At 47.1% G+C, this 72,089-nt stretch overlaps 2 protein-coding genes and 1 long non-coding RNA gene across 3 annotated transcripts; 2 read left to right on the top strand and 1 right to left on the bottom strand.

Annotated features, from left to right (window-relative positions):
* Positions 1 to 19,023: 19,023 nt before the first annotated feature.
* Positions 19,024 to 48,995, top strand: LOC109738639 (inositol monophosphatase 3). Its single transcript, XM_020297735.3, has 10 exons — positions 19,024 to 19,268; positions 19,401 to 19,451; positions 19,568 to 19,755; positions 26,705 to 26,789; positions 26,909 to 26,963; positions 27,092 to 27,135; positions 48,109 to 48,177; positions 48,352 to 48,452; positions 48,538 to 48,594; positions 48,713 to 48,995. The coding sequence occupies exons 1-10, from the start codon at positions 19,212 to 19,214 to the stop codon at positions 48,807 to 48,809; spliced, it is 804 nt and encodes a 267-aa protein (XP_020153324.1). The 5' UTR covers positions 19,024 to 19,211; the 3' UTR covers positions 48,810 to 48,995.
* LOC141021264 (uncharacterized) lies at positions 22,515 to 25,473 on the top strand. Its single transcript, XR_012181681.1, has 2 exons — positions 22,515 to 24,828; positions 25,046 to 25,473. It is a non-coding gene; the product is annotated as an uncharacterized lncRNA (long non-coding RNA).
* On the bottom strand, positions 30,182 to 41,310 carry LOC109738638 (uncharacterized). The gene is made up of 2 exons (XM_045227815.2): positions 31,598 to 41,310; positions 30,182 to 31,491 (listed from the first exon to the last, which is right to left on the bottom strand). Exons 1-2 carry the CDS (start codon positions 32,964 to 32,966, stop codon positions 31,316 to 31,318), a joined length of 1,545 nt encoding a protein of 514 aa, XP_045083750.2. The 5' UTR covers positions 32,967 to 41,310; the 3' UTR covers positions 30,182 to 31,315.
* Positions 48,996 to 72,089: the final 23,094 nt, after the last annotated feature.

Raw genomic sequence — 72,089 nt, forward strand, 5'->3', positions numbered from 1 at the left:
AGTGGGGAACATCATGGAATTGGCGATGGAGATGGGTTGGTGATGATGAAGAACGAAGATTCCCCTCTCCGGAGCCCCAAACGGACTCCAGATCTGCCCTCTCGAGGAAGAACAGGGCTTGGCGGCGGCTCCGTCTCGTGGATCACGATAATTCTTTCTCCCTGATTTTTTCTGGAATAATGTGAAATTGTAGTATCAGGGGGGGTCGTCATCGGGGCCACCAGGTGGGTACAACCCACCTGGGCGCGCCAGGAGAGGGGGGCGCGCCCTGGTGGGTTGTGCCCAACCAGGGGCCCCTCTCTAGTGGGTCTTGGCTCCAGAAATTCTTATTATTGCTATAAAAAATCCTCACAAAGTTTCGTTCCATTCCGAGACCTTTTATTTCTGCACAAAAACTACACCATGGTAGTTCTGCTGAAAACAGCGTCAGTCCGGGGTTAGTTTCATTCAAATCATGCAAATTAGAGTCCAAAACAAGAGGAGAAGTGTGAGAAAAAGTAGATACATTGGAGACGTATCAACATCCATTTGCCAAATTTCATAATCATAAAATGCGGCAATTGCTAACATGATTCAGACAGACTTAAGCATCGCTACGGGTGAGAAGGTCTCATCGTAGTCAACTCCTTGAACTTGTCGAAAACCTTTTGCAACAAGTCGAGCTTTGTAGACAGTAACATTAATGTCAGCGTCAGTCTTCTTCTTGAAGATCCATTTATTCTCTATGGCTTGCCGATCATCGGGTAAGTCAACCAAAGTCCATACTTTGTTCTCTTACATGGATCCCATCTCAGATTTCATGGCCTTAAGACATTTCGCGGAATCTGGGCTCATCATCGCTTCCTCATAGTTCGTAGGTTCGTCATGGTCAAGTAACATGACCTCCAGAACAGGATTACCATACCACTCTGGTGCAGATCTTACTCTGGTTGACCTACGAGGTTCGGTAGTAACTTGATCAGAAGTTTCATGATCATCATCATTAGCTTCCTCACTAATTGGTGTAGGAATCACTGGAACTGACTTCTGTGATGAACTACTTTCCAATTCGGGAGAAGGTACAATTACCTCATCAAGTTCTACTTTCCTCCCACTCACTTCTTTCGAGAGAAACTTCTTCTCTAGAAAGGATCCATTCTTAGCAACGAATATCTTGCCTTCGGATCTATGATAGAAGGTGTACCCAACAGTCTCCTTTGGGTAGCCTATGAAGACATATTTCTCTGATTTGAGTTCGAGCTTATCAGGTTGAAGTTTTTTCACATAAACATCGCAGCCCCAAACTTTAAGAAACGACAACTTGGGTTTCTTGCCAAACCACAGTTCATATGGTGTCGTCTCAACGGACTTAGATGGTGCCCTATTTAACGTGAATGCAGCGGTCTCTAAAGTATAACCCCAAAACGATAGCGGTAAATCAATAAGAGACATCATAGATCGCACCATATCCAATAAAGTACGGTTACGACATTCAGACACACCATTACGCTGTGGTGTTCTAGGTGGCGTGAGTTGCGAAACTATTCCACATTGTTTCAAATGAAGACCAAACTCATAACTCAAATATTCACCTCCATGATCAGATCGTAGAAACTTTATTTTCTTGTTACGATGATTTTCCACTTCACTCTGAAATTCTTTGAACTTTTCGAATGTTTCAGACTTATGTTTCATTAAGTAAATATACCCATATCTGCTCAAATCATCTGTGAAGGTCGGAAAATAACGATACCCGCCGCGAGCCTCAACACTCATTGGACCGCATACATCATTATGTATTATTCCCAACAAGTCTGTTGCTCGCTCCGTTGTTCCGGAGAACGGAGTCTTAGTCATCTTGCCCATGAGGAATGGTTCGCAAGCATCAAGTGATTCCAAAAGCCCATCAGCATGGAGTTTCTTCATGCGCTTTACACCAATATGACCTGAACGACAGTGCCACAAATAAGTTACACTATCATTATTAACCTTGCGTCTTTTGGTTTCAATATTATGAATATGTGTATCACTACTATCGAGATTCAACAAAAATAGACAACTCATCAAGGGTGCAGGACCATAAAAGATATTACTCATATAAATAGAACAACCATTATTCTCTGATTTAAATGAATAACCATCTCACATCAAACAAGATCCAGATATAATGTTCATGCTTAATGCTGGAACCAAATAACAATTATTCAGGTCTAAAACTAATCCCGAAGGTAGATGTAGAGGTAGCCTGCCGACGGCGATCACATTGACTTTGGAACCATTTTCCACGCGCATCGTCACCTCGTCCTTAGCCAATCTTTGTTTAATCCGTAGCCCCTGTTTCGAGTTGCAAATATGAGCAATAGAACCAGTATCAAAAACCCAGGCGCTACTACGAGCATTAGTAAGGTACACATCAATAACATGTATATCAAATATACCTTTCACTTTGCCATCCTTCTTATCCGCCAAATACTTGGGGCAGTTCCGCTTCCAGTGACCAGTCCCTTTGCAGTAGAAGCACTCAGTCTCAGGCTTAGGTCCAGACTTGGGCTTCTTCACTTGAGCAGCAACTTGCTTGCCGTTCTTCTTGAAGTTCCCCTTCTTCCCTTTGCCGCCCTTCTTGGAACTAGTGGTTTTGTTAACCATCAACACTTGATGCTCCTTCTTGATTTCTACCCCCGCGGCCTTTAGCATCGCGAAGAGCTCGGGAATTGTCTTATCCATCCCTTGCATATTATAGTTCATCACGAAGCTTTTGTAGCTTGGTGGCAGTGATTGAAGAACTCTGTCAATTACACTATCATCAGGAAGATTAACTCCCAGTTGAGTCAAGTGATTGTGGTACCCAGACATTCTGAGTATATGTTAACTGACAGAACTATTCTCCTCTATCTTGTAGCTGTAGAACTTATTGGAGACTTCATATCTCTCAATCCGGGCATTTGCTTGAAATATTAACTTCAACTCCTCGAACATCTCATATGCTCCATGACATTCAAAACGTCGTTGAAGTCCCGATTCTAAGCCGTAAAGCATGGCAGGCTGAATTATCGAGTAGTCATCAGCTTTGCTCTGCCATACGTTCATAACATCTGGAGTTGCTCCTGCAGCGGGTCTCGCACCTAGCGGTGCTTCCAGGACGTAATTCTTTTGTGCAGCAATGAGGATAATCCTCAAGTTACGGACCCAATCCGTGTAGTTGCTACCATCATCTTTCAACTTAGTTTTCTCTAGGAACGCATTAAAATACAAAGGAACGGTAGCACGGGCCATTGATCTACAACAACATAGACCTCCAAAATACTATCAGGTACTAAGTTCATGATAAATTAAGGTTCAATTAATCATATTACTTCAGAACTCCCACTTAGATAGACATCCCTCTAGTCATCTAAATGATCACGTGATCCAAATCAACTAAACCATGTCCGATCATCACGTGAGATGGAGTAGTTTTCAATGGTGAACATCACTATGTTGATCATATCAGTTATATGATTCACGTTCGACCTTTCGGTCTCAGTGTTCCGAGGCCATATCTGCATATGCTAGGCTCGTCAAGTTTAACCCGAGTATTCTGCGTGTGCAAAACTGGCTTGCACCCGTTGTATGTGAATGTAGAGCTTATCATACCCGATCATCGCGTGGTGTCTCGGCACGACGAACTGTAGCAACGGTGCATACTCAGGAAGAACACTTATACCTTGAAATTTAGTGAGAGATCATCTTATAATGCTACCGCCGTACTAAGCAAAATAAGATGCATAAAGGATAAACATCACATGCAATCAAAATAAGTGATATGATATGGCCATCATCATCTTGTGCCTTTGATCTCCATCTCCAAAGCACTATCATGATCACCATCATCACCGGCTTGACACCTTGATCTCCATCGAAGCATCGTTGTCGTCTCGCCAACTATTGCTTCTACAACTATCGCTACTGCTTAGTGATAAAGTAAAGAAATTCCATGGCGATTGCATTTCATACAATAAAGCGACAACCATATGGCTCCTGCCAGTTGCCGATAACTGTTACAAAACACGATCATCTCATACAATAATTTATATCTCATCATGTATTGACCATATCACATCATAGCAAGCCCTGCAAAAACAAGTTTGACGTCCTCTACTTTGTTGTTGCAAGTTTTACGTGGCTGCTATGGGCTTCTAGCAAGAACCGTTCTTACCTACGCATCAAAACCACAACGATTTTTCGTCAAGTGTGTTGTTTTAACCTTCAACAAGGGTCGGGCGTAGTCAAACTCGATTCAACTAAAGTTGGAGAAACAGACACCCGCCAGCCACCTGTGTGCGAAGCACGTTGGTAGAACCAGTCTCATGAACGCGGTCATGTAATGTCGGTCCGGGCCGCTTCATCCAACAATACCGCCGAATCAAAGTAAGACGTTGCTGGTAAGCAGTATGACTATTATCGCCCACAACTCTTTGTGTTCTACTCGTGCATATAACATCTACGCATAGACCTGGCTCGGATGCCACTGTTGGGGAACGTAGTATTTCAAAAAAATCCTATGATCACGCAAGATCTATCTAGGAGAAGCATAGCAACGAGCGGGGAGTGTGTGTCCACGTACCCTCGTAGACCGAAAGCGGAAGCGTTTAGTAACGCGGTTGATGTAGTCGAACGTCTTTGCGATCTAACCGATCCAAGCACCGAACGTACAACACCTCCGCGTTCAGCACACGTTCAGCTCGATGATGTCCCTCGAGCTCTTGATCTAGTTGAGGACGAGGGAGAGTTCCGTCAGCACGACGGCGTGGCGATGGTGATGATGATGTTACCGGCGCAGGGCTTCACCTAAGCACTACGACGATATGACCGAGGTGCGTAACAGTGGAGGGAGGCACCGCACATGGCTAAGAGAAGACTTGGTGTGTCTTTGGGGTGCCCTCCTCCCACGTATATAAAGGAGGGGGAAGAGGAGGCCGGCCCAATGTAGCGATCCGACCTCAGACGGTCAAGTCTCTGTGCTTAAGTGTCATCCCTGGATCGGTATGCTGACACACACAGTACTCGAGGATTTATAACAGAGTAGCAATCACACACTTATTACATCGAATGTCTCAAGAGAGAGAACTTATTACAATAAATATGGCTTAAGGCCATCTAAATAAGATAATAGCGGAAGGCTTGGAAGATAAAGAGAGTCCATCAACTCCAACGGCATAGCTGAGTGCACGACAACGACCTAGCGCACCTTACTGTTCGTTTGAAAAGTCTGCAACATGATATGTTGCAGCCCGAAAACAGGTTAGCACATGGAATATGCTGGCAAGATAACACAGTAGAGCAATGATCAAGTAAAACTATCACTACATGCATATATGGCTGGTGGAGGCTCTATGGTTATAATATTTTGCGAAAAGCCAATTTTTCCCTACAGCAAAGGAATATATTTTATTTAACTATCATGGTGTTTGAACCATTGAGAAGGTTCCTCCAACTCAATCCCAATTAAAAAAATAGTTATCAACCCAACAAATTAATTTAGAGTGATGAGATCAAATCAATAATTCAAGTACTAGATACTCAAGATGTCCATAACCGGGGACACGGCTAACCATGATTAGTTTGTACACTCTGCAGAGGTTTGCACACTTTTCCCCACAAGACTCGATCTCCTCCGTTGAATTTCTCGCACTACATGGTGTTTGAGAAACGGATGACCGAGACACAGTCTTTCAGAAGCAATAACTCTAACCCTAGGTAGACAATACCAACCTACATCCCCTACATCTGCTAGCCTACCACTGGAAGAGGTCATGCAACATACTCAACTATGCTAGAGCCCATAATAGCTTGTGGCTGCACACGGAAGTTTCTAGCATGAATAATCTTATGATCCCTTTGAGCCTGGGTGGCGAGCCGTAGGATGATCACACGGGTACTCCGGGATATCCTAGGACAACACTGGATTCTCCAGGTGCCCGCAACCAATCCACCCAGATGTGTATTTAAGTAGCCACCTTAAGTATACCATTAATTAACAATCTCACATCTGTCATGGATACACTCAAACCCAATCCACGTCTACGAGCATAGCATGGCAATATAAGCATAGCGTAGAAGTAACTCCCAAGGGTTTGGTAATGAAAGGGCAATAGGTTCTACCTCATCATCTAATTCCCCAAACCCACAAGTTAATCACATCCTAATCATGCAATGTTTGAGGATTGTATCTAATGCATAAAAACTGGGTATGAAAAGAGTATGATCAATTGTTACTTGCCTTGCTGATGATCCGCAAACCCTAGAGACTCGTAGTAGCACGCTTCGCACTCCGGGAATTCTACCGCAAACAAACAATAGCATACATAAGCACTCAAGCAATGATGCACGGGTAAAACTCAAATAAGAAGATCGAATCTGAAAGCTCAACTGAAGAGATTCGATCTGCAAAACTAATCAATCAAACCGGAGCTACGGAACTGAAACTACGGTCAAAAGAACTTCGAATTCAAATCTACTTGAAACCAAATTTTAAATTGTCAAAACCTTGTTCAAGTTGTTTTAATAGAAAGAGGGGCTCGAGACGAAGATTTTAGCGTTGGTTTCACTAGATTTGGACAAACGGTTGAAAAGTTACGAGGGTTTGAAGATCAGGGGCTAATCTGTGATAAAAATAATCGGGGATAGGTCCCTGGCTGAAAAAAATAACAGAAAAAGAAAAAGCTAAAACGCGAACATTCGCTAAACAGATCTATAGGACGAAAATGTTCACTAAAACTTCCTAAACAGAAAGCGTTCATTAAATAACTAATCTAAAAAAACCGGGTTTCTAAACAAAAACCGAACCTTAAAAAAACCGTTCGGACCGGGTTTGGTTTATCTCCGGTTCAAGAGGGTTCGACGCCGGCGGCGGTTTACCACAGAGGTTGGAGTCCAGCGACGGGCGGCGGTGGAGCGGCAGTGGCGCGGATGAGGCGACGGCAACACGGCAGCGGCGCGGCGCAGGTGGCGAAGTGCGGTGGCGGCGCAGCAGCGACGCGGCGCGGTGGAGTGCGGTGGTGGCGTGCAGCGCAGCGGCGGCGGCGTCGATCTGCGGCGGTGGCGCGGCGAGGAGAGGCAAGGCGAGGAAAGAGAGGGGTCGGGGATGCGAGATTTATAGGAGGAGGGGGCGACGGTGGCGTGGAGGAGGGGCCAAGGCGGCGGGGTGGCCGGGTCGGTCACGGCGGCGAGGCGGCGTGCGGGCGGCGGACTCCCGCTGGAGCTCAGGGACGGGCGCGCGCGCGGCTGGGCTGGCTGGGCCGGCCCAGTCGGAGGAAGGTTTTTTTTATAAAACATTTTTTACACACAACCAAAAATAGAATAAACCATACAAAATAAAAATAAAATAGGCATATTATATATCAAAATTTTCAGAAAAAGATTTCCTACAACCTAAACATATTTATAGCATCAAATGAAATCCAAAAAATTCAAATAAAGCAAAGAGTGCTATAGCTCTAATAAAATCAAATAAAAATCATTTTAAAAAATACCAAAATGATTTCAAATTTATTTCTCTCCAATTTTCTAATGTAGTGAATCATTTTACCCTATTTTCCATATATTTTATTTTTGGTGAAAAATAATTTGAATAAAACCCAAATAACTCCAAATTGAAAATAATTTAAAAGGGACATTAAATTTGATTCTTTGAAACTCCCAACTCATATTTCATATGTTTTGAAAAAGTCATTTTATCTTCTCTCATGAAAATCATTGAGTTGCTTAAAGTTTCTGAATTTGAAATATTTCCAAATGAAATTCAAATATTTTCAAAAACCCTTTTCAAAATGGAAGAAGTCATGTCATCTTCTCTCTAGGGTTTTGTATTTGAAAAGAATTTGAATTCATGGAGATCATAAAAGCAAAAATGAAAGTTTGGGAAAGTCCTTTTATTCCCTCTCATTTAACTTTCAAAAAGTTTCAAATTTCACTCACTTTCAGTCAATCAATCACACAACAACCAAACAATCAATCAAAACTATCTATTTAATATAACATTCCAAAATTTAGAATTTTGGGATGTTACAAACCTACCACCCTTAAAATGAATCTCGTCCTCGAGATTCGGAGAGGCTAGAAAGAAATAGGGTAGGTTTGGGGGTCTTATCAAAATCCATCGACCGTCTCAGGGGTCTGGGGTGCTACCACCCTTAGAAGCATTGCTACGGTTCCATCAAAACTCATATACTCCATCCATTATTGTTGACAGTGTCGATCTTTTCAGATTTTCAGCAAAAATTTCCTTCTCTGGCTCTTCCAGTAGTGGCATAATCTTTTTCCTCAATTCTTCTATCCTTTCATCTTGGTGAGGTTATTCTGTGATCGGGTCTTCTGAGCTGACGGGTCTGGCGTCAATACTAAACAAATATCGATATCTCATGGTGGTCATCAATTTATGGTTTCTCCTGCAGGAAATGGGTCTGGGTTGAACCTCGCCGTATGACCTACGATTGGCAACAACTGCCTTGTATAAAAGGAAGATTGCTATACCATTCTAAGGTTCAAACAAGGTTTAATATCGCTGTCTCTCTACTATAGGCAAGTCACTCAGATTTACCATCCCACAAAGCAAGGAGAATAATAAGAGTAAGTCGGTATGGTGATCAATCCATCCCGCACCCAAATCATTACCTTGTATATGGTTTAGTGAATCTCGTATTCTAACACTCGGCCATCCTCACAAGCATTGCAGAATTTCTCTTGTCCACGAACTGGGTTCGGAAAAAATCCATTAATTCTGCAAGCCAAAGCAACATCTATCATTCCTTCACAACTCTCAGGTTTTGCGTTACTCCTATAAGATCATCTGTTGATAAAGTCGTATCTTCTTCCAGGGTTTTTCCTTTAGCAAGAGTGTGCTTGCTTCTTGGCAGGTCCCGGGGCCTGTGGGTTATGGCCCGTCTCGTCACTTGTAAACCTTGAACTCATCATCGGGGCCACTGATCATTATTCCAACATCCAGCTTCGTCTTCATAATCATCATCACTACCATCAGGGTCGGAGCCCGTGTCATCGATGATGATGTAGTCCTCAGGATGGTCGTCATCTCCTCCTGGCGCGGGGTCTCCCATGAATACTCCTAGCTTCCTTGTCAGGTCGTCATTCTTCTCCTATAGTATTGCGATTTCCTCCTCGTATCCGTCGCGTGTAGACTTGAGTTCCTCTTCTAGCTCCGTGTTCCTGGTCATCGCCTTCTTCAAGTCTATCATGCTCGCGCACATCGGTTCTCCCGACGACGAATATGCTGGTTTAACTCCTGGATAAAAGCTGCAATGGACCTGTCCCTCCTGGTGCTGATCATCTCCCATTGCTCATCTCGGTGCCCACATATCTGATAGATGGTATCCTTAAGCTCCTTGTGATAAACTTCGCCAATGCCTCCCATGGTGATGTGGGCTGCCATGCTCTTACCTAGACTCCAGGTTGGTGCATCGAAGGAAAATTCTATGGGCTCAGTGACTGGCGTGAATGTCCTTCCTAGAACTTGAACTCGAATCATCCAACGCTCCTCTTCTGGTAAAGTGGCGGTGTAGGCCCCGGTGAAGCTTGGTATTCCTATGTTCAGGTACCTAGTAACTTCCTTCAAGTGTCGTCCAAATGGTGTGTCTTCATCCAGTTGTGCAACTTGTTCCTTGAGTCTGCCATCCTAAAGAGTAGAAAATGGAGAGGAGTCAGAAATGAGTAGAGAAGAGTGACCTATGGCTCATCATAGTGGTCGTGTCCTACATTCAACGTGTGCTCTAATACCATCTTGTAGCGACCCGACCTCAGACGGTCAAGTCTCTGTGCTTAAGTGTCATCCCTGGATCGGTATGCTGACACACATAGTACTCGAGGATTTATAACAGAGTAGCAATCACACACTTATTAAATTGAATGTCTCAAGAGAGAGAACTTATTACAATAAATATGGCTTAAGGCCATCTAAATAAGATAACAACGGAAGGCTTGGAAGATAAAGTGAGTCCCAACGGCATAGCTGAGTGCACGACAATGACCTAGCGCACCTTACTCTTCGTCTGAAAAGTCTGCAACATGATATGTTGTAGCCTGAAAACGGGTCAGCACATGGAATATGCTAGCAAGATAACACAGTAGAGCAATGATCAAGTAAAAGCTATCACTACATGCATATATGGCTGGTGGAGGCTCTATGGTTATAATATTTTGCGAAAAGCCAATTCTTCCCTACAGCAAAGGAATATATTTTATTTAACTATCATGGTGGTTGAAACATTGAGAAGGTTCCTCCAACTCAATCCCAATTAAAAAAATAGTTATCAACCCAACAAATTAATTTAGAGTGATGAGATCAAATCAATAATTCAAGTACTAGATACTCAAGATGTCCATAATCGGGGACACGACTAACCATGATTGGTTTGTACACTCTGCAGAGGTTTGCGCACTTTTCCCCACAAGACTCGATCTCCTCCGTTGAATTTCTCGCACTACATGGTGTTTGAGAAACGAATGACCGAGACACAGTCTTTCAGAAGCAATAACTCTAACCCTAGGTAGACAGTACCACCTACATCCCCTACATCTGCTAGCCTACCACTGGAAGAGGTCATGCAACATACTCAACTATGCTAGAGCCCATAATAGCTTGTGGCTGCACACGGAAGTTTCTAGCACGAATAATCTTATGATCCCTTTGAGCTTGGGTGGCGAGTCGTAGGATGATCACACGGGTCCTCCGGGATATCCTAGGACAACACTCGATTCTCCAGGTGCCCGCAACCAATCCATCCCAGATGTGTATTTAAGTAACCACCTTAAGTATACCATTAGTTAACAATCTCACATCTGTCATGGATACACTCAAACCCAATCCACGTCCACGAGCATAGCATGGCAATATAAGCATAGCGTAGAAGTAACTCCCAAGGGTTTGGTAATGAAAGGGCAATAGGTTCTACCTCATCATCTAATTCCCAAAACCCACAAGTTAATCACATCCTAATCATGCAATGTTTGAGGATTGTATCTAATGCATAAAAACTGGGTATGAAAAGAGTATGATCAATGTGTTACTTGCCTTGCTGATGATCCGCAAACCCTTCGCACTCCGGGAATTTTATCGCAAACAAACAATAGCATACATAAGCACTCAAGCAATGATGCACGGGTAAAACTCAAATAAGAAGATCGAATCTGAAAGCTCAACTGAAGAGATTCGATCTGCAAAAAGAATCAATCGAATCGGAGCTACGGAACTGAAACTACGGTCAAAAGAACTTTGAATTCAAATCTGCTTGAAACCAAATTTTAAATTGTCAAAACCTTGTTCAAGTTGTTTAAACAGAAAGAGGGGCTTGAGACGAAGATTTTGGCATTGGTTTCACAAGATTTGGACAAACGGTTGAAAAGTTACGAGGGTTGGAAGATCAGGGGCTAATCTGTGATAAAAATAATCGGGGATAGGTCCCTGGCTGAAAAAAATAACAGAAAAAGAAAAGGCTAAAACGCGAACGTTCGCTAAACAGATCTATAGGACGAAAACGTTCACTAAAACTTCCTAAACAGAAAGCGTTCATTAAATAACTAATTCTAAAAAAACGGGTTTGTAAACAAAAACCGAACCTTAAAAAACCGTTCGGACCGGGTTTGGTTTATCTCCGGTTCAAGAGGGTTCGACGCCGGCAGCGGTTTACCATGGCGGTTGGAGTCCGGCGACGGGCGGCGGTGGAGTGGCAGTGGCGCGGACGAGGCGACGACGACGCGGCAGCGGCGCGACGCGGGTGGCGAAGTGCGGTGGCGGCGTAGTAGCGGCGCGGTGCGGTGGAGTGCGGCGGTGGCGTGCAGCGCGGCGGCGGATGCAGCGGCGGCGGCGCGGCGAGGAAAGAGAGGGGTCGGGGATGCGGGATTTATAGGAGGGGGCGACGGTGGCGTGGAGGAGGGGCCAAGGCGGCGGGGTGGCCGGGTCGGTCACGGCGGCGCGGCGGCGTGCGGGCGGCGGACTCCCGCTGGAGCTTGGGGACGGGCACGCGCGCGGCTGGGCTTGGCCTGGCTCGGCTTGGCCGGCCGAGTCGGAGGAAGGGTTTTTTTATAAAAGATTTTCTTTTACAACAACCAAAAATAGAATAAACCATACAAAATAAAAAAATAATATAGGCATATTATATATCAAAAATTTCAGAAAAAGATTTCCTACAACCTGAACATATTTCTAGCATCAAATAAAATCCCAAAAAATTCAAATAAAGCAAAGAGTACTACAGCTCTAATAAAATCCAATAAAAATCATTTTAAAAAAATACCAAAATGATTTCAAATTTATTTCTCTCCAATTTTCTAATGTAGGGAATCATTTTACCCTATTTTCCATATATTTTATTTTTGGAGAAAAATAATTTGAATACAACCCAAATAACTCCAAATTGAATATAATTTAAAAGGGACGTTAAATTTGATTCTTTGAAACTCCCAACTCATATTTCATATGTTTTGAAGAAGTCATTTTATCTTCTCTCGTGAAAATCATTGAGTTGCTTAAAGTTTCTGAATTTGAAATATTTCCAGATGACAAATATTTTCAAAAACCCTTTTCAAAATGGAAGAAGTCATGTCATCTTCTCTCTAGGGTTTTGTATTTGAAAAGAATCTGAATTCACGGAGATCATAAAAGAAAAAAATGGAAGTTTGGGAAAGTCCTTTTATTCCCTCTCATTTGACTTTCAAAAAGTTTCAAATTTCACTCACTTTCAGTCAATCAATCACACAACAATCAAACAATCAATCAAAACTATCTATTTAATATAACATTCCAAAATATAGAATTTTGGGATGTTACACCCAAGGGGGGGGGCGCCATAGGGGGGAGTCCTACTTGGACTCCCGGTCCAAGTAGGATTCGGTACCCCCTTTCCTATTCCAAGTAGGAGAAGGAGGGAAGGAGGAAGAGGAGAGAAGGAGGGAGGGGGCGCCGCCCCCACCCCTTGTCCAGTTCGGATTGCCAAGGGGGGCGTGCGCCACCTCCTGGCCGGCCCTCTCTCTTCTCCACTAAGGTCCATGGTGGCCCATTAACCTCCCGGGGGGTCTGTTAACCCCCGGTACTCCGAAACTTATCCGAAACGACCCGAACTATTCCGATGTCCGAATGTAACCTTCCAATATATGAATCTTTACCTCTCGACCATTTCGAGACTCCTCGTCACGTCTGTGATCTCATCCAGACTCTGAACAAACTTTGGTCATCAAATCACATAACTCATAATACAAATCGTCATCGGACGTTAAGCGTGCGGACCCTACGTGTTTGAGAACTATGTAGACATGACCGAGACTCATTTCCGGTCAATAACCAATAATGGAACATGGATGCTCATATTGGCTCCTACGTATTCTACAAAGATCTTTATCGGTCAAACCGCATAACAACATACGTTGTTCCCTTTGTCATCGGTATGTTACTTGCCCAAGATTCGATCGTCGGTATCATCATAACTAGCTCAATCTCGTTACCAGCAAGTCTCTTTACTCGTTCTGTAATGCATCATCGCGCAACTAACTCATTAGTCACATTGCTTGGAAGGCTTATAGTGATGAGCATTACCAAGAGGGCCCAGAGATACCTCTCCGAAACACGGAGTGACAAATCCTAATCTTGATCTATGCCAACCCAACAAACACCATCGGAGACACCTGTAGAGCATCTTTATAATCACCCAGTTACGTTGTGATGTTTGATAGCACACAAGGTGTTCCTCCAGTATTCGGGAGTTGCGTAATCTCATAGTTAGAGGAACATGTATAAGCCATGATGAAAGCAATAGCAATAAAACTAAACGATCAATAATGCTAAGCTAACAGATGGGTCTTGTCCATCACATCATTCTCTAATGATGTGATCCCGTTCATCAAATGACAACACGTATCTATGATTAGGAAACTTAACCATCTTTGATTAACGAGCTAGTCTTGTAGAGGCATACTAGGGGCACTCTGTTTGTCTATGTATCCACACATGTACTAAGTTTCTGGTTAATACAATTCTAGCATGAGTAATAAACATTTATCATGATATAAGGAAATATAAATAACAACTTTATTATTGCCTCTAGGGCATATTTCCTCCAGTATTACCTTGTCTTCCATGATATATGAGCTTGTGCACTTCCTTAGTAAATTTGTTGTGATCTTTCTTGATGGCATATTCATTCACCATGATCATATTGCCTACCATCAATTGCATGATAACTTATTCATATTGAGCATCCATTGCCATATTCATGCTATTGATAAACCGTCTCACTATGGCATCATTTTGCACCGTGGTTGCATTGATCATATTCACAACACAATTGTGTGCACAATGAATGCTTTTGCTCCCATGAACGCTTTGCATATCATTCTATATCATCTTAATAAGCTTCATGCGCTTTGCCACGAACAATCTTGCCGCACAGACTCATTCTTACATGATGGACACCTTGTGTGCGCTAACCATTGTATTTCCAAGTGTCGTTTGTGTTTGCTCTTTTTGCATGTGTACCACTCCGGAGACACCTTGGAGTACTTGGATTGCGCCATGTCTTCCACTTCGTCCAACTACAAGTCCGTCCACGACAACCGTTTCCATGGTGACGAGGTTTTTGATCCGAGGTCGGATATTTCCCAAGGGAGGGGAGATGATGCGGAGCATCCTACGATCATCCCCATGTACACTACGACTACTCTCCAAGCCCCAAGTGCCCACATGTTGAGACCTCAAGCATACGCCATTGGACCTAAGGTGAACTCGCTCCTTTCCGAATCTTCCCTTTCCGCATGTAAGACATGGATGCTACTTCAAGCGCGGACCATGTGCATACTCAGGTACACCCGAGGAGACCATGGAGAGCCCAAGGACCAAGGCCGAGTGTGCGCGGGAGCGAAGGAAGGAGAAGGAAGAAGAGCCAGCTGCTACAGCACCCGGACATCCGGACATGTCCCGGACATCCGGCCCCGGCCGGACATCCGGCCCCTGCCACGGAAATCCGGCATTAGCTATCTAGAGAGCACCGCAAAGGACCAGCGCAGCCTGGACATCCGGCCATCACCCCAGACATCTGGCTCCCCCCCGAAGCCTCGGACATCCAGCCCTGCCTATCCAGAGAGCACAGGAGCATGCAAGTCTAGCCCGGACATCCGGCTCCTCACGAGCCATCAGACATCCGGCCCCCAGCCCGGACATCCGGCGCCCCTACGCAGATGCAGGCCAAGAGCCCATGTAAACTCTCTCCCACTTACCCCTTCGTGGCCCTAGACTATATATACTCCCCCACCTCCTCCTAGTTAGGGTTAGCATTGTGATAGCTCATATGTGAGATAGAGCCTCGCTCATCCATCCGGATCTACTCCACCGCGAGGGACCGACACCTCTTCGGAGAAGATCCACTTGGATTCAAGACCCCTTACGGGAAGACCTCAAGACCTCCTTACGGAGAAGAACCGGTTACCCTATGTATCGTCCTTTGCTGGATTCAGACCGTGTGATCTCTATGTGTACTCAGATCTAGCATATGTGTGACCTAATCTCGTTGGTTTGAGTGTTTCTCTTGTGTTTCCTTTCGTGATTTCCCCTTGTGTTCTTCGTGTTCATCGCGGTATCCGCTCCTTTCATGAAAAATTGGCCCTCTAGGGTTCCACCCTACATCAAGAAGGAGAAGAGAAGGCATCCAGCTTGTGTTCCCATCATCGTCTTACTCGTCGGCATCTCGTCGACCCTGTCGTCCTCAACCCACAAGGCCGCTCCCACCCGTCCTCCTCCTCCCCTTATATCTTATGAGTCTGGCCACCGCCGCCACCATAGTCGCGTCGTCCGCCTGCCTGTACGGCCACCCGCTGCTGCCGGCTTCTTGCCGCCATCGTCCTTTACTGCTGGTTCATGCAAGACAGGGCGCAGGGCCCCGCCACCGAGTAGCAGCGCGGCCGAGGGTGGCCTGCAGCTCGAACCAATGGCGGGGTGCGGACCTGTGGCTGCTTCCACCGGCGTGCACGAACGCCGAACTGAGGCACCCGTCGGCGTGACTGTAGGCTAGGGTTTGTGAGGCCGTGGAATAACACTTTTCCTGCAGGAACTGGGACTCCGATCCAAATCTTAGGCGTACGGCAACAGGAGGTTGGACGTCGACGAGGTTTGGGGCGACGCTGGAAAATATTGGAGGCGGATGGGGAGGGGAAGGAGAGCAAGGCGGCGGCAGCGGTGCGGGAGGTAAGCCAGAGAGGAACGGTCGCGCGTGACGGCGATGGTGCTGCCGACGCAATGAGGAGCCTGTACTTGCAATATAACGTTTTGGGCAGCCCAGTAAAAAGGCCCAACCAGGAACGAAACATTTTTCTCTGTTATACACTTAAAAGGGGACCGCGGGTTGATTACCCAGAAAAGCAGAGTCCTTTATGCAAAACTGCGGCGGTAAAGATCTCTACTCCTAATGAAGCAGTTGGTAGTCTCGCTTCCAGGTTTTTTTCGTCCCACCTCCCATGATTTTTGTACCTCCTCCCACCTTCGTTGGTTCTTTTTGGTAGATTTTTTTTCGTCCGCTCCCCCCACTTCATCGGTTTATTTTCGCGTCACCCTCTCACACAACGAAAGAAATCTGAACAGATCAGAACTTTCCAACTGGCGCAAGTTATTTAGTAATGTAGACTTTTAATGGAGCAGTTGGTAGTATCGCTTCCAGGTTTTTTTCATCCCACCTTCCATGATTTTTTTGGTACCTCCTCCCACCTTCGCTGGTTTTTTTCGTAGATCTTTTTTCGTCCCCTCCCCCCACTTCATCGGTTTATTTTCGTGTCACTCCCTCACACAACGAAAGAAATCTGAACAGGTCAGAACTTTCCATACTGACGCAAGTTATTCAGTAATGTAAAATCAATCACGAACAATCTCTAAAGATCAAATCTAAATTAATTAACCTTACCTTAAATCACTCAATCACATTAATTAGAAAACAAATAATTGATTTTCAGAAAAAACCGCTCAATCACATTAACCTTGCCTTAACTCACGGATGGTAATCAACCTCCAAACAATGGAAACAATACATCCAGGGAGCAGTAAATAAACTCCCTTTCTTATGACATGTATATGATCTTCCCTTCCCTCTCCGGCGTTCTTGATTCTCGAGGCCGATGCTTGGGCTGCGTCACTGGGTCGCGACGGTGCCGGAGGACGAGGACGGCGAGGCCGGGTGCCGCGTCATCGCGTTGGCCGCGGCCGGTGAAGGGGCGAAGAAGGGTGGCTTCCCTGGCCCTGGCCGCGGCCCTGGGAGTTGGTGCGGTGGAAGCGAAACTTGAAGGACCCGGCGTGGGTGGCCGGCGCGCATACGCACTTGGAAGCGGGCCCATGGCCCGCGCCGGACGGCGCCGACGCCGACCCGGGCCACCTCCTCCGCGTATTCTTGGAGCTGTGGCTGGCCGATTTACATAAATTTTTTCCCTCAGTTGTGGTGGCAAATATAATACATATAATCCATATTGTTATGCACTAGCGTGTGTGTGTGAAATAGATGGATTATGGTCCCGTACCCAATAAGATGGATATGTGTGTGTGTGTTAGAGAGAGAGAGAGGGAGAGGGGGAGAGAGGGTGAGGAAGACGGAGGGAGAGTGTGTGTGTGTGTGAGGATTTGATGGTAAAAATGGTCGCCAATGTCACTTGATATGTATGAGAATACTAGAAGAACGCCCGTGCGTTGCAACGGGGCCACATTAACTTTAAGAGTTCAATATTAATATTCTCATACATATCAAGTAACATTGACTACCTTTTTTACCATCAAATCCCCACACACACACACTCTCCCTCCCTCTTCCTCACTCTCTCTCCCCCTCTCCCTCTCTCTCCCCCTCTCCCTCTCTCTCTCTAACACACACACATATCCATCTTATTGGGTACGGGACCATAATTCATCTATTTCACACACACGCTAGTGCATAACAATATGGATTATGTGTATTATATTTGCCACCACAACCGAGGGAATTAATTTCATGTAAATCGGCCAGCCACAGCTCCAAGAATACGCGGAGGAGGTGGCCCGGGTCGGCGTCGGCGCCGTCCGGCGCGGGCCACGGGCCCGCTTCCAAGTGCGTCTGTGCGCCAGCCACCCACGCCGGGTCCTTCAAGTGCCGCTTTCACCGCACCAATTCCCAGGGCCACGACCAGGGCCAGGGAAGCCGCCCTTCTTCGCCCCCTTCACCGGCCGCGGCACCCGGCCTCGCCGTCCTCGTCCTCCGGCACCATCACGACCCTATGATGCAGCCCAAGCATCGGCCTCGAGAATCAAGAACGCTCGACAACGGAGAGGGAAGGGAAGATCATATACATGTCATAAGAAAGGGAGTTTATTTACTGCTCCCTCGATGTATTGTTTCCTTTGTTTGGAGATTGATTACCATCCGTGAGTTAAGGTAAGGTTAATGTGATTGAGCGATTTTTCTGAAATCAATTATTTGTTTTCTAATTAATGCGATTGAGTGATTTAGGTAAGGTTAATTAATTTAGATTTGATCTTTAGAGATTGTTCGTGATTGATTTTACATTACTAAATAACTTGCGTCAGTATGGAAAGTTCTGACCTGTTCAGATTTCTTTCGTTGTGTGAGGGAGTGACGTGAAAATAAACCGATGAAGTGGAGGGAGGGGACGAAAAAAGATCTACGAAAAAAACCAGCGGAGGTGGGAGGAGGTACCAAAAAAATCATGGAAGGTGGGATGAAAAAAACCTGGAAGCGATACTACCAACTGCTCCATTAAAAGTAGAGATTAATATTAAACTCTTAAAGTTAATGTGGCCACGTTGCAACGCACAAGCGTTCTTCTAGTAAAGATAAAGAATCAGAGGGAGGGTATCGAGGGGAACGATTAGGAAAGTCATTGTTCAGTAACATGCCGGTTTGTAACATGATTGATTAGGAAAGTTTGGAAAGATTAAGTAAGTTTTATTGCCCTTAAAATAAGGAAAACTTTTTATTGTGAGGGTAAAAAAATCAGTATGAGGAGATATGTGATGGGATGTGAGACGAAAATAAATAAATCAGAAGAAAAACCTAGACGCAATCCTACCACGTTGCGTGGGAGGCGCATTCAACGCGAATGATTGGTTCAACGGGACCACACACCGTGAGCGCTCCTTCACCTTGGCGCACCACCCAGCCGAGCGTTCCTGTACAGGTAACATCAAATTCCCTCTTCGTAGTCTGGAGGCGGGAGATTCGGAAGCCATGGCGGAGGAGCAGTTCCTGGCCGCAGCTGTGGGCGCCGCCAAGAGCGCCGGCGAGGTAATCCTCCTATACCATGAACTCGATCCTTCCCTCCATCCTCCTGCCGCAACTGTTTCTCAGGCCCACTGCTCGTGATGGATTCGCGATTTCCTGTTCGCTCATTCTGGGACCGATTTGTACCCTATGCAGATTATCCGCAAGAGCTTTTACCTAACCAAGAATGTGGAGCACAAGGGCCAGGTCTTTCCTATCGCCTCTTTCTTTTCCCCACGCATCTTGCCTCCTTTTGATACGCTGTCTGCCTTGATTGGATTGCGATCTAGTCGTCATGGCGCTATGGATTGTTGCTGCTGCAGGTGGATTTGGTGACGGAGACGGACAAGGCCTGCGAGGATCTCATCTTCAACCACCTCCGGATGCTCTACCCGGACCACAAGTTCATCGGCGAGGAGACGTCTGCAGCCCTCGGTTCCACCGATGACCTCACCTACGACCCCACCTGGATAGTCGACCCCCTCGATGGCACCACCAATTTCGTTCATGGGTAACGACGATGTTCTAGTATGCGCACTGTGTTGTGGACCCTTGTTTTCTTGCTTTTCTTAGAACAGAAGGCGCAAGGAGCGCTTGGCCTTATATAGTAGTACTATATAAAGTGCTCAAACAGTGGCAAAATAACATAAAGTCTTACAAACCAAAACACATACTCCTCGCACAAAGTGCAAATCAAGCACGCACCTCGCACAAAAGGACTAGAGGCTAAGCAGCTCCTGAATTGCCTAGGACGTTTCAGTTTGTAGCATGAAGATCTATAAGCCTCTGTAACCCATCCAATGAAGTTTCCTTGTCCTTCATTCTCCCTGGAGGCATCCAAAGCTGAAAGAAGGTCGAACATTTAAACACAGGATTGGATGGAAACATCATTTCAATGGCCATTTGTTACGAATATTCCATAAGGCTCAACACATGGTTGCAATGCAACGCCATGCGACTGTTCGTTGCATACCCCCAACACCCAGGACAAGCCCCAAGAGCTCAGAGCAACAGATTGGGTTCCAGGATCATCCCAGTCTCTCCCTCATAGAGTTCCACATGAATTTCTCCATTGGGCAAAATAATATATGATTTCTATCTTCTCGCTTACTTCACAAGGCATAGGAGCCATCACTCGGGCCGTTGTGTTTGAACTTTCAAGATATTGCAAGCCGAGCTAGTCTCCCCCTAATCAGCTGTCTGATGAAGACCTTAATCTTCATGTGCATGGCCGCTTGCCAAAGAAGTTTAGCATGCTGAACAACAGGGTCGGAAGAGAGTTTGGCGTATAAAGATTTCACCGACCAGTTGCTTCTAGGTCGCAGGAGATTTTGTTGGATGAGTTCAATAGCAGGACATTAATAACTTTGGCACCAAGGGCCTCCCATAAGTTTGCCTCAACCTGGTCAAAGGTATGATGAAACAACACGTTGAGCGACCCCTGTCTAATTGCTGAGCTGGCTAACATCTCTGGATCAGAGGCCATGATGAAGAGCCGGCGGTATCTGATGTGGGGCGGCGCCCACCAATCCAATTGTCCAACCAGAATCTGGTCGATTGTCTGTCCCATACAAGATGCTTTGCTCCTAAATCAAAGATTGGCTTGATGTCCTGGATTCCATCCCAGAAAGGGTCCTACGCCTAGTCGAGGTGAAGAAGTTGGACCTTCTAGTATCTGTCTTTGATGAGATCCAACTGTAGACCTAGAGAGTTTTGACTAATCTTCCATATAAATTTGCTTGGTAGAACAATGTCCATAAGTTGGGAGTTTAGCACTCCTAGACCCCCATGGTCTTTAGGTTTGCAAATAGATGCCCATTTCACTATGTATGGTATTTATGTTTGAGTGTATGTCTTTCCTAGAAAAAAATGAGCCTCACTTTGTTGAAACTTGTGTGCACATTGTTGGCTAACAGAAAGCGACCCATGGTGTAAGTTGGGACTGGCGGGAGACACACATTATTGAGAACCAATCTTCCTCCTAACACGAGAAAATTTGCCTTTCCAGGGCTTGGATACTTTATTGCATAACAGGTTTTTAGTCAAGGCATAAAACTTTCTCACTAATAGGAATATCGTGGTATGAGATCGAAAAATTGGCAGATTTGCAATTTACTCCCTCTGTTCCTAAATATAAGACATTTTAGAGATTTCATTATGGACTACATGTGGAGCAAAATGGATGAATCTACACTCTAAAATATGTCTATATACATCCGTATGTAGTTCATAATGGAATCTCTAAAAGGTCATATATTTGGGAATAGAGGGAGTAGAAGGTTAGCAACCCTTCTACTCCATGATCGACAGCCCCATAACAACAATCCCATATTCTTGAAAAATAATCTTCGTATAAGACATCACCTCAAAATAGAGTAGCAACCCTTTGCTACTGCACTATCGACACCCCCATAACAACAGTCTCACATTCTTAAAAAATAATCTTCATACAATACATCACCTCAAAATAGAGTACCAATTGGACCATGGCAATGCTTTGATTGCTAGGCTAAAAGGGAGCATGGTGTCATCCGCATATCTGCTTCATTGGTCCCGACTTCATTGGTCTGTTGCTAGACCAACCTCATTCGGAGGGGCATCGTGACCATGTTGAAAAACTATTGCCAGCGGTGGAGAAGTTTGTGAACTAGTTGGACATCGGTACTCCGGTCTAGATGTATCTTTTGAGTAGAGGGCTTTTGTACTCTCCTGAAAAGCACTATGGAAAAACTCCTTAGGTGTTTAATGATTTTGTGCAATAAAATTACCATTGAGCAAGTTGTTTTCGTCTCTAATGTTTATCTCCCGCCCCCGAGCTTGGTGAGGTCCTTGTGTGTCCTACAAGAGCTTTGCAAGTTTTAGTCTTGATCTGCAAAGAAGGGTCAGGACCCTGAGCGTTTTCTTCCCCTTCTCCAGTCCCTCCAACTGCGCCAGGGAGGCTTATTCAGGTGGGCACTTTGTTCTTGCAATCAAGAAAGTGGATCTCCCAGTTTTTTTATCTCGGGCCATACCTATAGGTAGCATACCTAGAGCGCTTCCGAAGAAACTTCCCCTAGAGATGAAAAAAGCGTCGGAAATGCTCAACCTTCTTTTCATTCATCGAGGAAGAAGTGCCGAGGTAATGCACTACACCATGGTTAGCTCCTATGAGGACCTGGAATGTTTTGCTCGGGCTGCACTTATGGGTCTCGTCGATCCATGGCTTCTCGGCAACCCCTTGACATTTATGTGTCCCTGGGGAAAGCATACGTGGGGTGGAGAGGCGATGACGGTCGCCATAATTCGTTCGTTACTTGAGGGGAGTCCATTGCTCCTGCTGAGCCAACATAGGAGTGCTTAAAGGCCATGACGGGTTCTGATGGAAAGGCGAAGCATAAAAGAGGATCATGTTCGAAAATAGTGAATACGGTCTTTATATTTTCCATATAGTAAGGTTATTGTGAACACGTTATTATGAAATAGGAACTTGCGTTGTTGACTGAAGGCATGGAATTGAGATCTTTCACCTTCGAGCCCCGAGCCAGATCTTCGACCTAGGCGAGACTCTTGGAACGTTCATAGAGTCGACAACGAGCCGTATCTCCCGACCAGTGCCGGGGAAGAGTAGCCTTTTATTTCTAGACAACCGTATCATCCTCTTTCGCGAGATTTATCCGATGGTCTGGTGGTCAAACTCTGGAGCAGTTACCCCTAGGTTCGGTTAGTAGGACGTTCCCCAGCTGGTACCCTTTCATGAGGTTATGGATGTCACTCATAACTTAATTAAGGTATGTTTCTTGGGGTCAAGAGACCGCTCCAAGGGAACTCTTGACCGTAATCATGCCCTTGGTCCCCATGTTCCGAGGCACAGGCGGTCATGAAACACTATTGCACTTAGCGAGAGAAGTGTGGGTTTACCCAAGATGGACATGAACGTTGCGCAAAACTTGATAATGCTTACGTGGGTGGGAGTGGGAGTAGTCAGATATTTCCCTCATCCCATGCGTATGGAGAGGATAATTCGCCCGACCACCAGGTAAGGCGCCCCGACGAATATCTTCCGCAACGGCGAGTCCTTGGGGCGAAGGGCGAAGCTCATTTCTTCATATATGGAGTGACTTCAGATTACTTGCAAAAAGAACATTGAATGGAAGATCATCTTAGAGGAGGCTTGTCGAGAGGATATGATGAGTAGAGGCTTCAAAGACGACTTGGGATTTTGAAGCATCGGCTACATGATGAATGGATAATCCGGAGGTCGAACAAAGTCTTGTGGGTGGTCCCCAGTCCACTAGGAGTGGTGGTCCCTAACCACCAAGAGGGAGTTCGGTGGTGCAGGCCGACATAGATCGAGGTGCACGGCTCGGATTTACGAGTTGGATGAACCAGTCTCTAGATAATCCCAACGTATGGTGAAATGATTCCTTGATGATAGTCCGATTCACAACAGTGTGGCGGGATCTGGGCAGCTCTTTGGCGAGGGGATTTGGCACCTTATTCTCCACAAGGGTTTCTGCCTGAACGGTAATCGGCTATGTTGAACCAACGGGGTACCACAGCAGTAAGAGATCCTCCTCCACTACTCAAGTTGACCTGGGTGGGTGTGCCGAAGCGAGACGATCTAGGAGGACCCAAACCGACACTTGAAGGTTTCCGCCCCGAGGAGCGAGGTTGATGTACGCCTCCTTTGGGTCAAAGTGGGGGACTAGCCCCAACCTTTCGCTTTTGTTAGTATGTTTGTGTTTCGTGAGAAGGTTTGTTGGTGACGAAGATCCGTTTGGGCCCCACAGCGGGCGCCAAATGTTGATGAATAATGGTCCGCTGATCTTAAGATCTGAGGTTTATCATGGAAGTAGAGAGAGAGAGAGGGGTGGTGCTCGAAGGGTTCTCGTCGGCGATGAAGGTGAAACCGTGGTTTTACACAGGTTTAGGCCTGTGGATGGGTAATAACCCTACTTCCTTCCTACCCATCTTTATAGATGATCAGAGAGGATTACATTTGTCTTTTCCTATCTACTGAGCTAGGGTGGAAATGAGCTCCCGTATATCTTCGTCCCCTTGGTGGGGATTGGTACCGCCCTTATATAGCTAGTCTTAGGTCGGTAGTTTGGTCCCGATCTTCCAGGGATATGATACAATCAGGTGATCTTGTAGTTACGAGGTACAAATCTCCCGCAATCGTAGAATTCCTAAAGAAGCGCTCCTGATCTTATTCCTTACGACCAAGGGCGATGCCATGTGTTCCCTAGGTGGCCAAGTCCAACACCGTTTCGTTGAAAGAGGAGGCAAACAACGGACGACGTAAAGATATGAAACAGGAAAACCATTCGTTTTAAACGTGGGCTAGCACTTACAAAATTAATGCCTAGAACCAGCCGAAATTAGATAGCCTAGAACTGCCAAGCAAGTAGCAGGCAATCCCAAAAATCCCCAATCATGCGTAGCTCCGGCTCCCTGGACATCGACATCGGGCACCTGACGAATGGGAAAACAAGAAATAGTCCCCCGCTTGGCCTGCATGGGTGGCAGCAGCGGCAGTGGCACGACATCGAGCTTGCGCAAATGGGAAGTTGCAGTTTGCAAGGGCAGCAAGCGCGACCAACAGGTATACCCAGTCAAATTCATTTTTTTTCCTCATATCAACCTTAAATTTATGGTCTTGTGGCCAATTATTGAACCTGGTGATGTTGTAATGTAGGGAATCTGTAAGAAAATGAAACCAATTGCTGCTTAATTTGGAACTCCCCCAATTACCCAACCTTAATTGTCTAATGAAGCCTCTGATGCAAACATTTTACAAGCTCCTGTTCCTGAACCTGCAGTGTGTAATGAGCGCTCTGGTTATAACATTTTGCAAACTTCTATTCAAGGATTTAGTGAAGCTGATATTCAACCTGATTTGGGGCTCCGGAACAAATTGGAGATTATTCTACTCCAGAAATTAAAGATGCAGTGATGAGGAACACTAGATGAGGAAAAAAATTGTATGTTAGATTTGTTTGGCTACTTCTAGATGCTTCCACTCTAGTGTAGTATTTCTTTTCTACCCTACCTACTGATTTCTAGAGTCTTCTAGTTGTGAGTAGCTATGAGTAGAATGGCGAAAATTAAATAATGTTTTCTAGAGTATTCCAGATATAAGTAGAAGTATGTGAAGGCTTTTCAAAGCCCTATAAATAGAGGTCCTCACCTCTACTTTGTACCCAGACTACTTACCCCACTACCTATAATAGAACTTGGTGTTCTTATCTAACTAGAAAGAGGCCCGTGCGTTGCACGGAACATCAAGATGCATTTATATGAGTAGTTTATCTTGTGGGAGATAAGGATGAACGAGGGAAGGCCTTATCTGCAAATGTGGAGAGAGGTGCGGCTATCTTTTTGCAAAATTGTCATAGTTTCCTTCCTATCCGTCAAATATAGATCGCACGGCCTATATTGCAGGATGGCAGGCACTCCATCATCACCAACTCCGTTTTTTTTATAAGAGTAGAGAGATCTTGGAGTAGATCTTGTGCTCTAGGAGTTCTGGATTGAACTCCTGCTGCCACATTAGCCTACATTCGCCTCTAGAACGATATCTAGCGCAGCACGTTGAAGTTGTTCCTTCAACAGTTGTGCTGTACACATTGTAGCAGCAAGGTGGAGTTGCTCCTCCACAACCTTGTGCTGCTTCATGCAGTGAGGAGGGAATATTTGTCGAGAATCGGGAATGCTTGTATTTTGTGCTTTTTGGTGGTTACATCACCTAGTTGCCGAGAGTCTTGAACTATTTTGAACCATTAGTTATGTTAATTTTTTAGTACATCTAGCTTTGTTTTTGAGTTTTATGAGTTTTGGTTGAGCGGACTTGCATTTGCATATTAAAATGTTCAGACCTTAAATGTGGGGCACTAATAAGTTCAATTCCTGGATTTGTCACTGCTTACAAGTGCATATTCGAGCGTAGTGGGGCGCAAGGCTCGGGGCCCGCTAGCCACTCGGGCGGGTAATATGGTTCGGGTGCGCCTGTACCGCCTCTATCTGAATGGGTATCCATATTGAGAACGATCTCTTCGCCGCCTGAGGTGACCAGCGACAAGGAGCGCATGCTACAAACGGTGACTTGTACGGTTGTCGTGCGCTGAGGGCTTGTCCAGAGCTCCCTTGTCGAATCCCCAAAGTCGCTAGACAAGATAAGGATTTCTCCTCCTTTCGCCTCTCAACCGCAGTCACCTCTGAATCTGGCTCGCTGTCAGACTCTCGGCAGTATCCATGAGCGCCTAGAAGCGGCTGCACTAATCCATGCCCTCAGCAAAGGTCGAGGAGGCGAGACTCCGGTGAGGCAGTGACCCCGATTGTACTCGGCGGATTCACCTTGCCAGCTGCGAGAGCGTGTCGGTACAAGAGTGAAAGCCATCTGTCAAAAAGACAAAGTACCTTTCTTCATCGTGCATTTTTCTTTTCTTATGCCAAGATTGTGCACTTTTTTTATATTTCAGCTTTCCTTTTGTGTGCGTCTCGATTGGCCTCACCATTGGGAAGATTCCCACCGTTGCAGTTGTGTACAACCCCATCATGAATGAGGTAAATATTGTTACTCTATGTAATTTTTCCTTGTTTAATTTGAGGATCGGTGCAATATAATCTGGGCAAAGGAACTCGGAAAGGTTTTGAGTCTGATTTCGTGTTTTTTCTTCAATTAGCTTTTCACAGCTGTTCGTGGAAAAGGTGCTTTTCTCAATGGTTCTCCAATTAAAAGTAAGCACATTTTTGTTGATTAGGTCCTGATTTGTTGTGATTCAACAGAAGAAGCTAGTCAAGATTATACAGTTCCTTTTTCTGATTGCTCGCGTGTGTTAATTTCAATATACACCTCTCATGTGCAGCATCGCCTCAAAATGAGTTGGTGAAGGCTCTTATGGTGACAGAGGTAGGTGACAGACTGTCAAAGATTATCATTTCCATGTCATTCGCACATTCACTAGAGGGAATCATATCATACTCTGAAATAATTGATACTTTGCGGTACATAACTTTCTTTTGATGCATAGTGTTTGAACTCTGTTGCTGGCTTAGCTGCTAACCCCTTTAAGATTTCATCAGTCATCAGAACAGTTTAGTTGTCATAAAATACTACAAGTAGTAAATCAGGGTTAGCTGATGTTTCGAAATTAAATACATGACTACTACTAGTTTTCTTTGGATTCTCCAGGTCCAACACCGACCTTAAAGTTCGACTGGGGGCACTAGAGTAGCCTCTTGCATGAATGAGCAGCAGTAATCTAGGACTTCTTTTCTTTTCCCTCTCATAAAGTTTAACCAGGGTCTTTCAATCCAAGTGCATGAATGAGCAGCAGTAATCTAGGACTTCCTTTTTCTGAATCTTTTGATTCAGCCTAGTTGTGAAATCTTGGAGAAAGTAACAAATACTAGCAAAGTATTATGTGGGTGTCGAATGTATATATTTGGCAAAATAAATCAATTTCTGATAAGTGTAGCTGCACTTTTTAGTTATATGGAGTATAGACCCAAAAATGGGAAACAAGAAAACTTGATTCCTTTACCCAAGATAGCAAAAGGTGATTGGCCCATGCAAGGCAAATGACATATGGTGTTCTGCGCTGATGCACATGCTGCATCCCCATGCTTGCATGTGAATATCAAAGCTCTGTACTGTCATACTAATTCCTCTTTTCGATATTTCAAAATGCTATAACTTTTGAATTGAGCGTTGGAATTACAATCCGTTTTCTCTGCTGGACCTCTCGCGACGAGTTCTTCAAAACCCGATTCCATATCAGTATGTTCCGATGAACTTTTTCCAAAGCAACTTGGGTGCTACATGAAGCAACTTTTAGTTCTATAGTAAACAACTCATGTTGTTGCCTTCCATGATGCTAGTTAGCCTAACGTCTGCACTAAATTGGCTACCATGACCCTCAAGTAGCTTAACTTTTATTCCTAAATTGCTTAGCATTGAGTGCATTATGCTAAGTTGCTTATGTAATTTTCAGTATGGTAGGCCTACTTTTATAGTACTACATGCAACCAATTAGCTATGTCAGGCAACGGAGCATCATAGGTAGGCAACTTCATAGTGTTGTTGACAACTTATGTTTCGAGGTAGGCAACTTAGAAGCCATGGTAGGAAACTCACAGTACTCTAGGCAACTAATCAACAATGGCAGGCAACTGAGCATCACCAGTAGACAACTTCATAAACTGTAAGAACTTAGCTTCCGAGGTAGGCAACTTAAAAACCATGACAGACAACTTTCACAGTATTTCAGGTGATCAATGAGCAATGGTAGTTAACTTTCACATTACTCCCTCCGTTCCACTTTATAGTGCGCATAAGTTTTCTAGCGTTATTCCACTATGTAGTGCGTATAAGCAACTTTGTATAAGCAACTTTGTGCTCTTTGGACGAAACTAACCCTGCAGCCGCATGGACGCACCCATCGCCTTTATCCTTTTCCTCTTGCACACAACACGCATCGCAGGCGGTCGGGACTCGGGATTGGACCAGCAGCGACGAGGGCCACGCCATCATCTTCTCTCCTCCGCGGCGACGAGGACCACGCCATTGCCCCCCGTTCCCCTGCTCCGGCTACGAGGAGCAACGGCCGAGGACCATGACGGCTTGATCTTGGAGCGGACATGGCGGCGGCAGTGTCTACGAGCGGCGGCAAGAAGCGCAAGTGCGAGCTGTCTGCACCTAAGCTTGCGCAGCTCCACGAGGCTGCGGGGTAGCCTGCCTTCCTCGCCGTCTGTGCATGCCTCTCCGCCAGGCCGGATCCAGGAGATTGTGCGGATCCAGGATATTGTGGTGGCGAGGCAGTCAGGGGCGTGGGCACTAGACCTGCATCACTGTCGGCCTGTGTCTGCTACTGGCGTCTTCTGCATCTCCGCATCCGCTGCCGGCGTCACTGTGTTCGCTGCCGCCTTCTCCGCGTCCTCCACTAGCGGTCGGCGTCCACCGCGTCCGACTTTCCCGTGTCCACCGCGGGCGCCAGCATCACCACATCCGCTACGGTGGCCGGCGGCCCCACTCCGCTTCTCAGTGTCCATGGTCAGCATCACCGCGTACACTGTCGACGGCCAGCAGCACCGCGTCTGCGGCCGGCTTCTTCCCTCCGCCGTCGGCGACTGGCGTCACCGCCCCCGCGCCCGGCTTCTTCCCTTCCACCGCCGGTGTCCGGCGTCACTGCGCCCGCGGCTGGCTTCTCCGCGTACAAGGCCGGTGGTCGGCGTCACCGCGTCCCTGGCCCGCATGCACACGCCGGTGTTTGCTAGCTAGTTGAATGTCTGCGAGGGCATGGGACAGACGAAGCAGGGTTATTCTCGTCCAAAGCTAGCCTCTAGCGCATGCATTGTATTAGAGCCTGAATATATGCGCACTAGATTCCGGAACGGAGGGAGTATTAGGTGACTAATGAGCTACGGTAGGTGACTTTCACAGTATTACCGAAAAAGGCTTTCACCCCACTTTATATATAAAGCAAACCACCAGAGCCACAAGTTCCAACATACAAGCACACACCACACACGCCCACAAGTTGCGCATAGTCAAAGCACGGCAAGATCCAGGTTTTGCTGAGGGCACAACTCAACAAGCCCTAAAGAGAATAAAGAGGGGGATGCAAAGGGCCAGAGCCTAGCCATAGGCACTGCCACAGTGAGTCCGAGGGACTAATCCGGCTCCGGACGTGGTGGGGGAAACGGCGGAGCCAAGCGGAAGGCCAACGCACGAAGATCTGCAATGAAGATGTCGATGGCGTCCCGATCCTGCGGGCGGCTAAGCGGCCGCCAAAGCTGCAAGTAACCACACATTTTGAAAATCGCGCAAGTAGATCGTCGAAGAGGCGCACACTGAATCACAAGCTTATTGCGAACTGTCCATAGGGTCCACATGAGAACCCCAGTACCCAAGCACCCTATGTTTTTAAGGCGGTAAGGCGAGGCGAGGCGCTGGGGGGCGCCTCACTGCCTAAGCGCTAAGGCATAAGGCGAGGCGACGCCTTAGAGACTTGTAAGCAACAGAATTAAGTAGAATTTGGTAGGCATTAAGCAACTAGGCATACAGCCATACACACCTTGCAACTGATTGTTGTAGAGCCCATATAGCATCCATTCCTATCCTCTTTGCACTTGCTTTTCTCCCCAGCAGAATTCTGCATCAACATGAAGTCATGAACAAATATGTTAGAATAATGTATCACTTACCAGTGCACATTCCACAAAAAATAGAAATAAAAAAATAGAAATAAAAGTGAGGCAGCGAGCAAAAGTGGAAAGAAAGATAGCAAGTATGAGTGCAACTGCAATCTGCAATGCATGGCATATTACATAACCATTAACCAATTCAAATTACACAAGTCCAGTAGTCCACATAACAAAGGTCCACATAAGACAAACAGAATAATAGATAATTCCAGCATAGCAGAAGGGATAAAGGTGGCCAGCTCAGCTCTCTCATGTCTCTCCACTCTCAAAGTCTCAATCAAAAGTCATCATCATCAAACTCATTGGCATTGGTGCTGTCTTCACCATCTTGGTCAACATTAGTTGGCTCTTAATCGTCATTGCTCACATCATCATCATCCTCAACGTAGTCTGAATCCTCCTCCTCCTCCGCATAGGGCATACTTGAGTGTTGCTCTTGCTCCAAGTCCTCTGCCTCATCTTCTTCAGGAATTGTAGGTCGTGTTGTAGTAGGTCTCTTGCGTGCGTAGTGTTGCAGACGGACATTTGTCTGGCCCCTACGAAGTGTAGTTGCTGTCCTATGCAGATTGCGGCCTCGAAGGTTTGAAGATGCACCAATAGCCACATCAACATCCTCCCATGTAATGTCTTGATTGTCTTCAGGACAACCTCGAGCACCTTGAGGTTGTGATAGTGATGGGTCCACCCACTCATTGCCCCAATAAAAATCCTCAATGACCAAAGCCTCAAAGCTATTCTCGCCCACCTTCTCACGCCTCTTTTGAAACCATTGCATATTCTTCCGGTTGTATGAAACAAAGACAAGATCATTCAACCTTTTCCATTGTAACCTGTTCCTTTTCTTCGTATGGATCTACAAAGTAGAAACAAGTGAAATAAGTAAATTACTTGCTGAAATCATCATTGAACAAACACAAATACTGCTTTACTAGTTGACTTACAAATTCAAACGTGCTCCAATTCCTCTCACAACCAGATGATGAAGCACAAAGACTAACAATGCGCTTTGCAAACCTTTGTAGGTCAATGGCCCAACCACCAAATGAACTCCACCAATCAACTAAAATGATAAAAACTGACACATATTAAGAGTTTGTACAGAAATTACATTGCTGGAACTGGAATTAACATGCTGAAATTAACATGATGCATTTAATATGACTCACGAGGGTTTCTTGTGCTCATGGTCTCGAGTGCCAATGGATTAGAAAAGCCTTCTCGCTGGCCCTCATAGAGCACAGATTGTTGATCAATCTTTTTTCGAACATTGGCATCCGGTACCATTTTTGCAAGCACATCATTAAAGCAGCTCCTAAGCTCCCCAACTAAGGCATCATCATTTCTGCTTACAATAGGAAAGAACTTTCCTGGGTTCAAAAATAGAGCAGCCCCATACAATGGATGATCCATTTGATTCTCCCAACGCTTGTCAACAATGGCCAAGATCTTCTTGAGCAATGGTTGCTTGTTTTGTTGAGGGAAACCTAGATTGAGCCTCTCCTTTGCATAAATCATAAGTGCTTTAATCTCTGGCATGGCAGGCTTCTCATCACCATCCGCTACTCTAAGAACTCTAAGAAGTGGAGTTGAAGCTCTAAGGCAGTCCTCAATTGCGCTCCACCACTCCGTTGAAAGTATAATCTCTTGCACATTCAAGCCAACTTGTGTTTTTGCTAACTTGTTTCCAACCCATTCATCAGATGTAAATAAACTCCTCAATGCAGCCTTGTTCTTGACCAAACTCCTAAGTGTGAGGATGGCTGTGGCAAAACGAGTGGCTGCTGGTCTCACAAGATCCCCACCCGTGGCCTTCCTCATTGGACTAAGAAGTCTTCCATGTCTATAGATGAAAGTTGTGACACGTCTAGCCCCTGCAATAGGCTTCTTAAATGCCTTCAACTTTCCTATATCTTCCAACATTAGGTCCAAGCAATGACATGCACACGGGGTCCAATATAGAGTAGGCATCCTCTCCATTAGAAGGTGACCAGCTTTCTTGTAATTAGCACCATTATCGGTGACAACTTGTACCACATTCTCTTTTCCAACATCCAGAATTCTCTTCTCAAGCAAATCAGCTATCATATCACCGTCATGACATACACTTGAGGCATCAACCGACTCCAAAAAGAAAGTGCCCTCTGGACTATTAACAAGGAAGTTAATCAAATGGCGTCCTCTTTTATCCGACCAGCCATCCGACATGAGTGTGCATCCATATTTTTTCCATGCTGACTCGTGTTGCCTCCTCAAAAGTCCTGTTTCCTTCACACAATCATTAAGCAATGGCTCTCTCAGCTCATGTGCACTAGGAGGCTTGTAACCTGAACCATATTGACAAGAGGCTTCAATTGCGACCTCAAACTGCCTACTACTTGCAGCATTGAATGGAATGCCACACTCGTAAAAGAACAATGCCCACTGCATATTGACATAATGCCTCTCTCCCGGAGTCTTTGTGCTAGACTCCATGTTGCTTTGAGAACACCCAGAGCGTTTTTCATCTACAAGATCCTCAGGTGTTCTTCGTAGCATGGCAACAATTGGCTTGGAACTATTGGCGGCAGCAGCAACATTTTACCTTGCATGTTGGTGATAAACGCTTTCTTATTCTGTTTGGCTGCTGTCCCTGAGCTTGGCCTTTTAGAGGCGATGTTTGCTCCAACTGAACTCACCTCCACAACCTCCTGATCATCATCTACATCTACTACTCCCTTGATCCTCCTATTTTGCTCCAAATATGCTCTCATTTCTCTCCTCAGTTGTGTGGTGGCCTTACGACAACCAATTGCATCTCCCCCGACGCCCGCAAGATGCTCCTTGTGCCTCTTGATCCCTCCAGAAGTTATCTTGCCACAAAGAGCGCACACAACAAGATCCTGATTTGGAGGCTCAGACCAATATCCATAGTTCCATCCCGGATCATTTGACCGTTGTGGCTTCCTTGTTGGATCTTTCATTGGATCGTAGGTGGGCTCACCCCCATCAGCTGCTGCATTTCCATCCATGGTGCTACACTTCTACTACCTGCAGCAAACAACCAAACACAAAGGAATATTAGCATAACTGATAAAAGGGCTGCCATGGCAACAAGGCAACAAACAATAAAGTACTTACTAGATAGACAAAAGGGTACCAGACAGATGAAAAGGCTGCCGTGGCAGCAACTAAACTACTCTACTCATGCAGATATAGCAAACAGCGACAATCAACTAGCCATTAAACTAATCAGCATTCAACTAGTCATTAAACTAATCCATTGTTGAGCACAACACATCATGCATCAGTATTCAACTAGCCTTTATTCTAATCCACCCATCAATCTAAGAGCCATCATTATTCTAATACAAGCAGGAGCCCATCATTCATTATTCTAATCCACCCATCTTCCACTAATATGCTATAAAAGGAGGGGGGAAAAGAGGAGGCAGGAGGGAAGCCCCATACCTTGTTGATTGCTTGTTGCTGCCTGCTGCCTTGGTCCTCTTGGAGAGGTGCTGCTTGCTTGTTGTTCTGGAGAGGATGGAGAATCTGCAGGAGAGGAGGGGGAGGAGGAACTGCAGGAGAGGAGGGGGAGGGGGATCTGCCGGAGAGGAGGGGGAAGCTGCCAGAGAGGAGGGGGAGAAGCTCAGATCCAGCCTGGGGGTGGGGGAAACTGAAAATGGTTACATGTCTCTCTCTCTCTCTCCCTCTAGTACCTGTTGGCGCCAAAACAGACTTTCCCGCCCTTTCCTTCCCTCCTAGTTATCTGTTTCCCGCCTAAACCACCCAGCTCTGTCTAAGGCGTCCTTATTTGCCTAAGGCAGGCAGAGTGGCGCCTAGGCGGACGCCTTGGACGCCTTAAGGACTAAGGCGGACGCCTTAGGCACACATGTAAGGCAAGGCCGATGCCTTGACGCAGGCGACGCCTTAAAAACAGAGCAAGCACCTAATGTGGCGCGACCGCATCGTGGAAGCCTGGAGTTCCACGAAGAGGTCAGGGAAGTTGGTATTGCACCAATGGCCACCAACCACCTCGCGGAAGCAGCTCCAAAGGAATTGCGCGGACATGCAGGTGAAGATGTGATAGTGTGTGAACATGGACTTCTAACTCCAGCCACACTGCTATCCTATCCTATCCCATCCTTACAGGCTCAATAAATGTCTGCCTTCTTATCCTGCCAAGTACAGGTTATCCTTGACCCTTGTGCTTGCTTGGAGAAGAGTTTCCTTGGAGATTGGGTTGAAAACAACATTCTACCCCTCAACCCTGTCATCGGGATTGGATGTTGACGATCCCGACCTTGTCGCGCAGCTCCTGGAACCGGACGCGACCAAGTGGCTTCGTCAGGATGTCTGCCTTCTGCTCACCAGTCTTGATGGCCTCCACGACCACCGTGCCCTTCTCGACGCAATCTCATATGAAGTGGTATCGGAGATCAATTTGCTTGCTGTGGTCATGCAACACTGGATTCTTGCAGAGGGAAATTGCCTACTTATTGTCGCCAAAGATGAGTGTAGCGGTGGTGTCTTGGTTCAACATCTCGCCGAGAAGACGAGCCAACTAGATTCCCTGACATGCCGCTGTTGTTGCCGTGATGTACTCCGCCTCGCACGAAGAAGTCGCGACAACCTTCTGCCTCATCGATTGCCAGCTAACGGGACTGCTCCCAAGGAAGAACATTATGGCAGAGGTGCTCTTCCTGGAGACAATGTTGCCAACGTGGTCGGAGTCCCTGTAGTCGACCAGGTTCTCGCTGCCACCACGGCGATACACGCATTCGTGCGTGATCGTGCCTGAGATGTACCAGAGCAGGTGTTTGAGGGCAGCGAGATGATCGCTTGTCGGGGCTTCCATGAACCTACTCAGGAACCCGACAGTGAACGAGATATTCGGTCGGGTATGCACGAGATACCTAAGGCTTTCGAGATGGTGCGGTACAACGTTGCGTCCACCGGCTTCTCGGCGCTCTCCTTGCTGAGCTTGAGCCATGCCTCCATCGGGGCTTGCACGGTGTGGCATGTAGACATGCCAGCTCGCTCCAGAATCTTGGCGGCGTAGGCCGTTTGCGTGATTGTCGTGCGACCACGCTCCTGGTTTACCCCTAACCGAGGAAGTACCGGAGCAGCCCGAGGTCGCTCATGCTGAAGAGATGTTGCATCTCTCACTTGAAGTGTTGAACCTCGCCGTGCTCAGCCCCGGCGATGACCAGGTCGTCGACGTAGATGCCGACAGTGAGCAGCGTGTTCGCGGTGTCACGCAAGTACACGCTGTGCTCAGAAGCGTTGCGGGAGAACCCAAGTGATGCGAGGCTCGCATCCAGCTTGGCGTTCCACGCTCTCGGGGCTTGCCGGAGACCTACAGGGCCTTGTGTAGCTTGTACACGCCTTGCTCGCGTCCTTCCGCGATGAAGCTAGGTTGCTGGGAGACGTAGACTTCCTCCTCGAGGTCGCCATTGAGGAACGCCGCCTTGACCTCCATGTGGTGAACTTCCCAGGGCCAGGATAAGTCGAACAGACTCGAGCCTTGCTACGGGAGCAAAGACTTCCTGGAAGTCCACCCCTGTGCGTCGCGCATACCCTTTTGCAATGAGCCGGGCCTCTTGCTTGACAATGGCGCCGTGCTCGTCCTTCTTTACCTTGAACACCCACTTGAGCCCAATAGCTCGATGCCCTGCGGGCAGCGTGGTGAGTGTCCAAGTAGCGTTGTCATCGATCGACGACAGCTCATCTAGCATCATGCGATGCCAGCAATCCTCACGCTCTGCTTCAACAAATGTGGTCGGCTCCTCGCCGGCCATCAGATGCAACATCTCGTCGTTGTCATCGTCGTCGAGATTCACCGCCAATTGTGGTGGCTTGGCGAGGTCATCGACACGTTGGTACCAGTGTGGGACGCCGGCACTATCATCGGCGTCGAACTAGTCCGATCACACTGTTGGTGGAGTTGCAAATTGAATCGGCACAACTTCGCTTGAGGTGTTCGGGGTTGCTAACCGCGAGGTTGTTGTGCTCGTTGTGTTTGGAGCCACTGGGCTTGGGGCCGCAGTGCTCGGGGTGCTGTACGTCTGTACCCAGGGTCGTTGAGCTCGGGGTTGCTCTGCTCGGGGTCTCCATTGTGCTCGGGGTTGCTGCCCCAGCACCATCACTTGTGCACACCGTGTACTCCACGGTGAAGGAGCTGCTTGCTGGCGCCTCCCAGTTCCAACGTGCCTCCTCGTCGAAGATAACGTCGCGGGAGACGTGTACACGCTTCATGACGGGGTCATACATCTTGTACGCCTTGATCCCGTCTCGTAGCCCATGAACACCATCGGGGTGCTCCTGTCGTCGAGCTTCTTTAGCTGTGGGCGCGCCGTCTGACGTGCCCAACACAGCCGAAGGTTTGAAGGAAGCACACATCAGGCTTCCTCCTGTACCACACCTCGTAAGGCATCTTGCCGTCGACGCTCCTTGTGAAGGAGCGGTTGAGGATGAAGGCAATCGTGAGCACGGCCTCCCCCCAATACGTGCCCAGCACCTGCTTTACTTTGAGCATGCAGCGTGCCATCCCGAGCACCATCTGGTTCCTCCGCTCGACGACGCCGTTCTGCTACGGCGAGTAGGGGGCCGTGAGATGATGTTGCACCCCTTTGTCGTCGCAGTGCTTGTAGAACGTGGCCGACGTGAACTCGCCACCACAGTTTGTGCGCAGCACACGCAGCTTGTGGCAGCACTCAACCTCTGTTGCCGCTTGCTGCTTGACGATGCCTCGCTCCGCCTCGTTCTTGGAGCGAGGAGTATCGCCCACATGAACTTGCTATAGTCGTCGACGAGCAGCAGGATGTAGCGATGCCCGCCAGGCGTTGCCGGGGTGATCTGGCCGCAGAGGTCCCTGTGGACCAACTCCAGGGGCTTCTTTGCCCGGTACCTTGCTCTCTCAGGGAAGGGGCAGACGCCGCTGCTTCCCGGCAAGACATGTGATGTAGGTTGGAACCCTATACGGCCGATCTTTCACGAAAGGAGCGGATCCCAACTAAGAACATGAAGAACACGAGGGGAAAACGAGGGAAAACACAAGAGGAACTCTCAAAACCAACAAGATATAGTCACACATATGCTAGATCCTCGAAACACAAGGGGAGATACACGATCCAAAGTCAACAACGGACGATACAAAGGGTAACCGGTTCTTCTCCGTAAGGAGGTCTTGATGGGGCCACCCAAGAGGGGGTCTTGAATCCAACGTGGATCGTCTCCGTAGAGGGGCCGCGGTCTCTCTCGTGGAGCAGATCCGTATGGATGAGGAATGCTCTATCTCACATATGAGCTAAACCAATGCTAACCCTAGAAAGAGGGAGATGGGAGAGTATATATAGTCTAGGTGGGCGAAGGGGTACACGGGCCTCGGCCCTTACACTATGCGCAGACAGGGGAGGCCGGATGTCCGGGCGACGGGCCGGATGTCCGGGCTTTCGCGAGGTGCCGGATGTCCGGGCTGGCGGTGCTGGCCTGGATGCTCTCTGGATAGGCGGGGTTCGGATGTCCGGGAGCTCGGGACGGGCAGGATGTCCGGGCCTTTGGCCGGATGTCCGGGCTGAAGTGGTTCAGCTTCGGGTATGTTCTGTGACGGGCGCCGGATTTCCGGGCGGAGGTCGGATGTCCGGGCTGTCGGGCCGGATGTCTGGGCTGAGGCCGGATGTCCGGGGCCTGTAGACTTGGCCGCTGGCTCCTTGGCGCTGGTGACGTTTCCAGGGGCCGGATGTCTGGGGTCCTGGCCGGATGTCCGGGTCCTGGGAGTTGCACTTGACTCCTTCTGTTGGTTCTCCTCGTCCGTGAACTTGGCGGCTTGTCCGTCTTCATGAGCATCTCCAGGAGGGTCCTCTTGACACCTACTCATGCATAGCATATTGGACTTAGGTAGTAGCCATGTCTCGAGTGGATCATATATGATATCACTAAGGAAGTCACCTCGTTCTCGAGAGCTCTAGCTCGTGCTCGTGTCATAGATCCTCTTGGCTCTTGATGAGACGATGGTAGGTCCATGGGGATGACCGTAGGATGCTCCGCATCATCTCCCCTCCCTTGGGAAAGATCCGACCTCGGATCGAAATCCTCATCACCATGGTGTGGGGAGAGATCTTTGATGTTGAAAATGTCGCTCACGGGAGTACTTGTCGCGTGGGATGTCGATCTTGTAGGCGTTGTTGTTGTAGCGTGCAAGCACCTTGAAGGGTCCATCGGCTCGTGGTAGTAGTTTGGACTTGCGTTCGTTGGGGAAGCGGTCCTTGCGAAGATGTAGCCACACAAGATCTCCATTGTTGAATATCATGGGTTGCTTGTTGACGTTGAGCTTGGTCGTGAGTCGTCGTACTTGGCGCTCGATTGTGTGCCTTGTATCTTCATGCATCTTCTTGAGGTAGTTGACTCGGGCACTCGCGTTCATGGTTTGTGCGCTCTTGTAGTGGTAGAGGAAGAATGTCCAATGGGGACAACGGGTTGAAACCGTAGACGACCTTGAAGGGGGACTTGCCGGTAGTCGAATGTCTTGCACGGTTTTAGGCGTACTCGGCGATAGGTAGGCACTCCTCCCACTCCTTGATGTTCTTCTTTATCAACACGCGTAGTAGAGTGGAGAGTGTGCGGTTCGTCACCTCCGTTTGGCCGTCGGTTTGAGGATGGTATGCCGAAGAGAACAAAAGGTTGATTCCGAGCTTGGCGCACAATGTGTTCCAAAAGTAACTCAAGAACTTGACGTCGCGGCCCGAGACAATCGTCTTTGGCACTCCATGTAGTCGCAAGATTTCCCTACAAAATAAATTTGCAACATGTGAAGCATCGTCTATCTTGTTGCATGGTATGAAGTGTGCCATTTTGGAGAATCGTTCCACAACAACAAACACGGAATCCTTGCCATTTCTAGTTCTAGGCAAACCAAGGACAAAATCCATGCTAATATCTTCCCATGGTTGATACGGAATTGGAAGAGGCATATAGAGTCCATGAGATTGAGCTTTAGACTTAGCTTTGAGACATGTAGAGCATCGGTTGGTGAAGCGGTTGACGTCGCGAAACATCTTTGGCCAAAAGTAGTCCTTGGAGTGCGTGGCAAATGTCTTGTTGCGTCCGAAATGTCCCATTAGTCCTCCGCCATGAGATTCTTGCAGAAGCAACAAACGAAGAGAGGACTCGGGGATGCATAGTTTGTTAGCTCTCATAAGATAACCATCTTTGATGTAATAGCGTTCCCAAGATGTATGCGTCAAACACTTGGCATAAGGAATAACAAAAGTAGGATCATGCTCATACAAGCCTTTTATGTGCTCAAAGCCAGTGACATTCAATTCAAGTTGAGTAACAAGCATGCATATACGGGAAAGTGCATCCGCCACAACATTTTCCTTTCCTTTGATATACTTGATGACATAAGGAAATGACTCAATGAATTCACTCCATTTAGCATGATGCTTGTTCAGTTTAGTTTGACCCTTAAGATATTTAAGTGTTTCATGGTCGGTATGGATGATAAATTCATGAGGGCGAAGGTAATGTTCCCATTCATGCAAAACTCGCACTAAAGCATATAGCTCTTTGTCATAGATAGGATAATTGAGTTGCGCTCCGGAAAGTTTCTCACTAAAGTATGCTATGGGGCGCTTCTCTTGCGTTAACACACCTCCTATGCCATTACCACTAGCATCGCAATGAATTTCAAAAGGTTTGTCAAAGTTGGGCAATGCAAGCACGAGAGCATGAGTAAGCAAATTCTTAAGCTCATTGAATGCGCTATCTTGCGATGGTCCCCAAACAAAGGGTGCATTCTTCTTGCTCAAAGCATGTAAAGGAGATGCAATAGTGCTAAAATCCTTCACAAATCTTCGGTAGAAACCGGCTAAACCAAGAAAACTGCGCACTTGTTGCAAATTGGTTGGTTGGGGCCAAGTTTTAATAGCATTGATCTTAGATTCATCAACATGAACACCCTTGAAAGATACTACAAAGCCCAAGAAAACAAGCTTATCAACGCCAAAAAGGCATTTTTCCATATTAGCATAAAGACGCTCTTTTCGAAGAGTTTGTAGCACGGTGCGAAGGTGGGTGACATGCTCTTTGAGAGATTTGCTAAAAACAAGGATATCGTCGAAGTAGACCACAACAAACTCACCAATGTAAGGGCGAAACACATAATGCATAAGACGCATGAAAGTACCGGGTGCTTCGGATAAACCCATAGGCATGACTAACCACTCATACAAACCAAACTTAGTGAAAGCGGTTTTCCATTCATCACCCTCTTGTATGCGGATTTGATAGTAACCACTTTTGAGATCAATTTTGGAAAAAATAGTGGCACCGCTAAGCTCATCAAGGCGTGGAATGGGGTACCTATAGCGAACGGTGATAGCATTGATGGGTCTACAATCGGAACACATGCGAAAGCTACCGTCTCTTTTTGGCACAAGAATGACCAGTGGTGATGTTGATGTCGAACCATCCCTAAGTAGGCGAAACACGGTAGGAAACAGAAGCCACAACTCAAATTCTCAAAGCAAAACGGGTCAAAATTGTCGGAGTTGGTAGCGGGAAGGCTATGGTGGTGCTATGCGGAAGTGGTGGTGGTATGCGGAAGTGTATGTGGGCACCGGGACAAAATTGGGCGAAAGTTAGGCGGGAAACGGGGCGGTGGATGGAAGTGCTGCTGTCAGGGGCCGGATGTTCGGGCGGTCGGGCCGGATGTCTGGGCTCTGGATCCGTGGACGAACTCGATGAACACCGTGTGGAGAGGTCAAATCCGGGGCAAAATTCGGAAGATTTTGTGGATGGAAATTGGGGAAAAGATGGGGGAAAGCTAGATCTACCTACAACACACGAAATCCGCGGATCAAATCCAACAAAACTTCATCACACCAACAAATCACAAAAAAAATTTTGGGGCTATTTTTGTGGGGCAATTTTCGAATTAGGAACAAAATCAACAAAACTAGGCTAGAAAACAAAAAGAGGGGGCTCCGAAATCATGATCAACGTGGCTCATGATACCAAGATGATGTAGGGTGGAACCCTATATGGCCGATCTTTCACGAAAGGAGCGGATCCCAACTAAGAACACGAAGAACACGAGGGGAAAACGAGGGAAAACACAAGAGGAACTCTCAAAACCAACAAGATATAGTCACACATATGCTAGATCCTCGAAACACAAGGGGAGATACACGATCCAAAGTCAACAACGGACGATACAAAGGGTAACCGGTTCTTCTCCGTAAGGAGGTCTTGATGGGGCCACCCAAGAGGGGGTCTTGAATCCAACGTGGATCGTCTCCGTAGAGGGGCCGCGGTCTCTCTCGTGGAGCAGATCCGTATGGATGAGGAATGCTCTATCTCATATATGAGCTAAACCAATGCTAACCCTAGAAAGAGGGAGATGGGAGAGTATACATAGTCTAGGTGGGCGAAGGGGTACACGGGCCTCGGCCCGTACACTGTGCGCAGACAGGGGAGGCCGGATGTCCTGGCGACGCGCTTTCGCGAGGTGCCGGATGTCCGGGCTGGCGGTGCTGGCCTGGATGCTCTCTGGATAGGCGGGGTTCGGATGTCCGGGCGAGGGGCCGGATGTCCGGGAGCTCGGGACGGGCCGGATGTCCGGGCTGAAGTGGTTCAGCTTCGGGTACGTTCTGTGACGGGCGTTGGATTTCCGGGCGGAGGCCGGATGTCCGGGCTGTCGGGCCGGATGTCCGAGCTGAGGCCGGATGTCCGGGGCCTGTAGACTTGGCCGCTGGCTCCTTGGCGCTGGTGACGTTTCCAGGGGCCGGATGTCCGGGGTCTTGGCCGAATGTCCGGGTCCTGGGAGTTGCACTTGACTCCTTCCGTTGGTTCTCCTTGTCCGTGAACTTGGCGGCTTGTCCGTCTTCATGAGCATCTCCAGGAGGGTCCTCTTGACACCTAATCATGCATAGCATATTGGACTTAGGTAGTAGCCATGTCTCGAGTGGATCATATGTGATATCACTAAGGAAGGAAGTCACCTCGTTCTCGAGAGCTCTAGCTCGTGCTCGTGTCATAGGTCCTCTTGGCTCTTGATGAGACGATGGTAGGTCCATGGGGATGACCGTAGGATGCTCCGCATCAACATGCATCACACAGCTCGTTGGCGTGCATGATGTGCGACAGCCCACGCACGAGTCCACCACGAGCCACCTTTTGTAGCCCGTCGAAGTGTTGGTGTCCGAGCCGAGCATGCCAACGCCAAGCGTCGGAAACATGGCCCACGACGAGGCACATAGGTTGTATGGGGCAAAAGAAGAACTTGTGCAGGCGATTTGATCCTTGGGTTACCTTGATGAGCAACCGCCCGTCCTCGTCTCGCATGGAGAGCACTCCGCGATGGATGTTGATGTCGTATCGGCTCTCGTCGAGTTGGCCGACGCTCACGACGCTGCTCTTGAGCACTGGGATGAAGAAGACGTTCGTGAACGCCCTGTGGTTAGCCCCGTTGTTGGCGAAGACGACGGTCCCGCGCCCGTGGATGTCCACCACGGAGCCATTCGCGAACCGCACCTTTCCGGTGATCGAGCGGTCCAGCTCCGCGAACGCGTCGACCGAACCAGTCATGTGGTTCGTGGTGCCGGTGTTGAGTAACCAACCCTCGCTGAGCTTGTCTCCTACAAGCGCGGGTGTGGTCATAGCTTTCTCCTCATTGAGGAAGATGTAGCCGCACGCACACACCGTTGTCAGGGAGCCATCTCCCGCCAACCCGGTGGACCTGAACACTTGGTTGTTGGGGTATGGCTGACCTGAGTCACCGTGCGCTCCTGTACGGACTCGACGGTCGCCACCATCATGGTCAGGGAGTGGCCCACCAGATGCGCCGTACCCTCTTGCATGGACTTGGCGGGACTCGACGTTCGCGGTTGCTGGGGCATGGCTTCCCCACGCTTGTGCCTTCATCGCCTCCAAGTCGATAGGCCCCGAGAACAATGTTTTCCGGGCAATTCCTACCACTGTAGAGATGGATTCTGCTGACAGGCTCTGTGCCGCCTTCAAGGACTCGACGTTTGCCGGGACCATGGTTGCGCGAGTCGTTGTGCCCGGTTTGGGCGTAGGCCAGCATCATTGCTGGCCCAGCGTCTACGTCAGCTTGGACGAGGTTTGCCTCGGCTTCGGCAGCCTCGTCAGCTATCCTCTTGCGGCAATCGCGGGCCCAGTGGCCCTTGATGCTGCAATATCGGCAGTTGTCCTGGTCGTCGTTGCCGGCACCTCGTCCAGCCCCGCCAGGCTGCTGGGGCTGGTTTGGCTTGCGCCCGCGGTTGCCGCCACCACTCTGGGTGTGACCGCCGCCTCTGCCGGTGCCGCCTCCGCTGCTATGGGCACCGCCACCACGTGCTTGACGCTTCCTCACCTCCCACTCCTTTGATAGTAGGAGTTGTCCGCCGCCGGAGCTCTCGCAGCCGTCCTCGACTACCCGCAATCGGCCCGTGAGTGGAGAGCTCGCTCAGGTCAAGCAAGGTCTCGATGGAGACCGCTACCTGAGCGAAGTGAGGTGGCACGACGCGGAGAAAATTTCGCACGACTCGCGTCGTCCATGGTGTTGTCGAGCACTCGGAGCTGCCACGCAAGGCTGGGGATATGCATGGCAAAGTTGTCGACGAGCTCGCCCTCCTTGAAGGTGATGTTCTTGAAGTCCGCCCGTAGCTTCTGTGCGTTCGGCTCGCGCAAGCGGTTGCTACCGAGGCGCTGGGTCCGGATGGCTTCCCATGCCTCCTTGGCGCTTGCCTTCGCCGCGAGCATGCCGTGCATCTCCGGCTGCGTGGAACGCATGAGCGCTGCCACGACTTTCATGTCCTCCTTTCTCTCAACCATGCCGTCCTCCATGGGAACCTAGAGGCTCGCCTCATGGAGGTTGCACGCCATGATCAACGCCCACTCGTTGTAGTTCGAGCGCGTGAGCATTGGGAAGGTGATGGGCACAGTAACGCTGCCTGCGGTCTCGCGCACGATCTCCCTAACCACGACCTCACTGCTATGGTAGCGCCTGGACCGGCTGCGCCCTCACTGCTCCTCCGGAGGCGGCGATTGGGAGCCGTCCTGTGATGGCTGCGACCTGGTACCACCCAAGGCGGTGCGCTGCTGCTCTCCTTCTACACCGACCATGGCTATCGGAACGAGGCTTTGATGCCAATTGTTAGCCCAAACTATTGTGGTAGGGGTGTATTATGGGTGGTAGGGGCTCTACCTTATATGTGGTAGGAGTCCTGATTTGGAGTGCTAACTGTATTTTCCTAGTGGTAGGGGTCCTGCACTATGAGTGGTAGGGTCCTATACTATGAGTGGTAGGGGTGCCCAAACTAGTAGTATTCACTCACACACACACACACACACACACACACACACACACACACACACACACACACACACACACACACGTACGCTTGCACAAGCAGTACTTGTTAGGAAGTGTTAGTATTGGTCTAGGAACCCTTATTAGTCTATGTTTGCTTTTCTTGCCCCTGGGGCCTTCAATAGAGATAAGTTGTTTTCCTAACATGGTATCAGAACTAAGAGTTCTTGAGTTCAAGACCCGGCTGACGCAATTAAATTGCAGCCCACTTTCGGTCCACGTTTAGGTCCGAGGGAGCCACACGTGAGGGGTGTGTTGACGTATAAATGTATTGCCTAGTCTCTTCCATCAGATCGGTCTTTTGGTTGCATTGGCTAGAGCATGCAGCGCTTAGTCTAGTTTTTGGTGTGTTTTGGTGATGCGTCCTATAACCCTCCTAGTTTGTTCCTTCTAAAAAAAGTCCAATGTCTTCTGCATACATGATGGCTTTTGCATCTTTGTCTTGTGTGTGCTTCCTAACTTCTTGCTCTATATTTTCCGCTGCACCTACCAAATCCATTGATATTTTGTGTTTCTCATGTCATGCGCGTCTGCCAAACTTTTGTCCGTCAGCCTTTTTCTGGTCGTTGTCCTCTTTGTAGGATTTCTATGGCCTCTCTTTGCATTATTGATCTAAACCCATTCTCTTGGAGCTTCTTTCGCCGTCGGTTTTCATGGGCCATGATTCTTTAAACAATGCTTCATTCTCTTGATGTCATCTTCTATTGACAACCCATCTTCTCTTGTATCTTCTATTGATGCGGTGTCTTCCTCTGATGTGCCATCTCTTCGTTATCCCCTTTGGTGACTCGACAGGTTTTGAAGACTCTTCATGCTATGATGACACTCTCAAGACGCGGATTTGGATTACCATTTTTTTTCTAGTATTACACTTCTTCAAATGCAATGCTATTGCGTAATGCATTTGATTTGTGTGTGTGTGTGTGGGGGGGGGGGGGGGGGTGTTAGGAAGTATCAGTATATATATATATAGAGAGAGAGAGAGAGAGAGAGAGATAAGTTGCTTTCCTGACAGTACTAAGCTTGAAGTTGAATATTTTTCTCTGAAGGAGTGGCTTCATTTACAACGGAGGATGCAAGTCCTTTTATAGGACAAAGAACCGACTATAGGCTGCACATTACGTGCACTACAAACTAGTAATAGTGTGTGAACATGGACTTCTAAGTCCAGCCACACTGCTATCCTATCCTCTCCTTACAGGCTCAATAAATGCCTGCCATCTTATCCTGCCAAGTGCAGGTTATCCTTGACCCTTGTGGTTGCTTGGAGAAGAGTTTCCCTGGAGACTGGGTTGAAAACAACATCTCTTGCACTTGGAGGAGTATTCTCAAAGGTCGCGGTCTTATCAAATAAGGCTTGGTATGGCGTATAGATGGCCAAAACGTTAATATCTGGGAAGATCCATGGTACCAAGAGGGATTACTAGAAGACCTAGTAGTACAGTTAGAGGCCAAATTTTACTTCAGAAGGTCTGTGATCTGATCGACCCTATTTCTGGACAGTGGGACCAAGATCTTGTTCAACAAGTATTCAATGCTGATGTTGTCCCTCATATTCTGAGTATTCCAAATAAGGAGGGATTTGATGATCTTCCAGCTTGGCATCTCGATCCGAAAGGTAACTTTTCGGTTCGTTCAGCTTACAAACTCAAACTTCAGTTGGACGATGTTGCTGCAGGTCAAACATCAACTTCCACTGTAGCAGTTCTGACAACAAGCACTGCAAAGGTTTGGACCAAGCTTTGGAGGTTGAAAATGCCTAGGAAAATCATCATGTTCCTTTGGAGATTGAGTCACGACACCCTTCCTGTCCGGTTAAATCTTAAAGCTCGTCGTGGAATTGACCTGGATACCATTTGCCCGATGTGCAAACGCCTCGACGAGGATGGCGGCCATGCCTTCCTCAAATGTAAATTTGCGAAGGCCGTTTGGCGTGAAGCTAACCAGGAGCATGTAAGGGGATTGCTGCTCAGTTGCGCTGATGCAAAACAATCAGTCGAAGTTCTGCTATGCTTGGAGAATGTGACATCCATGTTCTGCATTTGTTTGATGTGGAATTTGTGGAAGCTAGAAATGCTGTTAATAATGGTGATAGGTGCCCTTCAGCAGCGGCGATCGTATCCTGTAGTGCTGTACAGGTTACAGAATTTTCTGAACACCTTCGTATACCTTCATGTTCAGTTGTAGCGCCTACTGAGCGCTGGTCTAAGCCTCCTGATGATTTCCTAAAGATGAACATTGATGGCTCGTTCCTAAAAGATAACAGTACAGGAGGTTGGGGCTTTTGTGTATCGGTGCTGGTATGGGCCACATCTTGTCTGAAGGCGATTGAGTTTGCGGCTGAAGTTGGGTTTGGGCGTATCATCATTGAAACAGACTCGACTGTGCTCGCTTGGGCTCTTCTTTCCAATGAATTGGATACTGCTTGTAACGGAGTTTTCTTTCGGGAGGCAAAATTTCTTCTTTTTACTAGCTTTATCGAGTTTAAGGTGCTTGTGTGTAAGCATGGCTGTAACTCAGTGGCGCATGTCCTGGCTACCCCATGGTGCCCATATGTCCCAGGGAGGTACCATGTATTGGCATGATACTGTTCCTGACGTTGTATCTTCTCTGGTGGCTAGCGATCTAGCTGCTTCTGTATGTTAGTAATAAAGCCAGGTTACTGTTTAAAAAAACGTGGGGGTGGGGGCGGGGGCCAGCCTTTTCCTTTTCAGTATGCAAAAGACAAGGATATATTGAGAATTTTAGGTGTGTGCTCAGGTAGACTAGCCAGCCAACAGTTGTTGGTTAGACATGTGCGACCTATGAGCTAATGCTTTGTCGGTACACATACTTATATGACCATTCATGCATTTTCTTGAACTCTCCAATTGTAAATGAGATGAACAGAATTGTGTGTATCAAATCTGTCCATATCATGTTGAATGGCTTTTAAATTGTTCTGCATCTTGAATTATATCGTACTAGCAGAATGCATAAAATAATTGCTCATTTGTTGGCCTTCTTGTTAGACTGGGAGAACGGCATAGAGTTACTCTTTATCTGTTCCATATTAGTTTCAATACAGCACATGGTTCATTGGAGAAAGATAGTTTAAGCCCCTCGTACTTTATGACACACCATTTGCAGCTAGAGTATTTTTTGTGTTCTTTTAAGTGGCAATTGGGAATATGTAGCCACACATTGCACATTTTTCTGCACTAATAATTATATTGCACGCGACAGCTGTAGTATTATGCCATGAAGACCTTAAGTCTGGACGTTTTACTTTCAAAAGAATTCTACTGGAATGTTCAACGAATAACCATATTAATTGAGCAGGTAGGGACCAAAAGAGACAAGTCCACTTTGGATGATACAACCAACAGAATTAATAAGTTACTATTCAAGGTAAACCCTGTAAAGTACTCCCTCCGTCCCAAAATAAGTGTCTCAACTTTGTACTAGCTTTAGTACAAAGTTGTACTAGAGTAGAGACACTTATTTTGAGACGGAGGGAGTAACATTTTTATCAGAGTTATTTGTAGCATGTCAATTTTCTAACGGGGTATTCATTTTTTTCAGATTAGATCTATACGTATGTGTGGCTCTTTGGCTCTAAACATGTGTGGAGTTGCTTGTGGTAGGCTAGATTTGTGTTATGAGATCGGTTTTGGTGGCCCCTGGTACGGTTACCAAATTATTAACGATAGTTTCACATGGAAAATATATAAACCAAAAGTCACATCTAATTGTTAAATTTTCCTCTAGGGATGTGGCTGCTGGAGCTTTGATTCTAAAGGAAGCTGGGGGTTTTGTTTTTGATCCGTAAGTTGTCAAATTTAGTCAAAACTATGTGGCTGGCTCTTGCTATCATAGTAAATAATTTGATGAGATTTTGTTTTTACATTTCTTGTTGTACATTTTCTTTCATTTTGACTTTCAGGAGCGGTGATGAGTTTGATCTGATGGCGCAAAGAATGGCAGGATCAAATGGCCACCTCAAGGATCAGTTCATCAAAGCATTGGGAGATGCAAGCTGAATAACTTATTTCTCTTTTCAAGTAGAATGAAAGAATGTAAGATGGCCCCACCAATAAGTAATTAAGGGCTAATTTTTGTGTAGTTTTAAGTGGACACTATATGCATATTTTGCAAACATGGCGGATGTAATGACATGTGGATATATTGCTCGTTTTATTGACCATGCAAGTAATGGTGTGATCAAACAGTGGGGCATAGCTAGATGAGCGTTGGGAGCGACTGGAAGGGTGAACGGGAGGGTGACGTGCTTCACGACCGGCCGTTATGCTTGCTGCCGGCTTCCTCCCCGGGAAGGGTGTCTCCCGCGAGGGAACGGGCGGGGCGAGGAGGTGGGTGTGGTGATGGGAACAAGGGAGACTTCGGCTTTGACGGTGCTGTTGCGCTCGAGCCCTCTCTTCCTCTCTACGCTGGCCGACCTGGCAGTGCGGGGGCTCCATGGCCGCCAGGAGTATGGTGGTGCGCGTGCTAGATCTAGCATGGTGGTGCGCGTGCTGGGCCGGATGCGGGGCAGGTGCACATGCCATAGAGAATCCGACCGGGGTATGGTAGATGGTCGTGGTCGCTGGCGAGCAGCTCGAGTACCGTTGGCGGGCACGGGGCCAGCGGTGGTGGTGCTGCCAATCTTAGGGCTCATTTGGTTCTTGGGGATGGTAAACGCTGGGCAGGAAACTCCTAAGGCGAGATTTCCCTGCTCATTTCGGATCCCTGGGTAAATTCTCCAGCTATTTGGACGGGGAGTGGGGGGGTGCCGGGGGAGGGCGTGGGAGAAGCTTGCGCCGTTGCGTTTCGGTCGCCAGAGCGAGCGAGCGAGAGTTCTCTTTCCCGACCTACCGAGTCGTGGAACTGTATCCCGGGGAAAGCCCGTGGAAAGGGTCGGGGGTTCTTCGCCCAGATGGGTGCCCAAATGCCATGGTTGACTTTTCGGGCTTGATCCGGCCCATGGTTTCTCAGGCCAGGGGAAGAGCGGGGATCCCGGAGGGATTCTGATGCGGAGCATCCTTTGGTCATCCCTATGGACCTACCATCGTCTCATCAAGAGCCAAGAGGACCTATGACACAAGCACAAGCTAGAGCTCTCGAGAACGAGGTGACTTCTTCCTTAGTGATATCACATATGATCCACTCGAGACATGACCACTACCTAAGTCCGATATGCTGTGCATGATTAGGTGTCAAGAGGACCCTCCCGAAGATGCTCGTGAAGACGGATAAGCCGCCAAGTCCATGGATGAGGAGAACCAACGGAAGGAGAAGAAGGCAGCTCCAGGGCCCGGACATCCGGCCCCAGCCCCGAACATCCGGCCGCTGGAGACATCCACTTCAGGAACGTTCCAGCCGCTGAAGCTACAGTACCCGGACATCCGGCCCCAACCCCCGAACATCCGGCCCGACAGCCCGGACATCCGGCCGCTGCCCGGAAATCCGGCGCCCGTCACAGAACATGCCCGAAGCTGAACCCTTTCAGCCCGGACATCCGGCCAAAGACCCGGACATCTGGCCCCTCGTGGAGGCCCGAACATCCGGCCCGTCGCCCGGACATCCGGCCCCGTCTGTCTGCGGACAGTAAAGGGCCGAGGCCCATGTACCCTTTCGCCCCCCTAGACTACGTATACTCCTCCTCCTCCCTCTTTCTAGGGTTAGCATTGTTTAGCTCATACGTGAGATAGAGCATTGCTCATCCATTACGGATCTACTCCACGAGAGAGACCGCGGCCCCTCTTCGGAGAAGATCCCCTTGGATTCAAGACCTCCTCACGGAGAAGACCCCCATCAAGACCTCCTCACAGAGAAGAACCGGTTACCCTTTGTGTTTCGTGGATCTAGCACATGTGTAATCGAATCTTGTTGGTTTGAGTGATTCTCTTGTGTTTTCCCTCGTGTTTCCCCTCGTGTTCTTCGTGTTCTTAGTTGGGATCCGCTCCTTTCGTGAAAGATCGGCCATATAGGGTTCATCTTGGTACCATGAGCCACGTTGATCACGATTTCGGAGCCTCCCCGTTGTGTTTTCTAGCCTGATTTTGTTGCGTTCTTCCCGAATTCGAAAATTACCCCACAAAAATAGCCCCAATTTTTTTTTGTGATTTGTTGGTGTGATGAAGTTTTGTGGGATTTGATCCGCGGATTTCGTGTGTTGCAGGTAGATCTAGCTTTTCCCCAACTTTTCCTCAATTTTCATCCACAAAATCTTCCGAATTTTGCCCCGGATTTGACCTCTCCACGCGGTGTTCTTCGAGTTCGTCCACGGATCCCGAGCCCGGACATCCGGCCCGACAGCCCGGACATCCGGCCCCTGACAGCAACACTTCCATCCACCGCTTCCTTTCCGCCTAACTTTCGCCCAATTTTGTTCCGGTGCCCACACACACTTCCGCATACCACCACCACTTCCGCATAGCAACACCATAGCTCCCTCGCTACCAACTCCGACAATTTTGACCCGCTTTGCTTTGAGAATTTGAGTTGTTGTTTTCCGTGTCCTATTGTGTTTCGGCTATTTAGGTACAGTTCGACATCAACATCACCACCGCTCATCTTCGCCACGGACTACTACGAATGGCTACATCATTTCGGTATCAACCTCACCTTGGTATCATCTTGGTATCGTGATATCATCATACGTTCTCGCAATTGCATTGATAACCCCATAGCCTTACTTTTGCGTAGCTTACCCATCGAGACTAGCCTTTGAGTATTGCCGGCAACGTGACTTGTGCACATTCATGATCATACTTTCATAGCATACCATATCATCGTGGTGCATATCTTGGTATCATCTCTTGTGTCACAAAGTTGTCATTGCATACACAATTGCTATCTTAGTTCGTGAAGCATTGCATGAGAAAGAGCTCAAACAACAAAGAGCCAAACAAGCTTTTAAGCAAAAGAGGAAAGATAAGCAAAGAGCTCATAAGCAAGAACCATAGCATCATACAACATTAAGATTGTCATACCCGATCATCTTGGATCATATCACCGAAATACCATACATATAGCATACTTGGGATAGAAGTCGTTGCATTTTTGCTTAGTAGGTTGTGCACAAGTTCGTATCCGCCTATTGTGCAATCGTGCTAGCGTCTCTCTAGTGTTGTGCAACACGAGCATTTTCGTGGATTCCACATTTTGGCTCACCCTTGGTTGCACGATCCCACTTATCTATTTGCGTGTGTTTCCATGTACCTTATCTTGCTTGGTCTACTTGTTGCATTTGCAAATTTGTGAATCTTTTCCAACATTATTGAAGCTCACTAACGATTGCATCAAATTTTGTGCCACCATCCAAACCAAGCTCCACCATAAGCTTTTACTTGTGTAGGTGTGAGAAACCGACAAGAATTGGTACCAATTGTGCTATTTCCTTGTTACACATTGGAGTGATCATTGATCCATCTTCAACATCGGTCAAGGTACATTTGGTATTGGTTCTTCTCTTTCTCCCACTCACATATCTTTGTTTCGAATGATGGATAGGCCAAGTTCTTCTACCAACCCACTCTTCTTGGAGCAAGACGACGACATGTCATCATATGTCACGAAGAGCCACCTCTTTGGTGCCCAACGAGCTTTGCATCAAGAGCAACAAGCAATGAGCGATCACATCGACCATCTCGCCACCGACTTGCGACTCTCCGAGCAACGTACAAGAGACTACTTCGACCACAAGATCGACAAACAAAAGCAAGAGAGCAATGCAAGAATGGACGAGATTCGCGCCTTGTTGGTCAACCGCTCTTCTACCTCGTCGTCCTACTCAAGACGGAGCCGTGCAAGTCGACACTCCGACGACACTATCTCTGGCTCAAGTACCCCGACATCAAACACTCTTCGTCGTGCCGCGCGTCAAGATCGTCAAGCAAACCGCAATCCTCTACACGACACCGCCTCTCAAGAGCATCGACATCATCAAAACCAAGCTACATTCGTGCAAGCACAAGAACGAAAACGCCAACGACAACAAGAACAAGAGGAACAAGCGCGACAACATCAAGATGCACAAGACGCCGAAGCACAACATCAAGAACAACAACTACGGGAAGCTCAAGCACTTGAGGCGCAACGTGCCCTTCGAGATTCAAGTCGAGCCATAGCCAACCGAGGCCGACAAGCTCGCCTACAAGACGAAGCTCAAGAACGGATTTATCAATCACGTGTGCATCTTCAAGTTCCACAAGTTCCTCGTCAAGATCGACAAGCGCCTCCTCAAGCGAGACAAGAACATCAAGTCCATCGAGAGCATGAAGACAATGGACCTCCTCTAAGACAAGAGCAAAATGAGTTCGACAACCCTCCTCGCCAAGAGCAACATGAGATTGTCAATCCTCAAAGACATGGGCATCATCATCCCCGACCCCAACACAATGAAGAGCAACGATATGGCAAGCTAAAGTTCACTATGCCCAAGTTCACCGGAAGCAATGACCCCGAAGAGTACATCTCATGGGCATTGAAGGTTGACAAAATCTTCCGCTTGCACAACTACGAAGAAGAGAAGAAGATCGTGATGGCATCCCTTGAATTCCAAGACTACGTCCTCATTTGGTGGGAACAAGTCATTGAGCGCCGAGAGGCCAAAGGTGAACCACCAATCATCACTTGGGCGCAAATGAAGGATGTCATGAGAGCACGTTTCGTGCCTAACTACTACAACCACGACCTCTTCAAGAAACTCCAACTACTCAAGCAAGGAACCAAGAGCGTTGAAGAGTACTACAAGGAAATGGAGATTTCCATGATATGAGCCAATGTCACGGAAGATGATGAGCAAACTATGGCACGTTTCTTGAATGGACTCAATCATCCTATCAAGAAGATTGCCGACTTCCAACCATACTCGAACCTCATCGAGCTAGTGCATCAAGCTACCAAAGCGGAACGGCAAGTGCAAGATGACCTCAAGTATGCCAAGTTCTCATCCAAGTCCTACGGCTTCGCCAACAATCAAGCGTCACCGACTCCAACACCTTCTACCTCAACCAAGCCATCTACAAGCAACGACGACAAGTCAAGTTACAAGAAAACTTCGACAATCTCAAGTCGTCCTCCTACTACAAGAAACTTCAAGCCGAAAGCTTCATCCTCATCTACCCCAACCGATGAGACCATCAAGACGAATTCCTTCAAATGCTTCACATGCGGCGGCCGAGGCCACAAGTCCTTTGAGTGCACAAACAAGCGCACCATGATCCTCAACGACGACGGAACATACGACTCCATGAGTGAAGGAGAAATGGAAGCCCTTGAGCAAGTGGCCATGCACCGGCAAGTGAACAACGAAGATGAAGATGATCAAGTCTTTTGTGACGAAGATTCGAGCCCCGCTCTTGTTGTCTCCAAGGTCTTGACTCTTCAACATCAACAAGAAGAAGACCAAAGATGCCATATCTTCCACACCAAAGCCGACATCAATGGAAGGTCCGTCCAGGTCATCATCGATGGAGGAAGTTGCCATAACTTAGCAAGTGAAGAACTATGTTCCAAGCTCCAATTGGTCAAGATGAAGCACCCGCACCCTTACAAAGTTCAATGGCTAAGCGACAACGGCACCATCCAAGTCGAGCATAGAGTACAAGTCTCTTTCAAGATCGGAGCTTACGAAGACACTTTGGAGTGTGATGTCCTTCCGATGACCGTTTGCCACCTCCTTCTTGGACGGCCATGGCAATTTGACCGAGGTGTCATCCACAATGGGCGTACAAATCACTATTGCTTCAAGATGAAAGGGAAGGAGTATGTCCTACGACCTATGTCTCCAAGCCAAGTGATCGCCGACAAGCAAGCCACCCATCGTGGAGAGAATAGTGAACGAGCAAACCACCAAAACGAGAGTGAGCGCCACAAGCCCAAATTGAGTGGCTCCACGATGAGCGACAAGACAAACTTAGTTCTATTTGCCACCAAACGTGAGATGAGAGAAGTGTGTGAGAACCCATCAAGTGTCCGACACTATGTCATATTGTGCAAAGATGAGGCACCAAAAGCTAACACCTCTCACAATCTTCCTCTAGTGTTATATTCTCTTTTGCAGGAATTCCAAGATGTTTTCCCCGATGAGCTACCTCCGGGTTTACCTCCACTACGAGGCATCGAGCACCGCATCGACCTCATCCCTGGAGCGCCACTTCCAAACAAAGCTCCCTACCGAGTCGACCCCGAAGAAACCAAAAACATACAAAGGCAAGTAAAGCATCTCATAGATCATGGACATGTGCGTGAAAGTTTGAGTCCTTGTGCCGTACCGGTCATTCTTGTGCCAAAAAGAGACAGTAGCTTTCGCATGTGCTCCGATTGTAGATCAATCAATGCTATCACCATTCGCTATAGGTACGCCATTCCACGCCTTGACGATATGCTAGATGAACTTAGCGGTGCCACTATTTTTTCCAAAATTGATCTTAAAAGTGGTTACTATCAAATCCGCATACAAGAGGGTGATGAATGGAAAACCGCTTTCAAAACAAAGTTTGGTTTGTATGAGTGGTTAGTCATGCCTATGGGTTTATCGGAAGCACCCGGTACTTTCATGCGCCTTATGCATTATGTGTTTCGCCCTTATATTGGTGAATTTGTTGTTATCTACTTCGACGATATCCTTGTTTTTAGCAAATCTCTCAAAGAGCATGTCACCCACCTTCGCACCATGCTACAAACTCTTCGAAAAGAGCGTCTTTATGCTAATATGGAAAAATGCCTTTTTGGTGTTGATAAGCTTGTTTTCTTGGGTTTTGTAGTATCTTCTAAGGGTGTTCCTGTTGATGAATCTAAGATCAATGCTATTAAAACTTGGCCCCAACCAACCAATTTGCAACAAGTGCGTAGTTTCCTTGGTTTAGTCGGGTTTTACCGTCGTTTTGTGAAGGATTTTAGCACCATTACATCTCCTTTACATGCTTTGAGCAAGAAGAATGCACCCTTTGTTTGGGGACCATCTCAAGATAGCGCATTTAATGAGCTTAAGAATTTGCTTACGCATGCTCCTGTGCTTGCTTTACCCAACTTTGACAAACCTTTTGAAATTCATTGTGATGCTAGTGGTAATGGCATAGGAGGTGAGTTAACGCAAGAGAAGCGCCCCATAGCATACTTTAGTGAGAAACTCTCCGGAGCGCAACTCAATTACCCCATCTATGACAAAGAGCTATATGCTTTAGTGCGAGTTTTGCATGAATGGGAACATTACCTTCGCCCTCATGAATTTATCATCCATACCGATCATGAAACGCTGAAGTATCTTAAGGGTCAAACTAAGTTGAACAAGCATCATGCTAAATGGAGTGAGTTTATTGAGTAATTTCCCTATGTCATGAAGTATATTAAAGGTAAGGAAAATGTTGTGGCGGATGCGCTTTCCCGTATATGCATGCTTGTTACACAACTTGAGTTGAATGTCACTGGTTTTGAGCACATAAAAGACTTGTATGAGCATGACCCTACTTTTGCTTTTCCTTATGCTAAGTGTTTGAAGCATACTTCTTGGGATTGATATTACCTCAAGGATGGTTATCTTATGAGAGCTAACAAACTTTGCATCCCCGAGTCTTCTCTTCGTTTGTTACTTTTGCAAGAATCTCATGGAGGACTAATGGGACATTTTGGGCGCGACAAGACATTTGCTACACTCTCCAAGAACTATTTTTGGCCCAAGATGTTTCGTGACGTCAACCGCTTCACCAACCGATGCTCTACATGTCGCAAAGCTAAGTCTAAAGCTCAATCTCATGGACTATATATGCCTCTTCCAATTCCGTACCAACCATGGGAAGATATTAGCATGGATTTTGTCCTTGGTTTGCCTAGAACTAGAAATGGCAAGGATTCCGTTTTTGTTGTTGTGGACCGATTCTCCAAAATGTCTCATTTCATTCCTTGCAACAAGATAGATGATGCTTCCCATGTTGCAAATTTGTTTTGTAGGGAAATCTTGCGCCTTCATGGAGTGCCAAAGACGATTGTCTCGGACCGACGTCAAGTTCTTGAGTTACTTTTGGAAGACATTGTGCGTCAAGCTCAGAATCAAGCTACTCTTCTCTTCGGCATACCATCCACAAACCGACGGCCAAACGGAGGTGACGAACCGCACGCTCTCCACTCTACTACGCGTGTTGATAAAGAAGAACATCAAGGAGTGGGAGGAATGCCCACCTATCACCGAGTACGCCTACAACCGTGCAAGACATTCAGCTACCAGCAAGTCCCCCTTCGAGGTCGTTTACAGCTTCAACCCGTTGTCCCCATTGGACATTCTTCTTTTACCGCTACAAGAGCGCACAAACATGGACGCGAGTGGCCGAGTCAACTACCTCAAGAAGATGCATGAAGATACAAGGAACACAATCGAGCGCCAAGTACAATGACTCGTGACCAAGCTCAATGTCAACAAGCAACCCATGATATTCAACAATGGAGATCTTGTGTGGCTACACCTTCGCATGGACCGCTTCCCCAACGAACGCAAGTCCAAACTACTACCACGAGCCGATGGACCCTTCAAGGTGCTTGCATGCTACAACAACAACGCCTACAAGATCGACATCCCACGCTACAAGTACTCAGTGGGCGACATCTTAAACATCAAAGATCTCTCCCCGTACCATGGTGATGAGGATTTCGATAAGGCGTCATTCGGGCGAAACCTCCTCTCCTCTCCTAGGCTCTGCTAGGCCCCTCTAGGGGACTCCCCGCCGGTGGCCACTCCGGCCCCGGCGTCCACCTCCCTCTGCGCCGGTGGCCACTCCGGCCCCGGCGTCCACCTGGTCTCCTTGCTTCTTCCATGATCATCTTTTCTCGGTGGAACAATGGCACCTTTTTCTCTCAACTTTGAGAGGGGCAAGAAGTTTCAAGCCTTCATGAGGAGCACGTTTGGGCACCCTGTGGTCTTCTCTCCTGGCTTTCGGCAAAAGGAATTCATCTTGGTCGTGTCATTCTGCCGGGCTACATTCAAGTTGGACACGCATACGGTTAGTATTGCTCTTCAGTCAGCTTTTGGAGGTTATCCTCAAGGTTTTAGGGTCTCCTATCTCAAGGATCGTTCTTTCAAGTTCTCGGTTGCTTCCAAATCGATGGGTTTTCACATTTACAATGCGGGGAAGGTGGTTGAGAAAGATTTTGAGATGGTTTTTAGTCTTTGGGGTAATGGAGGTCCTAACTGGCGTCGTGAAGAGTTACTATTTTACAAAGAGTTAGATGCTGAGTGGACCGTTGTTGGTCATAAGGGCAAAGCCATTGTTCATTGCTCCGGCGATCGTCGGAGTGCATCTCCGGTGAGGGATCATAGGTCGGTTTTCCAACGGTTATCCAGGGCAGTGGATACGGATCGTGATTTGAATCAGCCTTCAATTGAGAATTTTACTACAGCAGTTAATGGGCCCATTATTGAGGGTCAGGAGCGCATTTCGGAATTTGATAATAGCACACATTATTTTGAACGTGCATGCTTTGCATGTGGTGACGTGGGTCACCTGGCGCGCTTCTGTCCAAAGCCCAGGCTAACTGGGTTGTGGCCTTTTATCCCAGTAGCAACATTCAGTAGCCCACCAGCAGAGGCCTGGGCCGAGGGGGTGGTTTCTAACTGGTTCAGACACATTGGGCCGGCCCAGGAGCCAAGATTGGTTGCCTCTTTTAGGGAGCTGGTCTCGGGTCATTTCCTAAATTTTCAACCAAGACCACAGACAGACTCCTCGCATTCCACTCCTACTTCCCTTTCTGTGCAAGCTCGTTCAACCTCTCTGCCATTGCTGTCAGACCCCGAGCTCCACTCATCTGCAGAGGCCATTATGGCGAACATTCCCATCGATCCTCAACCGTTTGTGCTGCACGGGTTCCAGATTCAGCAGATTGAGGGGAGGAATGGAGTTACCAGGGTGGTTCTTCCGCCTCGACCGCGTCGCCATGAGGATTGGGCCATCGCCACCATCCAACCTCTTCCAGATGAGGTACACTTCCCCAACGTCCGTGATGTTCTAGAAGATTTTGTGCATAATGATCCAGATGCTCAAGTTGGCTTTAGAGAGATTCAGCCTTGCCCATTTGGGGAGGCATATGTTCAGTTTAGGCATATCCGTGATAGGGACAGGATGGTCAGAGACAGCCCTCATGCTTTTGGGGATGTTTTCATCACATTTACTAAGCACAACGAGGGCATGAATTGGTGGAGGGTGCAATTTAACAGGGTGTGTTGGCTGCTGATTGTTGGCGTTCCTTTCGACCACTGCAACACTGAAGATATTGCCACAACAATAGCAAAATTTGGGAGAATCATAACCTGGGAAAAGGAAGATGCTCTCAAGGGTAAGATTCTGGTCAAGGCAAGAGTAACTGACTTGATTGAAATACCTAAGAGCATTCGTTGGTCTGAAGGAGAAAACTTTGAAGAAGGATCTCTAACTAGCTCTGTTGAGGTCCTGCTGGAAGAAATGCACGGTGGTGGTTCTGCAGATGAAGACCCTTTCCCCCCTCCAGGAGTTGATCCACGTCCCATTCCTCAGAATGCTAATGACTTTCCTGGATTCCATAACATGCAGTTTAACAATGCACCTGCAGATAATGCAGAGTGGGAGGAGTGGGATGAGCAGGGCCACTGGGCTTTTCCTCAGCCAGCAGCTCAGCCCATGGATATAATCTAGCAGCAACAGCAAGAGGAAGTTCAGATGGATGCAAATGAAGTTCTGCCCAACAACAGCATTACCACAACAGTTTCTTTATCTGAAGGTTTGTCCTCACACAATGGTGGACTTAATATTCAGAATCAAGAGGTTAATCAAGTGGCTTTGGCTAATGTGGAGGCCCCTCTTGGTGATGGTCTTCATAATTTACTGCAAGCTTATCCATCTGATGCTGAAAATGAGGTGGAATACGGTGAATTCATTGCACCTGTGAATCAACAGGTGGCTCTTGCTGATCAGATGGTTCAGGTTGATGCTCCTACCCCTGGTATGAACTCTGTAAATGACATCCAGAATGACACTGATTTCATCCATCAGGAGGCCCAGCAAGTTCAGGTGCCTGAAGCTTTTCAGAATGACTCTGGCCCTATTCAACAGGAGGCTCTGCAAATTCAGGTGCCAGAAGCAGTAGAAGTCTTTGGTGATGTTGCTGTGCAAAAAATTCCAGATGACCCACAGCTAGCTGCAGAACAGAGCTTTCTCAAGGAAGTGCCTTCAGCTATTGAGGAGAATGCTGGTCCTTCTGCAGGTATATCTAATGTTAATTTGGACATTTCTTCTAATTCCTTGAATTCACAAGAAGTGTTCCAGTTGGCCTCACAACATGCTTTTTCTGTTATTGATGGTGACCATCTTATGTCTGAGGAAGGCATTGAGCTCTGGGGGAAACATTTTGCACCTTCTCCCACACAGGTGGCTAGTTCTTTCACTTCAGATATCCCAGTAAGTTGGTTTAATTTTATTCTACACTTGCTCCTGACTCTAGACAAATTTGATTGGACATTGCAACTTCTGAAATCACCCTTGTGGCAAATCTTGATTGGGAACTGCAAAGAGGAAGATACTATGACTTTTTGTATCCCTGATAAGTGCTCTGTCTCCCAGGCCCCATTATGCAAGCTACAGTCACCTGCCGGCTTTAACAAGGAAAATGCTGGATGTAGCCCAGCAGCTCAGTCTTCTTCTAGAGCAGGCAGTCCTCTGAAAATGGTCTTTCCAACCAATGTGATACTCTTGCCTACTGGTGAAGATATTTCCAGGAAAAGGAGGGGAAAGGGACCCCTAGTTGAAACCCAGGTAAGGAGAAGTGGAAGAATTAGAGAGGAAAACAAAGGTTTTAAAAGAAATTCTTACTCTGGATATTCATGTCTTCCTTGCAATGCTGCTCCTCCAGTTTTGCACAGTAAAGTAGTTAAAAATCTCACCTCATCCTTTTGCAAGGTGGCTGGAGAGGACCTGCAAGAGAGCATGGCAAAGAGGGATAGAAATAAGGAGTCTGATGGAGAGGCCAAGAATTCCAAGGCCAAGGAGAACAACAACTCCAACTCTAGTGCAGAATGATTAGTACACCTTTTATATATGTTGGCTGCATAGCCAGGGTCCATGGGGAAAATGTTACTAAGTTAGTTTCTCAAATACTGAAATCTATGTACTGCCTGAGGCATTTTGTTATGTGTATGACTGGGATCTTTCCTGCTAGTCTGTCTGACTCTTGCTATAATGATTTGCTCTTCTGGATGACTTGTATGATGCTAATTTGGGCACATGGATTTCTGCAAGTAATCTGTTCCACTCAGTATTTACTCAGTTTCTATGGGTGCTGTATGGTGGTCTGTCAAAGGCTGGTCTTTGACAGCAGTTTAAAAACAACCATGTTACATAATGAATAATAAGAGATCTTGGAACATACTAAATTGGAACATTAGAGGCATAAATGCAGAAGTCAAGTGGCTAGCTTTAAAGCAAAAAATAGAAGAAAGTGCAGCTGGGATCATATGTTTGCAGGAGACCAAAAGAGAGGGGTTTGATTTGTCTTATGTTCACAACTTCTGTCCACACAGATTTTCTAAATTTGAGTACCTGCCTTCTGTTGGGGCCTCTGGAGGTTTAATTATAATCTGGGTTGGCTCTCTTTTTCATGGAGAAGTTCTGTTCCAAAACAAGTTTTCTCTCTCAATGAAATTCACTTGTAGCATTTCCAACCAGTCTTGGGTTTTGACAAACATCTATGGTCCTAGCAACCAGGAAGACAAAGCTGAATTTCTGCAATGGTTTAGTAACATCCAAATGCCCCCTGATGTGGATTGGATAGTGATGGGTGACTTCAATTTCATCAGATCTCCTAGTGACAGGAACAAACCAGGGGGAGATGTCAATCAAATGCTCCTCTTTAATGAAGCTATTAGGAACTTAGGTTTGCTTGAACTACCCTTAAAAGGTAGACAATTCAGTTGGAGTAATATGCAGGAGAACCCACTATTAGAAAAACTTGACTGATTCTTCACTTCTGCTTCCTGGATGATTTCATACCCAGATTCCATGGCTCTTCCTCTTGCAAGACCTATTTCTGACCACTTGCCTTGTTTGATTAAAGTGGGAACTTCTATTCCAAAAGCAAAAGTGTTTAGATTTGAGAATTACTGGTTGAAACACAGCTCTTTTTAAAGATATAGTCAAAAAAGCCTGGGACATTCCTGTGGGTTACACTAATCCTGCCAAGTTGATCAATGCTAAGTTTAAAAACCTAAGGAGGGCCCTAAAATTATGGTCAAAGAATTTGACATGTCTTAAGAAGCAGATTGCAGACATCAATGAGTGCATTTTTCTCCTTGATTTCTTTGAGGAATTTAGACGACTGGATACCATAGAGTGGAATTGTAGAGCCTTGCTAAAAGATCACTTGCTGACTATCTTGAAGAACCAGAAGATTTATTGGAAACAAAGAGGAAAAGTCAAAGGAGTAAAATTTGGAGATGAAAATACAAAGTTTTTCCACACCAGAGACTCAATTAATTACAAACATAATAAGATTGCTATGCTCCTTAATGAGGATCAAATTGAAATCACTGATCATGATGGAAAGGCTGGCTTACTTTGGGAAGCCTTTAAGCAGAGATTAGGAAAATCTGAGGGACATACTATGCATTTTGATTTGGAAGACCTTCTTGGCAATCAGATCAACCCAGATATTTTCAAGGACATTGAACAGCCATTCTCAGATGAGGAAATAAACAATGTGGTTAAGGACTTGCCTACTGACAAATCTCCTGGGCCAGATGGTTTCAACAATGAGTTTATAAAAGCATGCTGGGACATTATTGGAGCTGATGTAAGAAACTTGGTGCATGCCTTCCATGAAGGTAATATTTCTCTAGAGAGCATCAACACCTCATATATCACACTCATCCCTAAGAACTCTTCTCCTCTTACCCCTAGTGATTTTAGACCCATTTCCTTGCTTAATGGGGTGCTCAAGATCATCACCAAGTTATTGGCAAATAAATTGCAAAAAGTTATTTTGCAAATGATGCACATTAACCAATATGGATTTCTTAAGGACAGGGTTATCCAGGACTGTTTGGGGTGGTCCTATGAATACATTCACCAATGTTACAAATCCAGGGAAGAGTTGCTTGTGCTGAAATTAGACTTTGAAAAAGCTTTTGATTCCATTGAACACCAAACAATTATAGATATTCTCAGAGAAAAAGGTTTTGGCAACAAGTGGATCTCATGGATAGAAATGATCTTTAACTCTGCTTCAACTGCTGTAATGCTGAATGGAGTACCTGGTAAGAAGATTTACTGTAGAAGGGGAGTTCCACAAGGAGATCCTCTTTCACCACTGTTGTTTGTTATAGCTGCAGACCTGCTTCAATCAGTAATCAATAAAGCAATGGGAATGGGCCTTCTTCATGCACCTCTGCAAATAAATTCCAACACTGACTTTCCAATTGTCCAGTATGCAGAAGACACCTTGTTAATAATGCAAGCTGATTCTAGACAGCTCATCTGTCTTAAAGCCCTTCTGAACACTTTTGCATCTGCCACTGGTTTAAAGGTAAACTACCAGAAGTCTACCATGGTACCTATTAATATTCAGGGAGAGAGGGCTCAAATTTATGCTGGAACTCTTAATTGTCAGATTGGACACTTCCCATTCACATACCTTGGGCTTCCTTTAGGACTTCACAAACCAATAGTGGAGCAGTGTTTACCACTTGTTAACAGGATTGCAAAAAGATTAGCTGGCATTGCCACATTCATGACCTATGCAGGCAGATTGTTAATGGTTAAATCAGTCCTGGCATCTCTCACAATTTTCTATATGAGCTGCTTGGATGTTCCAGTCACTATTAAACAACAAATTTTGAAATACTTCAGGCACTGCTTGTGGAGAGGACCAGATATGGAAGACCATAGACCAGCTTTAGTAAAATGGACCACAGTCTGTAGACCAAAGTGCCAGGGAGGGCTAGGAGTCATGCATATCTTCACACAGAACAAGGCACTGCTTATGAAAAACTTACACAAGTTCTACAACAGACATGACATTCCATGGGTAAATTTGATTTGGGAAGCACACTACAATGAGGACAAGTTGCCAGGAGATGAGTTAGTAGGTTCTTTCTGGTGGAAGGCAAACTTGCAATTAGTTCAACAGTTTAAAGGCTTAGCAAGGTGTAACTTGGGAGATGGCAGAAGTGATTTTTTCTGGTTTGACTTATGTCTGAGCAAATACTGCAGCATCAGTTCCCACATCTTTTCTCCTTTGTGATTAATGCAAAACTTACAGTGCAGCAGGTCCTGGTCACAGAGTACTTTGAAGATCTTTTTCACCTTCCACTATCAATGGAAGCCCATGAACAATTCTTGCAGCTTGAAGAGATGTGTTACTCCATGAGGCAATCACAGTACCAGAACCACAAAGACACATGGAGTTACATCTGGGGTAATGAACAATTTTCCTCTACCAAGGCTTACAATGTTATGATTGGTTTCAAACAAACTCCACCACACTTCAACTGGATCTGGAATTCATCATGCCAACCCAAGCACAAAATGTTCTTCTGGATGCTTTTACATGACAGACTCAATACAAGAAATCTTTTGAGAAGGAAATCATTTGTTTTAGAAGACTATAACTGTGCTCGCAGGGGGTGCCAACAGGAGGAAACCCTGTATCATTTGTTCTGGGGATGCACTTTTGCTGAGAGATGTTGGGATCACATCTGCCCCACCAGATCTCCAAATTTATCTGTTCTTGAGGCATTTCAGGACATTAAAGAAAAGCTAGGACTACCTTTTTTCATGGACATAATTATACTTACCTCTTGGGCTATCTGGATTTCCAGAAACAACAAGATCTTTGAACATATCCACCCCACATTCCAAGGATGGAAAAACATATTCTTGATGGAGCTGAAGTTACTAAAGCACAGGATGAGACCAAAGCATGCTAACCAATTCAACTCATAGCTGGCTCTTCAAGGATAGCTTCTTTTATCTGTTTTGGCAGCTACTTCTTGCCTAGTCTCTAGCTTTAGTCTTAGTTCTAGCCTTTCTCTTAGTCTTTTTTTGGTTACTCCTAGCTTCTTTAGCTTCTTCTCTTTTTTCTTTTTTCTTCTTCTTTTCTTTTCTCTGTTCTTCTTAAGGGGCTCCTCTCAAGCCCTTGTAGTCCTTTTTTTTCTTTCCTTGTACTGCTGGACCTTGCCTGGTTATTTATAAAAATTGCAGTGGGGTGTTTTGCCCTACTATTTATAGTCAAAAAAAAGATGAGGATTTCGATCCGAGGTCAGATCTTTTCCAAGGGAGGGGAGATGATGCGGAGCATCCTTTGGTCATCCCCATGGACCTACCATCGTCTCATCAAAGGCCAAGAGGACCTATGACACGAGCACGAGCTAGAGCTCTTGAGAACGAGGTGACTTCTTTCCTTAGTGATATCACATATGATCCACTCGAGACATGGCTACTACCTAAGTCCGATATGCTGTGCATGATTAGGTGTCAAGAGGACCCTCCGAAGATGCTCGTGAAGACGGACAAGCCGCCAAGTCCATGGATGAGGAGAACCAACGGAAGGAGAAGAAGGCAGCTCTAGGGCCCGGACATCCGACCCCAGCCCCGGACATCCGGCCGCTGGAGACATCCACTACAACAACGTTCCAGCCGCTGAAGCTATAGTACTCGGACATCCGGCCCCAACCCTGGACATCCGGCCCGACAGCCCGGACATCCGGCGCCCGTCACAGAACATGCCCGAAGTTGAACCCTTTCAGCCCGGACATCCGGCCAAAGACCCGGACATCTGACCCCTCGCGAAGGCCCGGACATCCGGACCCGTTTGTCTGCGCACAGTAAAGGGCTGAGGCCCATGTACCCTTTCGCCCCCCTAGACTACGTATACTCCTCCTCCTCCCTCTTTCTAGGGTTAGCATTGGTTTAGCTCATATGTGAGATAGAGCATTGCTCATCCATTACGGATCTGCTCCACGAGAGAGACCGCGGCCCCTCTTCGGAGAAGATCCCCTTGGATACAAGACCTCCTCACGGAGAAGACCCCCATCAAGACCTCCTCACGGAGAAGAACTGGTTACCCTTTGTATCGTCCTTTGTTGACTTTGGATCGTGTATCTCCCTTTGTGTTTCGTGGATCTAGCACATGTGTAATCGAATCTTATTGGTTTGAGTGATTCTCTTGTGTTTTCCCTCATGTTTCCCCTCGTGTTCTTCGTGTTCTTAGTTGGGATCCGCTCCTTTCGTGAAAGATCGGCCATATAGGGTTCCACCCTACATCAGATTCCATGCAACCAAATGAGCCCTTATCGTGGGAGCTCCCCCTTGGTCGTCTCGGGTGGAGAAGGCAGAGGTGGGCCGAGTGTGTGGGATGCGGGCTGTCGAGCGTTGTGGCCCATTCTTCGGGCTTAGCTTTGTTTACCTGGTGGCTAGGCCTTTGTGGGACCTCCTATCTGCCGCATTTTGCAGCAGATTGGCGGGGCTTCGTATAGGGTGGTTTTCGTCTGGGCCGGCCCACATAGGAGCAACAAGTGGTGGAAAACACAACGCAAGAAGGAGCTGCCTTAACCAGGATTCGAACTCGCGACCCGGCGCTTGTAGACACGGTACTTAACCACTGGAGCTGACCAGCGCTACTATCGAACCTGCAGCGCGAATTATCTTTTAGCACTAAAGATACCGACATATCAAAATAATTTCCATTTTTTCAAACATTTATATAAAAATCTGAATACTTCTAAAAGAAATTCTGAACAATTTTCAAAATACATGAACAAGTATTGAATTTTTTCCCAATTTTTGGATTTGTAACCAAATTTAAAAATGGAAAGAATGTGTGAATTTGTGAACAAAATTTTGAAAAGCGGGAACCTTTTTTCAATTCCAATTTTTTTGACAAACACGAACAATTTTTGAATTAGTGAGCAAATTTCAAATAGGAACTTTTTCGGATTTATGAACAAATGTCCGAAAAATCAACAATTTTAAAACAAGAACATTTTGGACAAAAGGAAACATATTTTGCATCCGTGAACAAAAATTGAAACTCTGAACAAAATTTCAAAAAAACGAACATTATGATCATTAATGGAATTCCTGAACAAAAATTGAAAAGCACAACATTTTTTGAAGTTATGAACATATTTTGAAAGGTGAACATTTTTTAAAAATTAAGTATATTTTTCGAAATAGGAACATTTTTTGAATTTATGAACATTTTTTGAAAGGTGAACATTTTTTGAAAGTTAAGAACATTTTTTCAAATAGGAACATTTTTTGAATTTATGAACATTTTTTGAAAGGCGAACATGTTGTAAAAATCACTAAGTTTTTTGAACTTCTGAACAACATAAAAAAACAGGAACAAATTTTAATTTCAGAATGTTTTTTGAAATTTTGAACAAAATTTGGAATTCTGAAAAATAAAAATAGAAAGAAAAAGGGTAGATTAAGAATTACAAAAGAAATAGAGAAAAGGAAAAAAAGATAAATACAAAAAATCAACTAGGTCAACAAAATTTGAAATCAAGAACATTTTTAAAATTTCTGAAAAAAATTTAATACAACATATTTTGAACTTCTAAACAATATTTTGAAAGTGTGAACATTTTTACAAAATGTGGGAACAAAATTTGAAACAGGAACATTTCGTGAAGTTTTGAATAATTTATGAGCAACACATTTTTTTTTTGAAAAAACAAAAATAAACTTGAAACAAAAAAAAGAATAATGAAAAACGAAAAGAAAGAAAAATAAACAGAAAAGAAAAAAAGGGAAAAAAGGAAAAAAACCGGTTCAGGAACCTCCTAGAAGGTTCCCAAAACCAGAGAAAACCGGTTGGGAACCAGCTAGAAAGTTCCCAAAACCGGAATGGCTGAAAATGTTAACGGGTTGGCCCATCCCGAACGGGCATCGGGGTGTCCCCTGCGCGTCGCTCCGGCAGTTTCCCGCAAAGAGCGGCAAATAGGAAAAACCAGCCTTTGTTGCCCGCGCGGGGGGGGGGGGGGGGGGGATGCTGCCTCACCTCCTCGTCGCCAGCTCTGACATGATTTACGCGTCGAAACTTCATCATCGACGTCGGCATCTTCCTCGCCGGCTCGACTGGTCGCCTTGACTGGACCGAGGACTATGCTCGTCGCCCCGGCCTCCTCGAGCGTCACTTTGACAATTGCTTCGTTGGAATTGTGCGGAATTGAACCTACAACAACCCTGTAAAATTTCATCGCGTTCTGATAGAGGAATCTCCGGCAACCTCCGATATCCCGGAGCCTTGTCGGATCTGGATGAGAATCTGGACAAAATTAGGGTGGGAAGTGCAGCGATCAGCTCCAAAATCTTTTGGAAAATCCAACCGGTCATCTGCTGCGGAATTGTTATACCGACCACCATCTCAACTCGATTCGACCGTTCAAACTCTGGGAAACGTCCGATGAGGGCATCAATTTTTAGATATGTTTTCTATGCGAAAATGAATCTGACCCGAGCTCATCTTTTTCATGAACGTGTTATTGGACGTCCTTTTGAAAGGAATTTTTTCTAGAATATTGTGGTTTGTTTTCAAACACGTGCCTACAAATTGTTTGACGAGTTTTTGTGCATTGTTGCATATTTTTTCTAATGAATTTTTGATGCAGACTATATATATAAGTTAAGGCAAGTCATAATGCAAAGCACAAAATACTTTTGCATGGCAAATGCACGCACCTACTTGCATATGCATGAAATGGTGCAACAAATATGTGTGCGTGCACGCGCCGGTTATACTTGCGTATTTTGTATTTGTATACTGGCAAGCTCATATTTGTACATACTCGAATACCCATTTGTATGCATATACCTTTTACGTACGTATTTGGGTATATGCAGCCGACCGGCAAACGCGTGCATATACATATCCGAATACTCGATACACAGCTAATCATGCACATATATATTAGTGTCCTTGTTTGCTATTTGATTTAAACAGGGACATGAACATGCCGTGTTGGCGTCAGGCATGAACACGTTTAAATCAAACTTGGCGAACAAATATTTGGATGTGTACGTATAATCGGCAAGCCATCATATTTTTGAAAACAAAAGCAACCGACCTCAAGGATCATCGTGGAAAGGTATGCACGAGGTACGTATCAGTCAACTGTCCTTTACTTCTGCAGGCTTGTGCGTCAAGAACAACCGATGGAAAGGAAACTTTGGGCTAAAAGATGCGTTCGGCGCACGGTCCTCTCAGCCTATAAATACATGAGGAGGAGAACTCAGGGAGAGGACACAACATATCCGGCCACGCCACGCACCCAATACATCCAGACGCACGCAACAATACATCTCCCTGAGGCAAGAGACGCGCCCTAGCAACAGCGTCGAAAAAAGAGGGCGCGCCCATGGCGGCCGTACGTGCGCCGAGCAGCGACGCAGCAGTCGTGATGTACAGATGAGGAGGACGTGCTCCAAGCGGGAAACCGAGCATCCATGAGGGATCATGCACCACCTGCAACTACGCCGCAATAATCTTTGTTTTTCTATGTGTTATCATCTACAGAATGGCCTTCGGACTACGCACCCAGCAGAGGTGACCGCGGATGATGCAATGCTCTTCTCATACCAGGAGCAGTTGAAGCGGCGAATGATGCGCCCAACGAAGGTGGCCACGGACGAAGCGGCGCTCTTCTCGTACCAAGTGTTGTTGAGGCGACGGAGGTAGCCGCGAACGAAGTGGCACTCTTCTTGTTCCAGATGTGATGGAGATGGTGGATGACGCCGCTGGACCAAGAGACTACGTCCACCAGGCCTAACCCGGTGCGATGAGGATCGCAGCGTGGAGCTCGCGGGGATGCCGCCGCCGTGCCATGGAGGATGGAGGCACGGAGCTCGCCAAGACAACGTCCATCGCCAACATCATCAACCCGGTACCGCAGAGGATCATGGCATGGAGCTCGCAAGAAGGATGCCTACCGTCTACTTCGTCAAGCTGGAGCCCAGAGACATGAAGCTTGCGAGGATGCCATGTTGTGCCGCGGTGGATGGTGGCGCGGAGCTTGCTAAGACGACGCCCATTGCCAACATCATCAACCCGGCGCCATGGAGGACGGAGGCGTGGAGCTCGCGAGGGTGCCGTCGTCGTGCCGCAAGGGATGGCAACACGGAGCTCGCTAGGACGACACCCGTCGTCTTCTTCATCAAGCCAACGCCATGGAGGATGGAAGCATGGAGCTCGCGAGGATGCTGCCGCCGTGCCATGATGGATGGCGACACGGAGCTCGTCAGGACGACGCCCGTCGTCTTCTTCATCAAGCCGATGCCATGGAGGATGGAGGCGTGGAGCTCACGAGGATGTCGCGGTCGTGTGCCACGGTGGATGGCGACATGGAGCTCGCCAGGATGGCGCCCATCATCAACATCATCAAGCCGGCGCCATGGAGGATGGAGGCGGAGCTCGCGAGGATGTTGCCATCGCGCCATGGTGTGTGGCGACATGGAGCTCACTAGGACGACGCCGGTCATCAATATCATCTAACTGGCACCATGGAGGACAGAGGCGTGGAGCTCGCGAGCATGCGACCGCCGTGCCACGGTGGGTGACGATACAGAGCTCTCCAGGACGACGTCCATCATCAACATCATCAAGCCGGCGCCATGGAGGACGGAGGCGTGGAGGTCGTGAGGGTGCCGTCGTCGTGCCGCGAGGGATGGCGACACAGAGCTCTCCAGGACGACGCCCATCATCAACATCATCAAGCCGGTGCCGCAGAGGACGGAGGCGTGGAGCTCATGGGTCGACAGCACCGATGTCCTCCTTGTCAAGACGGAGCGCGCGACCCAGAGTCATGAAGACAACACATGCCTTGGTTCCGCCCGCAACATGGAGAAGAAGATGGGCCACACAGTATCGTCCGTGACCGAGAGGAGAAGATGGTGCCGCACGGCGCTCTCCGCGACCCGGAGCCCATGACGAGGCGTGATGGTGAGGTGGTGATGTGACTTCGCCAACACTAACTTCCGATGGCCCCGTGAGGCGACGCCTTTGTCTTGGCAGACCGCCGTAAACTCAGTGTCCAGCAGAGACGAGGTGCCAACCACACCAACATTACCGATAAGAGCGTGCGTTGGTTTTGCACCGACGCCGATCTCCACCAAAGAATACTCCCGCAAGGCGACCCCCTTGTGTACCCCGACGAAGCTGCTACATCGTCAATAAGTCCAAGCCAAGAAGGACTCATGCTACTCCAACACCAACTACATTAACATTGTCAAGACCGACGAGGCGTGATGGCGAGGGCGAATGTGGCTAGCACAAAACCACATTTTGAGAGGCACGTGTACCGACGTGGACACGGGCTTTGCCGATGCCCACACCACACACACCATCATCATCATGCATGGAGAATGCGAAGCGAAGACGACGAAGATGACCACATGGCTTAATGGAGGTATCTCATGGAGCAAGCCGCGAGAGTAATTAACCAGGAGCTTTTCGAGGCCCTAGGAACCAGGAGACCGTACATCGCCATAGTCATGCTGGCCGCGCTAGTAGGCCACGGAGCGCATTCATTTTATGGGTCTTGTAATTTTGTTCATCCAAAGAGATAAATGAAATACTTGTTTCCCGTATCACTTTTGTTTGTGTACTACGGTACACTAGCATGCCCGCACACTTTTTTCCCCTGCACATGAGAGAAATCCATACTCCTCTTCCTTCTCCCGGAGCGCATAAGAATTTTCTTGTGCCAAAAAAATTGGCACGCCCGGTGGGACCTGGTTTTCCGCCGATCTTTGCTTCGCTATCGTTGTCAAAATTTCCTTCGCCCGTCTCCCAATCTACACATCATGGTGCATGAGAAAGCATCGGCGAGGAGTTCCGCCGATGAAGGTCCGTTTCATTATGGTGGACCCTCCCACGGCGCCAACTTGGAGTCGATGATGATCCAGTTCTGATCATTGTTGCCCATGGTCGTCATCGAGCTTGGCGAGAAAGTCTACATGCTTCAAGCTCAAGATCTTGTGCAGTTCCAAATTGTGCAGTCAAAGAAGGCACAGAGGCGGGAGGCATCCAAGGCGAAGAAGGAGCATCGCAAGCTCATGCTTGAGGCGCGTGCCATGTTGAAGGAGTCAACACGGGTGGGCATAAGAGGTGACGTGGAGGCAGCTCAACAACCTACGACTTCACGACCCTACGCAAGCATGTCGATCCAACTCCCACTTTGAATCCGGATTAGATAGAATCCATGTTGAGTCGCGATCCAAGTCATAGAATCCTATACAAAACTGCAGAATCCCGACTATGCTATGGAGTATGTCCGATTCTACTAAATTATCTAAGCCATT

Source organism: Aegilops tauschii, chromosome 4 (assembly GCF_002575655.3).
Source record: "Aegilops tauschii subsp. strangulata cultivar AL8/78 chromosome 4, Aet v6.0, whole genome shotgun sequence".
Lineage (NCBI taxonomy): Eukaryota > Viridiplantae > Streptophyta > Magnoliopsida > Poales > Poaceae > Aegilops > Aegilops tauschii.

Bases quoted from the DNA above. Each gene is read 5' to 3' on its own strand.
- LOC109738639 (XM_020297735.3), top strand. From the start codon at position 19,212: ATGGCGGAGGAGCAGTTCCTGGCCGCAGCTGTGGGCGCCGCCAAGAGC. The intron at 19,452-19,567 runs GTCTTTCCTATC...TTGCTGCTGCAG, and splicing joins ATGTGGAGCACAAGGGCCAG to GTGGATTTGGTGACGGAGAC. The intron at 26,790-26,908 runs GTAAATATTGTT...TTCTTCAATTAG, and splicing joins ACAACCCCATCATGAATGAG to CTTTTCACAGCTGTTCGTGG.
- LOC109738638 (XM_045227815.2), bottom strand. From the start codon at position 32,966: ATGCTACGAAGAACACCTGAGGATCTTGTAGATGAAAAACGCTCTGGG. The intron at 31,492-31,597 runs GTGAGTCATATT...TTATCATTTTAG, and splicing joins CATGAGCACAAGAAACCCTC to TTGATTGGTGGAGTTCATTT.